Source organism: Lolium perenne, chromosome 1, assembly GCF_019359855.2.
Source record: "Lolium perenne isolate Kyuss_39 chromosome 1, Kyuss_2.0, whole genome shotgun sequence".
In the NCBI taxonomy this organism is placed as follows: domain Eukaryota; kingdom Viridiplantae; phylum Streptophyta; class Magnoliopsida; order Poales; family Poaceae; genus Lolium; species Lolium perenne.
The window spans coordinates 8,256,545-8,317,492 of NC_067244.2; the positions used below are offsets into that span (position 1 = coordinate 8,256,545).

Below are 60,948 nucleotides of genomic sequence, written 5' to 3' on the forward strand. Positions count from 1 at the left end.
ACATGGGGCGAGACTTACCCGCCATATCCAGACTTGCGTCAGTCAGCAGGTCAAGCATATAATTTTCTCGAGAAGTGGCTTGCAAAGCCTCGGCAACGGCAGCATCTTTCAACTTTAAAGCCTCTTGAGCCTGCTGAAGAGCCATCTTTTCCCGCTCGGAAGATTTGTGGGATTGTTCCATGACAATAAGGGATTGTTTCTTCATGGCTTGGAGTTGTTGTCGAAGTTCAGCTAGTTCTAGTTGATTCAGGTTCAAAGACGAGGAATCATCTAGCAAAACATCGTCAGCTATTCGTTTAGAGCGAGAAGTGGCAGGGGAAGCAGATGACGGTCCAGCAGTCTTAGAGTAATTATCAAACACCAACTGGAGGAAAAGGAAAAAAGTCGACATCAATTACCACAAAAGGATTCCTTCCTTTTTCATTCATAAAGATGAAATATTTACATAATTGGGGGATCCGTTACAAAAGGTCGACTCCTAGTGAGTCGACAAATGACAGTCGCACATTATGAAGATATCGGCAACTACCAAAAGAAAAAGAAAGGAACGAAGGAGTAAGTTGGTCTACTTGACCTCCGGCTTGGCGGAACTAGAGGAAGCAGCTGGTTTGTATCCGAGGAAGAAGAGAATCTTCTTAGAGTGTGGCTTGGCAGCCTTCACCAAGGACTTCCACTTCTCCTTGTTTATTCCCTTCGTTTCACCAGCCTTCGCCCAGTCGACGTTTTGCTGGCTTTCGGCAACCAGGGCTATGGTTCCTTCGACCCCAACCTTCAAATTCTCTTGCCGAAAAGCCAATCCAAGATCTTCCTGGGGAAGGAAGCGCCTGGCAAGCTCAGAGAAGGTGGTTGGTTGTGTTTGCTTGGGGAAGAAATAGGGGAAAAGGCGCGTGAACGCGGTCCACGCATCGACAATACTGCTGCGCGCCAGATCCCCGTGAAGTTCAAGGATGGAGAGGGTGTCGAGAAGACGATCATCCTCAGCTTCCTGAAGGGCAAAATCTTCACCCATCTTTCCTGCTGAAACAAAATTCGGGTTCATCAAGACGTATGCGGAAAGCCAATTCTAAAAGAAGCTTGAGAAAAGTGATTAAAGAACTTACTGACAAAGCGCCGATTTTGCGACTCCAAGCGGCCTATGATGGCCTCTTCACGCGCAATCTGTTGAGTTGTCTTCTCGCTCAAAGCATTCTCAGCATGATGGAGCCTCTTCCGAAGATCCTCAACAGAGGCAGCGTCTTGTTCAGCCTTTTTGCGAGCCTTCTCACTTTGATCAAGCTTGACAGCAAGATCATCAGCACGTTTGTTGGCTTTGGCAAGAGCCTCTGGAGAGAGGAGATGTGGCAAGAATTTGAAGTCAAAATACAACGCAATTGAGTTAAGGAAAAACAAAATATCATATCCGCAGAAAGTAAGGTTTACCTTTCAAATCTTCGACAGTATCACGATACCCAATAAATTGGGTACCGAGACTGATGAAATGTTTCATCAGAGGCTACAAAGAGAGTCGACAGACAGGGTCAGAAGGGAAAAACTCGACAAATGATACAAAATGAGACAATCAAAATAGCCAGAAGGAATACTTACGTCATCCAAGGGAGGAGTCGTTGAACTTCCAGCCAGCAAGTCGTAGTTTTTCCCAAGTTCAACCCTTGGCCTTTTCGGTGAAGGCACTCGGGGGCTGGCGACAGGAGTCGACGTTTCCATATCTTGGTGGCGAGAAGGCGAGGGTTCCTCAGCAGCACGATGTGCTTCTGAAAGAACCAAGGTATTCGACGTACTCGTTGGAGCCGTCACATTAGCCGCGGGTTCTTCTTCTTCTTCGCCACTATCAAGAAAGAAACATGAGGATGAAAAAAAAAAGGCGACACTTACGAGCTAATGATAGCATCTTCATAAGGGCAGAAGCCACCCTCTTCCTCGGGAGAAGTTTCCTCGGCAAGTGACCCACTGGGTTTGGAGGTGCCGCAGTCTTCGACTTCATCCCTTTTTCGCTTGTTCTTTGGAGAAACATCGGAAGGGGGAGACTGCACGGATTCGGAAGCTTCTGATTCCGTGTCTTTCTCAGAGGAAGCCGCGGATTTGTGAGATCTCGCGACTTCTGCTTCAGGGTGAGAGGATTCTTGCGACTCATCAGTAATGATGGTTCGCTCATCCACTTCTCCACCCTCAGGAAGAGGAGGAAGAGAAGAAAGAGGTTGATGGTTCTATTGAATAAGCAACAAGCAAATATAAGGATACAAGGAAACAATATAGCAGTCGAGAAAAGTAAAGAACACAACTCGAAGGAAAAGATTACTTACTTTGGGAAGGGCGTGGCTGCCGCTGCATGGCTCCACGCGACAAGAGGTTGGAACCTTGTCCTTCTTGCTTAGCGATGAAAAACGCCGGACAAGCTTCTCCAAGTCCTTCACAGAAAGATCCTTGGATACGCGGTCGACATCTTCTTCGCCAACATACATCCAGAGGGGGTTTTTGCGAGCCTGTAAAGGCTGCACCCTGATCCTAAGGAAGTGAGCAGTGATTTGAACACCCGACAGTTCTTTACCGCGGGTGTTCTCAAGCTCGCGGATGCGCTTCATCATTGCATTTGTCACCGTTTTTTCTTCCTCGGAAGCTTCGGCGTCCCACGACCGGCGTCGAAGGATTTTCGCGGCACCATCAAAAGGAGCGATGTTGTATTCTTGCAAGTCGACATGCTCCTCTTGAATATATAACCATCTCCGGCGCCACCCTTGAACGGAGTCAGAGAACTTGACGTCGAAGTAGTCAACTTCGGGTCGGACGCAGATAACAACGCCGCCCACATTGTAGGCGACGCTGCGAGAGCTGTTGCGCCGGAGAAAAAAGATGTGTTTCCATAGGCCCCAATGAGGATGGGTCCCGAGAAAGCATTCGCATAATGTGATGAAAATCGAGATATGGAGGATGGAGTTGGGGGTTAGCTGATGTAGCTGAATCCCATAGACAAAGAGCAGCCCACGAAGAAACTCGTGGATGGGGGTGGACAGGCCGCGAATGAGATGGTCAACGAATGTTACCCGGTATCCAATACGCGGCGTAGGGAAACTTTCATCGCCAGGGAAGAGTAGTGCTTCTTCCTTCTTCAGCAGCCCCGATGTCTTGAGGGTCTTCAGATCTTGGTTGGAGATTTTAGATCTCTCCCACCCGGAAATCTCCGCAGGCTCCATCGACGGATTGGTTCCTGGCGCGGTGTGTCTAAGAAGCTTCGTGCGTGGTAGCATCAAAGTGAGCTTTGGAGATGAACGGAAGCGCGCGGAGCTTGGGGGACAGCAATGGCGATTTTGAGAGAGAAGGGAAAAATGAGCGGCGCAGTGGAAGGGGAAATTGAGGAAGAAGGGGCAGTTTTATACCAAGCCACCGAACCGTCGCACCGTTGGATAAAAAGGAAATGAATCCGATGCCTTACACGTGTTATCGAGGGTATAATCGTATATTTACTGAGAAGTTACTGGACGGGCGCCGCAGCGCGCGTGCCGGAAAAACGGAGGACGTGTGTCCCCCACTCCCACGACGTGTCAAAGGCACAGAGGGTTGGACCCACATATCAGAGACATGACTGGATTCGCGCCTTCCCAATACAAAGTTCGTGGCTATCGTCAGCATCGACGTCGTCATTGGAAAATCTCGAATAAGTATTTCAAAATAGCGGCAGATGAACTATCGAGGTTTCCAATAAGAAAACTTCAAGAGCCTTTGACCAAATACAAGTATTTGTTCAAATGCTCGGGGGCTACTCTTATCTGAAGTTGAATGATAACTTCTGATAAGAGGATGGCACAAAGGAAATAAGTATATGGTGGTTCAAACAAGATAAAAAGGTGAGCCTACAACCAAGTACAAGCACTTGGCTATAGCCTCGGGGGCTACTCCCATCGGGAGCGCTGGTCGCGCACCCGATAAAGATGGAAAAAGTAGGAGAGTTGACAATATAGCGACAAGATAATAAAAAGGTGAGCCTACAACCAAGTACAAGCACTTGGCTGTAGCCTCGGGGGCTACTCCCATCGGGAACGCTGGACGCGTACCCGATGAAACTGAAGGAGTAAAAGTAAGTATATTTCGAGTTATTACATAACTCTTAATATACTCCCATCGGGAGGTCAAGATAAAAAGTCATCATATGACTCTAATAAATGTGTCATTCCAACAGCCGAAAAAGGCACTCGACAATATATTCTCAGAGCGCTTCAGTCGCGGTTAAATCTCTGAATGCCGTAATACTTTACGAAGGTAAGACCCCGAGATCCGTCCTGCGTGGCGTGGTAACGCACATGAATGCGCTCTGCTACTTTTTTCCGTATCAACAGATGCGAAGAAAAATCCTAACGGACGCGTTAGGTACCCGATAAAATATGACTGGAGTTCGGCATATGGTAAGACCTTAAGCGGCACATGTCGAATTACACCAGTATACCGGGATCATGTCCAGGGACTTGATCTTGAGGTAGGTTTTTGTGGGATTGCCACGAGAGCAGTTAACTGGTACCTGGTCCGTCAGATGAACCAGCCCCATCTACCAATATCCCTGTACAACATATGATTATTGTATGACAATTATTTAGCGACTCGAAGAAGTCATGTGTTAATTGTAATGATGGAGATTTTACTCGATTCTCCGATTCAAGCAAAATCTCGGGGGCTACTGACATAGGCATTCCCAATGGGCCTGCTGAAGAAGGTACCCGGAGTTTACCCAAGGCCCATGACTCGAAGAATATGAAGCCCGGAAGCCCAATTAAGTATCGATTTGGAAAGATAGAATTGTATTAGGAATAAGAGCTTGTAGCTATTACGGGACGAACTCAAAGAGTCTCCCGATCTTTGTAAACTTGTACATCACGAAACCCTCGGCTCCGCCTCCTATATAAGGGGGAGTCGAGGGACGGAGAAATGATCGATTCCATTGTCAACATAACCCTAGTTTTTAGCAGTCGAGTACTTTTCCGGCTGAAACCCTCGAGATCTACTTGCCCTCTACTTCCGCTAAAACCCTAGTCTACAATCCGTAGGCATTGACAAGTTAATACCTTGTCACCAACCAAGAATGGCAGGAGGAAGAAGAACGGAGATTCCAGATCTGACCATCAGATTATTCGCCGGGGAAGAAACTAAAGCTAAAGAACCTTACAACTACTAGGAGCCAGACCCCTCTCCCACCCAGCGCCGGCCACCATGGCCACCGGCGGCGAGGGGGAGAGAGGCCGGCGATGGGTGCAAAGGCAGAGGTCAAGGAAGAGAGGCTCCACACGGGTATTCTCCACGGGGTACTGTAGCAGCTTGACAGAGGAGGAGGGGAGAATTGCAGTCAATAGCACGATAAGTGTCTTACTCTTACCACTGAACACGCCCCGACTTGGACTTCTAAACTGGGGCCCATCTTATCCACGCAACCGGCGGTCGACGGATGTGATCCAAGGTGTCTTAATCTTATTATCCAGGAGGGAAGCTCCGTGTGGACGAGCGCGCGGCAGCAGTTCACCTCGATCCACCGCGCGCAGTCCTGCTTTGTATGTACGTTAGCTAAATCGTTCCAGCTTCCTTCCTCCCGCTCATTTCGATCCTTTCATCAAACCCAAGCACAAAAAATGGCCGCACCTCACGCCCCTGCCGTCGCCGCCAACGGCGCGCCTTCCGCCGGCCTCCTGCCGCCGCGGCGCCCTGCACCGTGCAGCGCCGTCCCGCTGCCGTCGATGAGGAGCAGCAGCAGGACCGCTCCTGCAGGGCGGGTGCGCGCGGTCGGCGACGTGGCGGCGGAGGGCAACACGTTCCTCATCGCCGGCGCCGTGGCAGTGGCCCTCGTCGGCACCGCCTTCCCCATCTTCTTCTCCCGCAAGGACACGTAAGGATCGACCATATCTCCATCGCCTCTGTTCCTCTGATTGTTCATTCATCCAGCCATCCAGGGTTGATCCATACGTGCGTGCATGCATGCAGGTGCCCCGAGTGCGACGGCGCCGGGTTCGTGCGCAAGTCCGGCAGCACGCTGCGCGCGAACGCGGCGAGGAAGGACCTGCCGCAGATCGTCTGCGCCAACTGCAACGGCCTCGGCAAGCTCGGGCAGGTCGACAAGTAGTAGAGTCATCTCCGACACAAAACATGCACCCGCTGAGTGGATCTTCTTCTTTGTCGCCATCACCGACCCTCTCCCTCTGTCTGTAGAACGCATGAATGTTACAGGAATGAATTGATCTGGCTACTTGCAAAACTCGGCTTGCATGCAAGATGCACCGGCTAGAGGCACTCCTGTAAAATTCATGTGTTTGCACAGAAGCCTCGTTCACTTGTGTTTGTTGATCTTTGTTGGTTAATCTGTGTAAGTGTTCCAATGTACGTGGTGTTAATATGACGTGTGTTCCGGCCTATATATGTATAGATACATGTTTTGTGTTGTTTCACTTATGATTTAAGAATAAATGGAGTCTGTAATTTGCTAGTTGTATCTTATTTACAAGAGAGTGTGCAAGTACAACTCCACCATAGAGATTCAAGTACTGCCTAGATTTTGTTTACTTAGGAAAGAAAAAGAAAAATGACTGCAAGCTTTTAGAGAGAAAGACACTTCCAGCATGCACTTGTTACCATTCAAGATGTGTAACTTGATTATGGTATCAAAATGCAAGATTGTGATCTTTTGAAAACTACCATCAGAGACGCGCAAATATAGCGGGTTTCCATGGATGGCATAGGTTCCTTCCAAATATACAAAAATGCCACATTATAACATATAGGGCGATAGTTTGACACACCTAAGATCGTGCCGCCACGAGATGTGTTGGGGGTTCCTAGCGACACTTCCCCATTGTTTAGATCATGGTTTCCACTAATGGCGTTTGCTCCTCCAAGCAGAACAACGGAAGGTTGCTAAGGCAACTACTACATCGCTTTCTAAGGAGGGATGAGGACATGTTGATGTGACGACATCACTCGTAAGTGAGGCTCAAGCCTGTTGGTGGAGTAGATCTACGCAACTCGGATTAGATGCCACCTCACATCGGTGGCTTTAGATGGTCACCAGTTCTCCCATGACACGACCTGGAGTGATGTCATGGTCCAACTCGGGCCCCTCGGCCTAAAGATCTATGATGCAGGCTCCTGGGACGATGGGCCTAGACGGATCTTTTTTGGTGGGAGCGAAACATTGTGGTGGCGGATTGACTGCACCGGCTCGTCATGGGCTCATGCGACGATGGGCCTAGCCGGATCTTTTTTGGTGGGAGCAAAAGATTGCGGCGGCGGATTGGATGCACCAGCTCGTCGCGGGCTCATGGGGCGATGTGCCTGACCGGATCTTCTTTGGTGGGAGCAAAAGACTGTGGTGGTGGATCGGGTGCACCAGCTCGTTGCAGGCTCAAGGGACGATGGGCCATGCCAGAACTTTTTTGGTGGGAGCAAAGACTGCGGTGGCAGATTTGGTGCACTAGCTCGTTGTGGGCTCATGGATTGCAGAATTACATGCTCTAGCGGACAATGGTATTGGGAGTCGTTTTCATTTGGTGTGCCTAGGCCCGAGTGGTTTCATGTTGATCACCTTTTCTTGTTGTCGGAGCTGCCAAAGAGGGGCCTTGGTGGTGATGACGAAAGTAGATTGTTGGTCGATTGTGAGGACCTGGTTGGCGACAGATCAATATTTTCTCCTACAATATTTATTGCGGATTTGTCGATTCCTGACCCGAATGGTCAACCGTTTGGCATGGACCAGCTTGGGCTCTGTCACTTGTTTGTGGTGAAGCCTTCGTAGGTGGTCACCAATTGTAACTCGTAGTCTCCGTGGTTCATGAAGAAGTGATGATGATGACACTAGCTAGCAACCCCAACCCTCCGTGTGGACACTCAAGCGTGAGCTGAAATACCGGGTCCTCACATAGGAAAATGAGTATGATAGGCCGATAGATCCAGAGTCCCCAGGTCCAAATTGTTTCCAATCAAGTGCGAGTTCAAAACTGAGTTTTCCAGGGCCATCGATTCGTAGTTTTCGAATCTATCGAGTTTATCCGGACCAGGAGGCTTTACATACGAAGCCGACAATTGGTAGCCCTTTGTAACGGATTTCACCTGTGTTTCTGCTAATTTACCAAACGATTATATTTTTTCTCAATTAGTAAGATAAGGAAAAAACTTGCTGGAATTAATCCAAAGTACCCTTGATCCAATGTGAGTTTAAGTTAAGTTCATGACATGTACTAGTTCGCATGTGTACCAATAGTACTCTCTCCGATTCATATTACTTATCGCTAGTATGAATGTATTTAGAATTAAAATATGACTAGATACATTTATATTAGAGACAATAAATATGGGTCAGAGGGAGTACTACTCTGGCCCTTTTAATAGTCCAATTGCTCCCTCCCATTTTAAATACTTGTTCCAGATTCAACGAATGTTGATCACCTTTTCTTGAAGTCGGAGCTGCCAAAGAGGGGCCTTGGTGGTGACGACGAATGTAGTACTATGTCATAAGTATTTAGGATCGGAGGGAGTAGTTCCTTGCCGGAAAGAGCCTGCAGCATATGTTGGAATCCAAAGAAGGCCCACGAAAAGGAGAAACCACCAGCGAGGGTAGCAACGACCGGAAACAAAAAAAAAAAAGGCCAAACAACACAACACTGTAAGAAGAAAAAAAAAATACTGTAAGAAGAACAACAATCTAAGCCTGAGGTTTATAATAATTGCATGGAGATGAGATAGCATGGAGGAGGAAATTGAGAAACCAATCGAGCTTGGAACTCTACATCTGGATTCTTTCATGGAACGGGGGTCTAAAAAGAGAGAGAAATTAATCAAGCATGAAGGCAGGCGAACTAAACTGCGGAGAAACCTGCAACTAATTAAGCCGGGTCGCACAGATGGCGACGGACTCGACGAGTGTAGCCGATGGAGTAGCTAGCTAGTGCTTGGTGTCGTCGCGCCAGCAGAGGAGCATGTGGAGGCAGCGGCGCACGATGTAGAACCGCGTCCGCTGCTCCGCCGCCTTCCTCCTCAGCCTCCCCACCCGCTGCTCCCACCCCTCGGTCTGCTCCCGCTGGTTATTCACGCCCCCGCCGGTGCTGCTTCCGGCGGAGTAGCTCCTCACGAGCAGCGGTGCGCCGCCGCCGCCGGGAATGTCGCCCGTGGACATCCTCGGTCGCTCCATGCTCCTCCTCCTCCTCCTCTCAAGGCCGGGGCGATGGATGGGGAAGTAGACACTGGAGATGGATTTATAGAGTCGGATCGATGAACAAGAACAAATCAGTAGAGCAGTGTGATGGCTGTCTCTCCTTTTTTTTCCCCTTGTCGTCGCTGCGGCCACGGACAAAAGCAAGCGCGCGGCCGGCGCCTCCAGTGCCCCTCGCCGCCTGCTGGCGTCCGTCCGTTGCTGTCTCCGGGCCAGCACAGCAGAGGCGCCACCGGAGATCTTGGCCGGACTGCCGGAGACCCGGAAGTAACTGAACATTGTTTTGTTGGTAGCCATTTGTTTGCTCCTGCATGAGCGCGCGCGCGCAAGTGGGCGTGGAGTGGAGATGCGTGTATGCATGCTCTTCGGCTTGTGCCCGTCCCACGCCATGGTACTTTCCTTTTGTGTTGTGGCTTTCGTGTAAAATAACAAGTCTCTACTGTAAATTTGTAGTACTGATTTTGGGTTAAAGACTAAAGTATTTTTTACAGCTTTTAGGTTAAGAGCATCTCTAGCAGAAGCGGCAAAACACAAACCCCAAATCGAGCTATCCAAGACACCCAACGCTGTTTTGGGGTTCGACGAACACGCGCGCAGAGTAGAAACACAATATAGAAGTGCATATTTAAAATAAATGGCGCGCAAGATGGAATTGCATTTCATTACGATAGTTCATGCGTACATAGAGCTTCAACTACATTACGCAAAAGAATCTCGAATTAGCTAAATTCGAGTTAAAATCCGCCGCCACGGCAACCTAGAATGCAAAATCGGCTCCGGAATACTCACCGGAACCCTGTGTCGTGGCGGCGGCACATCTGAGTGGCATCGTCACTCCGTGTCGCTGGTCGACGAACACCCTGCCCTGCTCCTCCGTGATGCGCCACCATTCGTCTTCCTTGTCCGCGCCGCGCTGGCTCGAGCGGGTGACGAGGCCGACCACCGTGTCGAGGTTGCGCTCGTTGAAGAAATCGCCGGGAGCCAGCCCCGCGTTCACGCCGAGCTGCGGGAGGAGGCGCTCCAGCTCGGCGTATGGCAATGGAGCGGGTTTGGACGGATATACCAAAACTATATACATGCCCAAATCCATCAGCCTCACTCTGCCCCGCCCACAAAAGTATCCATGGGCATGAATGTCACTCCAATTTCAAATCCATCGGATATCCAGATATCCATGTGTTTACGCACTATGTAACATATTTGAGTATAACACCAACATTTTACCAGCATTTCCTCAATATTTCTATAGCATTTCAATAATTATGTAGGCAATGAATATGAGGAGGAGGAAGGACGGCGTGATGAGAACAAGCCCACTGCCTGCCCGTGCATCTCCTAGGCGAAGGAGAGCCAGACCGCCGGAGAGGTGGAAGGGAGGGCCGCTAACCAAGCCCTCCCTCTTAGCGTGCGAGGGAGTCAAAGGGGGAGGCCATGAAAGAAGTGGTAATCGGTGGTTACGTGTTAGACTCACTGATTTTGGCCTCAAGGTAGGGGCAGCTAGGCCTAGCTGAAATCCCATGTCTCACTAACATGTGGGACCCACATGCCATTCGGATATCTATTGGATATCCATGGGGGAAAACATCTACCCATACAATCGAGTTACTCACTCGAAAGCCTCTTGATAGTATGACACCTAGCCTGTACACCGGTCTCCCAACTAAACCACGAGACCGGTAATAAAGAAACCCTATCAAGAGAAAACCTTAATCTTGCGCATTCCACTTGAGTTAGATGATGTCGATCGTGACCACAACAAGATTGAACGCCTATCTTAATTGTGCTTGCTTAATAAAGTCTTGCGGATTGCTCCTTCTTCTTTGGCGCATCTTCAAATAACCATAAACACCATATGGAAGGCAACCTCCAAGCTCATGATCTCCTCAGGGTGACTCATCTTGAACTTACACACCATTTCTTCTTATTACAAGCTTGAAGCAAAGATATGGTTCAAACATTGCATATGGATAACTCGTACAAGTATAACTCAATGCAACCATTAGTCCATAGGGATTGTCATTAATTACCAAAACCACCCATGGGGCTCCATGCTCTTTCACCTACCGCAAGTTTGCCTCACCAGATCCCCAACGAAGCCATAGCAGAAAAACCTTGGCAAATTCCCCGTTGGCATTCAGGAGCGCATCGGCCCGAGATATATTTTTTGGTGGGCCGAGATGCTCGTGTAGTGGGCCCATGATGTTTCTGGGTCACACACTGGTTAAGTTAACCTAGGATTGTGTAACGATTAGCATTACAGTCTAGTTGCCTCGATGCAAACACTGGTGGAGTATTCTTCAAAGTTTCCTGAAAATATCTATATTTTTGAAAGAAATGTAGATCTTTTGACAATTTTTTGTTGAGTTCACAAATAGAAACACTATTTTCATGGAAAGTCTTTGGAGTCACTCCTTTATACATGTATTTCTTTATGTTCCCATTTTTTGTTATATTTCAATTATGCATACTTAACATTACAGATGTTCCTATTTACGTGTCACGAAATTGAGCAGCCCCGTCTCTAGGTAACTGAGAAAAATCTGCCAATTTACGTGCGTGATCCTCAGATATGTACGCAACTTTCATTCAATTTGAGCATTTTCATCTGAGCAAGTTAAGTGCCCCAGAAAAATTCGTCTTACGAACTGTTCTGTTTTGACAGATTCTGCCTTTTATTTCGCATTGCCTGTTTTGCTATGTTTGATGGATTTCTTTGTTCCATTAACTTTCAGTAGCTTTGTGCAATGTCCAGAAGTGTTAAGAATGATTATGTCACCTCTGAATATGTGAATTTTTGATTATGCACTAACCCTCTAATGAGTTTGTTTTGAGTTTGGTGTGGAGGAAGTTTTCAAGGATCAAGAGAGGAGGATGATACAATATGATCAAGGAGAGTGAAAACTCTAAGCTTGGGGATGCCCCCGTGGTTCATCCCTGCATATTTCAAGAAGACTCAAGCATCTAAGCTTGGGGATGCCCAAGGCATCCCCTTCTTCATCGACAACTTATCAGGTCACCTCTAGTGAAACTATATTTTTATTCTGTCACATCTTATGTGCTTTACTTGGAGCGTCTGTGTGCTTTTATTTTCGTTTTGTTATCTTAGTTCTCTGAATAAATTGGATCCTATCATGCTTGTGTGGGAGAGAGACACGGTCCGTTTTTTCATTTGAACACTTGTGTTCTTCGTTTTACTTTTAATGTTCATGGCAAAAATTGAAAGCTGCTGCATTTATTGCTATTTGGTTGGAAACCGAAAATGCTTCATGTGGTAATTGATATATGGTCTTGAATAATTTGATACTTGTTAATTGTTTTGAGCTCTCAAATAGATCATGTTTAAGCTCTTGCATCATGTAGTTTGAACCAATTAGTGGAGAATTACTGTAGAGCTTGTTGAAATTTGGTTTGCATGATTGGTCTCTCTAAAGTCTAGATATTTTCTGGTGAGGTGTTTGAACAACAAGGAAGACAGTGTAGAGTCTTATAATGCTTGCAATATGTTCTTATGTAAGTTTTGTTGTATCGGTTCATACTTGTGTTTGCTTCAAACAACCTTGCTAGCCAAAGCCTTGTATTGAGAGGGAATACTTCTCGTGCATCCAAAATCCTTGAGCCAAAACTATTCCACTTGTGTCCACCATACCTACCTACTACATGGTATTTCTCTGCCATTCCAAAGTAAATTGCTTGAGTGCTACCTTTAAAACTTCATTTCTTGTCTTTGCAATATATAGCTCATGGGAAAATAGCTTAAAAACTATTGTGGTAAAGAATATGTCGCTTATGTATCTTATTTCTTATAAGTTGCTTGTTGAGCGGTAACCATGTTTCTGGGGACGCCGTCAACTATTACACCTTTGTTGAATATCATGTGAGTTGCTATGCATGTTCGTCTTGTCTGAAGTAAGGGTGATTTATCATGATTAAATGGTTTGAGTATGCATATTGTTAGAGAAGAACTTTGGGCCGCCAACCAAAGCCATGTATCATGGTGGAAGTTTCAGTTTGGACATTAATCCTCAAATCTCTTATGAGAATACTATCTATTGTTGAATGCTTATGCATTAAAGAGGAGTCCATTATCTGTTTTCTATGTTGTCCCGGTATGGATGTCCTCAAGTTGAGATCTATCAAAAACGAGAAATCAAATGCGATCTATCTCCTTGGACCTTTGTACAGGCGGCATAGAGGTACCCCTTTGTGACACTTGGTTGAAACATATGTAATGCAATGATAATCCATAGAAATCCAAGCTAATTAGGACAAGGTGCGAGCACTATTGGTATTCTATGCATGAGGCTTGCAACTTATAGGATATCTTATGCATAACACATATGAATTATTACTACCGTTGATAAAATTGTTTCTATGTTTTCAAAATAAAAGCTCTAGCACAAATATAGCAATCCATGCTTCCCTCTGCGAAGGGCCCTTTCTTTTACTTTATGTTGAGTAAGTTTACCTACTTCTTTCTATCTTAGAAGCAAACACTTGTGTCAACTGTGTGCATTGATTCTTACATGTTTACATATTGCACTTGTTATATTGCTTTATGATGATAACTATCCATGAGATATACATGTTACAAGCTGAAAGCAACTGCTGAAACTTATATCTTCCTTTGTGTTGCTTCAAAACTTTCTACTAAGAATTTATTGCTTTATGAGTTAACTCTTATGCAAGTCTTATTGATGCTTATCTTCAAAGTACTATTCATGAAAAGTCTTTGCTATATGATTCAGTTGTTTAGTCATTATCTTTATCATTGCTTTGAATCACTTCATTCATCTCATATGTTTTACAATAGTATGATCAAGATTATGTAAGTAGCATGTCAATACAGAAATTATTCTTTTTATCGTTTACCTACTCGAGGGCGAGTAGGAACTAAGCTTGGGGATGCTTGATACGTCTCCAACGTATCTATAATTTCTGATGTTCCATGCTAGTTTTATGACAATACCTACATGTTTTGCTCACACTTTATAATGATTTCATGCATTTTCCGGAACTAACCTATTAACAAGATGCCACAGTGCCAGTTCCTGTTTTCTGTTGTTTTTGGTTCCAGAAAGGCTGTTCGGGCAATATTCTCGGAATTCGACGAAACGAAGACCAAAGATCTTATTTTTCCCGGGAGATTCCAAAACACCGAAGGAGAGTCGGAGGTGGGCCAGGGGGGCCCACACCACACCTGGGCGCGGGCCCAGGCCTGGCCGCGCCGCCAGGTGGGGAGGGCGCCCTGGTGCCCTTCCGACTCCGCCTCTTCGCCTATTTAACCCTTCGTGACCTAAAACTTCGATACCAATTGATGAAACTCCAGAAAGACTCCAGGGACGCTGCCGCCATCGCGAAACTCAGTTTCGGGACAAGTCTCTGTTCCTGCACCCTGCCGGGACGGGGAATTGCCCCCGGAGTCATCTCCATCGACGCCACCGCCATCTTCATCGCCGTTGCTGTCTCCCATGATGAGGAGGGAGTAGTTCTCCCCCGAGGCTGAGGGCTCTACCGGTAGCTATTGTTGGAGATATGCCCAAGAGGCAATAATAAAAGTGGTTATTATATATATCTTTATGTTTATGATGAATGTTTATATACCATGCTATAATTGTATTAACCGAAACATTGATACATGTGTGATATGTAAACAACAAAGAGTCCCTAGTATGCCTCTTAACTAGCTTGTTGATTAATAGATGATTAGTTTCATAATCATGAACATTGGATGTTATTAATAACAAGGTTATATCATTATATGAATGATGTAATGGACACACCCGATTAAGCGTAGCATAAGATCACGTCATTAAGTTATTTGCTATAAGCTTTCGATACATAGTTACCTAGTCCTTATGACCATGAGATCATGTAAATCACTTATACCGGAAAGGTACTTTGATTACATCAAACGCCACTGCGTAAATGGGTGGTTATAAAGGTGGGATTAAGTATCCGGAAAGTATGAGTTGAGGCATATGGATCAACAGTGGGATTTGTCCATCCCGATGACGGATAGATATACTCTGGGCCCTCTCGGTGGAATGTCGTCTAATGTCTTGCAAGCATATGAATAAGTTCATAAGAAACCACATACCACGGTACGAGTAAAGAGTACTTGTCAGGAGACGAGGTTGAACAAGGTATAGAGTGATACCGATGATCAAACCTCGGACAAGTAAAATATCGCGTGACAAAGGGAATTGGTATCGTATGTGAATGGTTCATTCGATCACTAAAGTCATCGTTGAATATGTGGGAGCCATTATGGATCTCCAGATCCCGCTATTGGTCTCTCTAAAGTCTAGATATTTTCTGGTGAGGTGTTTGAACAACAAGGAAGACAGTGTAGAGTCTTATAATGCTTGCAATATGTTCTTATGTAAGTTTTGTTGTATCGGTTCATACTTGTGTTTGCTTCAAACAACCTTGCTAGCCAAAGCCTTGTATTGAGAGGGAATACTTCTCGTGCATCCAAAATCCTTGAGCCAAAACTATTCCACTTGTGTCCACCATACCTACCTACTACATGGTATTTCTCTGCCATTCCAAAGTAAATTGCTTGAGTGCTACCTTTAAAACTTCATTTCTTGTCTTTGCAATATATAGCTCATGGGAAAATAGCTTAAAAACTATTGTGGTAAAGAATATGTCGCTTATGTATCTTATTTCTTATAAGTTGCTTGTTGAGCGGTAACCATGTTTCTGGGGACGCCGTCAACTATTACACCTTTGTTGAATATCATGTGAGTTGCTATGCATGTTCGTCTTGTCTGAAGTAAGGGTGATTTATCATGATTAAATGGTTTGAGTATGCATATTGTTAGAGAAGAACTTTGGGCCGCCAACCAAAGCCATGTATCATGGTGGAAGTTTCAGTTTGGACATTAATCCTCAAATCTCTTATGAGAATACTATCTATTGTTGAATGCTTATGCATTAAAGAGGAGTCCATTATCTGTTTTCTATGTTGTCCCGGTATGGATGTCCTCAAGTTGAGATCTATCAAAAACGAGAAATCAAATGCGATCTATCTCCTTGGACCTTTGTACAGGCGGCATAGAGGTACCCCTTTGTGACACTTGGTTGAAACATATGTAATGCAATGATAATCCATAGAAATCCAAGCTAATTAGGACAAGGTGCGAGCACTATTGGTATTCTATGCATGAGGCTTGCAACTTATAGGATATCTTATGCATAACACATATGAATTATTACTACCGTTGATAAAATTGTTTCTATGTTTTCAAAATAAAAGCTCTAGCACAAATATAGCAATCCATGCTTCCCTCTGCGAAGGGCCCTTTCTTTTACTTTATGTTGAGTAAGTTTACCTACTTCTTTCTATCTTAGAAGCAAACACTTGTGTCAACTGTGTGCATTGATTCTTACATGTTTACATATTGCACTTGTTATATTGCTTTATGATGATAACTATCCATGAGATATACATGTTACAAGCTGAAAGCAACTGCTGAAACTTATATCTTCCTTTGTGTTGCTTCAAAACTTTCTACTAAGAATTTATTGCTTTATGAGTTAACTCTTATGCAAGTCTTATTGATGCTTATCTTCAAAGTACTATTCATGAAAAGTCTTTGCTATATGATTCAGTTGTTTAGTCATTATCTTTATCATTGCTTTGAATCACTTCATTCATCTCATATGTTTTACAATAGTATGATCAAGATTATGTAAGTAGCATGTCAATACAGAAATTATTCTTTTTATCGTTTACCTACTCGAGGGCGAGTAGGAACTAAGCTTGGGGATGCTTGATACGTCTCCAACGTATCTATAATTTCTGATGTTCCATGCTAGTTTTATGACAATACCTACATGTTTTGCTCACACTTTATAATGATTTCATGCATTTTCCGGAACTAACCTATTAACAAGATGCCACAGTGCCAGTTCCTGTTTTCTGTTGTTTTTGGTTCCAGAAAGGCTGTTCGGGCAATATTCTCGGAATTCGACGAAACGAAGACCAAAGATCTTATTTTTCCCGGGAGATTCCAAAACACCGAAGGAGAGTCGGAGGTGGGCCAGGGGGGCCCACACCACACCTGGGCGCGGGCCCAGGCCTGGCCGCGCCGCCAGGTGGGGAGGGCGCCCTGGTGCCCTTCCGACTCCGCCTCTTCGCCTATTTAACCCTTCGTGACCTAAAACTTCGATACCAATTGATGAAACTCCAGAAAGACTCCAGGGACGCTGCCGCCATCGCGAAACTCAGTTTCGGGGGACAGAAGTCTCTGTTCCTGCACCCTGCCGGGACGGGGAATTGCCCCCGGAGTCATCTCCATCGACGCCACCGCCATCTTCATCGCCGTTGCTGTCTCCCATGATGAGGAGGGAGTAGTTCTCCCCCGAGGCTGAGGGCTCTACCGGTAGCTATTGTTGGAGATATGCCCAAGAGGCAATAATAAAAGTGGTTATTATATATATCTTTATGTTTATGATGAATGTTTATATACCATGCTATAATTGTATTAACCGAAACATTGATACATGTGTGATATGTAAACAACAAAGAGTCCCTAGTATGCCTCTTAACTAGCTTGTTGATTAATAGATGATTAGTTTCATAATCATGAACATTGGATGTTATTAATAACAAGGTTATATCATTATATGAATGATGTAATGGACACACCCGATTAAGCGTAGCATAAGATCACGTCATTAAGTTATTTGCTATAAGCTTTCGATACATAGTTACCTAGTCCTTATGACCATGAGATCATGTAAATCACTTATACCGGAAAGGTACTTTGATTACATCAAACGCCACTGCGTAAATGGGTGGTTATAAAGGTGGGATTAAGTATCCGGAAAGTATGAGTTGAGGCATATGGATCAACAGTGGGATTTGTCCATCCCGATGACGGATAGATATACTCTGGGCCCTCTCGGTGGAATGTCGTCTAATGTCTTGCAAGCATATGAATAAGTTCATAAGAAACCACATACCACGGTACGAGTAAAGAGTACTTGTCAGGAGACGAGGTTGAACAAGGTATAGAGTGATACCGATGATCAAACCTCGGACAAGTAAAATATCGCGTGACAAAGGGAATTGGTATCGTATGTGAATGGTTCATTCGATCACTAAAGTCATCGTTGAATATGTGGGAGCCATTATGGATCTCCAGATCCCGCTATTGGTTATTGGTCGGAGTGAGTACTCAACCATGTCCGCATAGTTCGCGAACCGTAGGGTGACACACTTAAACTTGGATGTTGAAATGGTAGAACTTGAATATGGAATGGAGTTCGAATATTTGTTCGGAGTCCCGGATGAGATCCCGGACATCACGAGGAGTTCCGGAATGGTCCGAAGAATAAGATTCATATATAGGAAGTCATTTTATGTGATTTGAAATGATCCGGAAGGTTCTGTGGAAGGTTCTAGAAGGTTCTAGAAAAGTCCGGAAGAAACCACCAAGGAAGGTGGAGTCCCGGAGGGACTCCACCTCCATGGCCGGCCAACCCTAGTGGGGGAGGAGTCCCAAGTGTACTCCCCCTATGGTGGCCTGCCAAACCCCCACATGGAAAGGGGGAATCCCACCCCAAGTGGGATTCCCACCTTGGGTAGGTTTCCCTATCACATGGAAGGTTTTGGGTTCGGGTCTTATTCGGAGACTTGTAGTCCAACACTTGGGTCTTCCACCTATATAATGAGGGGCCAAGGGGAGGGGGCCGGCCACCCAAGAACCACCAAGGTGGCCGCACCCCTTAGTGGCCGGCGCCCCCCTCTCCCAAACCCTAGCGGCCTCTCTCCTCCACCACATCCCGCACGCTTAGTGAAGCTCCGCCGGATTTCTCCACCACCACCGACACCACGCCGTCGTGCTGTCGGATTCAAGAGGAGCTACTACTTCCGCTGCCCGCTGGAACGGGAGGTGGACGTCGTCTTCATCAACAACCGAACGTGTGACCGAGTACGGAGGTGCTGCCCGTTCATGGCGCCGTGATCAAGATCTTCTACGCGCTTTTGCAAGCGGCAAGTGAACATCTACCGCAGCAACAAGAGCCTCATCTTGTAAGCTTTGGAATCTCTTCAAGGGTGAGACTCGATAATCCCCTCGTTGCTACCGTCTTCTAGATTGCATCTTGGCTTGGATTGCGTGTTCGCGGTAGGAAAATTTTTGTTTTCTATGCAACGTTATCCTACAGTGGTATCAGAGCCGTGTCTATGCATAGATGGTTGCACGAGTAGAACACAATAGTTTGTGGGCGTTGATGCTTATGTTATCTTTAGTTTGAGTACTTTGCATCTTTGTGGCATAGTGGGATGAAGCGGCTCGGGCTAACTTTACATGACCGCGTTCATGAGATTTGCTCCACGCTCGACATGCAACTTGTATTGCATAAGTGGCTTTGCGGGTGTCTGTCTCTCCTACTATAGTGAAGATTCAATTTATTCTTCTATTGACAACACTAGTATCACCGTTGTGGTTCATGTTCGTAGGTAGATTAGATCTCTCTCGAAAACCCTAAACCACGTAAAATATGCAAACCAAATGAGTGACGTCTAACTTGTTTTTGCAGGGTTTGGTGATGTGATATGGCCATAATGTGATGATGAATATGTATGAGATGATCATTATTGTATTGTGGCAACCGGCAGGAGCCTTATGGTTGTCTTTAAATTTCATGTTGAGTAGTATTTCAAAGAAGTTGTAATAGTTGCTACATGGGAGAGCAATCATGAAGACGGCGCCATTGACCTTGACGCTACGCCGACGATGATGGAGATCATGCCCGATGATGATGGAGATCATGTCCGTGCTTTGGAGATGAAGATCAAAGGCGCAAAGACAAAAAGGGCCATATCATATCACATATGAACTGCATGTGATGTTAATCCTTTTACGCATCTTATTTTGCTTAGATCGCGACGGTAGCATTATAAGATGATCCCTCTCACTGAAATATCAAGATAATAAAGTGTTCATCCTTAGTAGCACCGTTGCCAAGACTTGTCGTTTCGAAGCATCTCGTGATGATCGGGTGTGATAGAATCAACAAGTGCATACAACAGGTGCAAGCCAGTTTTGCACATGCGGATACTAAGGTGGCCTTGACGAGCCTAGCATGTACAGACATGGTCTCGGAACACGTGATACTAAAAGGTAGAGCATGAATCATATGGTTGATGTGATGAACACTTTGAGTGTTCGCCATTGAAATCACACCTTGTCTCGTGATGATCGGACTTAGGTGCGATGGATTTGGTTCGTGTGATCACTAAGACAATGCCAGGGATATTGTTTTGAGTGGGAGTTCACCTAGATTTTTAATTATGTTGAATTAAATTTTGAACTCAATTTGTCATAAACTTAGTCTAAACTATTGCAAATATATGTTGTAGATATGGCGTCCCCAATCAATTTTAACCAGTTCCTAGAGAAAGAAAAGCTTAAGAGCAACGGTAGCAACTTCACCGACTGGTTCCGTCATGTGAGGATTTTCCTCGCTGGCAGAAATCTGCAATATGTGCTTGATGCACCGCTAGGTGACCCTCCTGCAGAAACTGAAACCGATGAAGTAAAGAATGTTTACGTGACTCGCAAAACTCGGTACTCTCAAGTTCAGTGTGCCATCCTATGCAGTCTGGAAGTCGATCTTCAAAAACGTTTTGAGCACCACGATCCACATGAGTTGATAAAAGAGTTGAAGACTATTTTTGAAACTCATGCGGCTGTGGAATGCTATGAAGCATCGAAACACTTCTTCAGTTGCATGATGGAAGAAGGTAGCTCCGTTAGTGAGCACATGCTCGTTATGACCGGGCATGCGAAGAAACTCAGTGACTTGGAAATAGTTATTCCTAACAGACTGGGGATTAATCGTATCCTTCAATCACTGCCACCTAGTTACAAGAACTTTGTGATGAACTACAATATGCAGAACATGAACAAAGAGTTACCTGAACTCTTCTCCATGCTTAAAGCTGCTGAGATTGAGATCAAGAAAGAGCACCAAGTGTTGATGGTCAACAAGACCACCAGTTTCAAGAAACAAGGCAAGTCTAAAGGCAAATTCAAGAAGGGTGGCAAGAAAGCTGCCACGCCTCCTGTGAAACCTAAGACTGGCCCTAAACACGATGCCGAGTGCTATTATCGCAAGGAGAAGGGACAGTGGAAGCTTAATTGCTACATGTTTTTGGCGGATCTGTAGAGCGGGCTTGTCAAGAAAAAGTAAGAAGGTATATACGATATACATGTTATAGATGTTTATCTTCTGGTTCTCGTACTAGTACACTGGGTATTTGATACTGGTTTGGTTGCTCATATTTGTAACTCAAACAGAACTAAAGAATAAACGAAGACTACTAAAGGATGAAGTGACGATGCGCGTTGAAATGGATCCAAAGTCGATGTGATCATTGTCGGCACACTTCCTCTACATCTACCTTCGGGATTAGTTTTAAGCCTAAATAATTGTTATTTTGTACCCGCGTTGAGCATGAACATTATATCTGGATCTTGTTTAATGCAAGACGGTTATTCATTCAAGTCTGAGAATAATGGTTGTTCTATTTTTATGAATAATATCTTTTATGGTCGAGCACCTGAAAAGAATGGCTTATTTCTATTAGATCTCGATAGTAGTGATACACATATACATAACATTGATGCTAAGCGAATTAAATTAAATGATAATTCTACTTATATGTGGCACTGTCGTCTTGGTCATATTGGAGTGAAACGCATGAAGAAACTCCATACTGATGGATTACTTGAATCACTTGACTTTGAGTCACTTGATAGATGCGAAGCATGTCTAATGGGAAAAATGACTAAGACTCCATTCTCTGGTATTATGGAGCGAGCTACAGACTTATTGGAAATCATACATACCGATGTGTGTGGACCAATGAGTGTAGCCTCGCGCGGTGGTTATCGTTATGTTCTAACCTTCACGGATGATCTGAGTAGATATGGGTATATCTATTTCATGAAACATAAATCCGAAACTTTTGAGAAGTTTAAGGAATTCCAAAGTGAAGTAGAAAATCAACGTAACAAGAAGATCAAATTTCTACGATCTGATCGCGGAGGTGAATATCTGAGTTATGAGTTTGGCATGCATTTAAAGAAATGCGGAATACTTTCACAATTGACACCGCCGGGAACACCACAACGAAACGGTGTGTCCGAACGTCGTAATCGAACTCTCTTAGATATGGTTCGTTCTATGATGTCTCTTACTGATTTGCCGTTATCATTTTGGAGTTATGCATTAGAGACAGCCGCATTCACTTTAAATAGAGCACCATCAAAATCCGTTGAAACGACACCGTATGAATTATGGTTTAACAAGAAACCTAAGCTGTCGTTCCTTAAAGTTTGGGGTTGCGAAGCCTATGTAAATAAGTTACAACCGGACAAGCTAGAACCCAAAGCGGAGAAATGCGTCTTCATAGGATACCCTAAGGAAACTATAGGGTACACTTTCTATCACAGATCCGAAGGCAAAATCTTTGTTGCTAAGAACGGAACCTTTCTTGAGAAAGAATTTCTCACTAAAGAAGTGACTGAAAGAAAAGTAGAACTCGATGAGATTGATGAATCTTCACTAGTTGATCAGAGTAGCGCAGTACCAGAAGTTGTTCCTGTGCCGCCTACACCGACAACAGAGGAAGCTAATGATAATGATCATGAAACTTCAAACGAGATAGCTACTGAACCTCGCAGATCGACAAGGGAACGTGCCACTCCTGATTGGTATGATCCTTGTCTAAATGTCATGATTGTGGACAACAATGATGAGGACCCTGCGACGTATGAAGAAGCGATGATGAGCCCAGATTCCAACAAATGGCAAGAAGCCATGAAATCCGAAATGGGATCCATGTATGATAACAAAGTATGGACTTTGGTAGAATTACCTGATAGCCGAAAGGCTGTCGAGAATAAATGGATCTTCAAGAGAAAAACAGATGTTGATGGTAATATTACTGTCTATAAAGCTCGACTTGTCGCAAAAGGTTTCCGACAAATTCAAGGTGTTGACTACGATGAGACTTTCTCACCTGTAGCGAAGCTAAAATCTGTGAGGATTTTGTTAGCAATAGCTGCATTTTTCGATTATGAGATTTGGCAGATGGATGTCAAAACGGCGTTCCTTAATGGAGACATTGAGGAAGAGTTGTATATGGTACAACCCAAAGGTTTTGTCGATCCTAAAAATGCTGACAAAGTATGCAAACTTCAGCGTTCAATCTATGGACTGTAGCAAGCATCAAGAAGTTGGAACCGACGCTTTGATAAAGTGATCAAAGACTTCGGGTTTATACAGTGTCATGGAGAGGCCTGTATTTACAAGAAAGTGAGTGGGAGCTCTGTAGCATTCCTGATATTATATGTAGATGACATATTATTAATTGGGAATGATATAGAACTATTAAGCGGTATAAAAGGTTATTTGAATAATAGTTTTTCAATGAAAGACCTTGGTGAAGCATCGTATATATTAGGCATCAAGATTTATAGAGATAGATCAAGACGCCTAATAGGGCTATCACGAAGTACATACCTGGACAAGATTCTAAAGAAGTTTAGAATGGACGAAAGTAAGAAAGGATTTTTACCTATGTTACCAGGCAAGGTCTTGAGTAAGACTCAAGGACCGGCTACGGCAGAAGAAAGAGAAAGGATGAGTCAGATCCCCTATGCCTCGGCAGTAGGCTCTATCATGTATGCCATGCTATGTACTAGACCGGATATAGCACATGCTGTCAGTTTGACTAGCAGATATCAAAGTGATACAGGAATGGAACACTGGACAGCGGTCAAGAATATCCTGAAGTACTTGAAAAGAACCAAGGATATGTTTCTTTGTTATGGAGGTGACCAAGAGCTCGTTGTAACCAGTTACACCGATGCAAGTTGAAACACTGATCCTGATGACTCTAAGTCACAGTCTGGGTACGTGTTTATATTGAATGGTGTCTGCGATAAGTGGGCAAGCTCAAAGCAAAGGCACGGTGGCGAAGTCTTCAACAGAATCGGAGTACATAGCGGCTTCAGAGGCTTCATCAGAAGCGGTATGGATGAAGAGGTTCATTGTAGAGCTCGGTGTGGTTCCTAGTGCATTGGACCCATTAGTCATCTACTGTGACAACATGGGTGCCATCGCCAATGCACAAGAACCAAGGTCACACAAGAGGCTGAAGCATATCAAGCTGCGTTATCATTCGATTCGCGAGTACATCGAAGATGGAGAAGTAAAGATTTGCAAAGTACACACTGATATGAATGTAGCAGATCCGTTGACTAAAGCTCTCCCTAGGGCAAAGCATGACCAACACCAGAGTGCCATGGGTGTTAGGTACCTTACAATGTAATCTAGATTATTGACTCTAGTGCAAGTGGGAGACTGTTGGAGATATGCCCAAGAGGCAATAATAAAAGTGGTTATTATATATATCTTTATGTTTATGATGAATGTTTATATACCATGCTATAATTGTATTAACCGAAACATTGATACATGTGTGATATGTAAACAACAAAGAGTCCCTAGTATGCCTCTTAACTAGCTTGTTGATTAATAGATGATTAGTTTCATAATCATGAACATTGGATGTTATTAATAACAAGGTTATATCATTATATGAATGATGTAATGGACACACCCGATTAAGCGTAGCATAAGATCACGTCATTAAGTTATTTGCTATAAGCTTTCGATACATAGTTACCTAGTCCTTATGACCATGAGATCATGTAAATCACTTATACCGGAAAGGTACTTTGATTACATCAAACGCCACTGCGTAAATGGGTGGTTATAAAGGTGGGATTAAGTATCCGGAAAGTATGAGTTGAGGCATATGGATCAACAGTGGGATTTGTCCATCCCGATGACGGATAGATATACTCTGGGCCCTCTCGGTGGAATGTCGTCTAATGTCTTGCAAGCATATGAATAAGTTCATAAGAAACCACATACCACGGTACGAGTAAAGAGTACTTGTCAGGAGACGAGGTTGAACAAGGTATAGAGTGATACCGATGATCAAACCTCGGACAAGTAAAATATCGCGTGACAAAGGGAATTGGTATCGTATGTGAATGGTTCATTCGATCACTAAAGTCATCGTTGAATATGTGGGAGCCATTATGGATCTCCAGATCCCGCTATTGGTTATTGGTCGGAGTGAGTACTCAACCATGTCCGCATAGTTCGCGAACCGTAGGGTGACACACTTAAAGTTGGATGTTGAAATGGTAGAACTTGAATATGGAATGGAGTTCGAATATTTGTTCGGAGTCCCGGATGAGATCCCGGACATCACGAGGAGTTCCGGAATGGTCCGGAGAATAAGATTCATATATAGGAAGTCATTTTATGTGATTTAAAATGATCCGGAAGGTTCTATGGAAGGTTCTAGAAGGTTCTAGAAAAGTCCGGAAGAAACCACCAAGGAAGGTGGAGTCCCGGAGGGACTCCACCTCCATGGCCGGCCAACCCTAGTGGGGGAGGAGTCCCAAGTGGACTCCCCCTATGGGGGCCGGCCAACCCCCCACATGGAAAGGGAGAATCCCACCCCAAGTGGGATTCCCACCTTGGGTAGGTTTCCCTATCACATGGAAGGTTTTGGGTTCGGGTCTTATTCGGAGACTTGTAGTCCAACACTTGGGGCTTCCACCTATATAATGAGGGGCCAAGGGGAGGGGGCCGGCCACCCAAGAACCACCAAGGTGGCCGCACCCCTTAGTGGCCGGTGCCCCCCTCTCCCAAACCCTAGCGGCCTCTCTCCTCCACCACATCCCGCACGCTTAGCGAAGCTCCGCCGGATTTCTCCACCACCACCGACACCACGCCGTCGTGCTATCGGATTCAAGAGGAGCTACTACTTCCGCTGCCCGCTGGAACGGGAGGTGGACGTCGTCTTCATCAACAACCGAACGTGTGACCGAGTACGGAGGTGCTGCCCGTTCATGGCGCCGTGATCAAGATCTTCTACGCGCTTTTGCAAGCGGCAAGTGAACGTCTACCGCAGCAACAAGAGCCTCATCTTGTAGGCTTTGGAATCTCTTCAAGGGTGAGACTCGATAATCCCCTCGTTGCTACCGTCTTCTAGATTGCATCTTGGCTTGGATTGCGTGTTCGCGGTAGGAAATTTTTTGTTTTCTATGCAACGTTATCCTACAGCTATGTGGTTCATTTCTCTCTCCCATGTACTTCAATACAATGATCTCATGAGCTGCCTTACATGATTGAGATCCATATGATGAGCTTTGTAATCTAGATGTCATATGCTATTCAAGTGTTTTATTATGTGAACTTTGGGGTTACTGTGACCTCGGTGTAATGGTGACAGTGTGTGCGCCGTGTGTAACTCCCTTATGAATTGTGGTGTGTTAGTACCTCCTATAAATGCTCACGGTGACGATGTGGGGTGTTTATTAGTACTTGGGAATACGCCTTGAGGTGTGCTTTTGCACACTTGCCCAATGAATTTTAGTTCTTTATTCAACAGGAGAGTAGTATGATGAAGTGCTTATTTATATTCAATTATGATTGCAATGTTGAGAGTGTCCACTAGTGAAAGTAGGATCCCTAGGCCTTGTTTCTAAGCATTGAAACACCGTTTCCAACAAGTTCTGCTACATGTTTGCTTGCTGCCATCTTTATTTCAGATTGCTACTACTACTTACAATCATTCATATTACTTGTATTTCACTATCTCTTCACCGAACTAGTGCACCTATACATCTGACAAGTGTATTAGGTGTGTTGGGGACACAAGAGACTTCTTGTATCGTAATTGCAGGGTTGCTTGAGAGGGATATCTTTGACCTCTACCTCCCTGAGTTCGATAAACCTTGGGTGATTCACTTAAGGGAAACTTGCTGCTGTTCTACAAACCTCTGCTCTTGGAGGCCCAACACTGTCTACAGGAATAGAAGCGTGCGTAGACATCACTCGGCGTATGGCAATGGAGCGGGTTTGGACGGATATACCAAAACTATATACATGCCCAAATCCATCAGCCTCACTCTGCCCCGCCCACAAAAGTATCCATGGGCATGAATGTCACTCCAATTTCAAATCCATCGGATATCCAGATATCCATGTGTTTACACACTATGTGCATGAACGTAACATATTTGAGTATAACACCAACATTTTACCAGCATTTCCTCAATATTTCTATAGCATTTCAATAATTATGTAGGCAATGAATATGAGGAGGAGGAAGGACGGCGTGATGAGAACAAGCCCACTGCCTGCCCGTGCATCTCCTAGGCGAAGGAGAGCCAGACCGCCGGAGAGGTGGAAGGGAGGGCCGCTAACCAAGCCCTCCCTCTTAGCGTGCGAGGGAGTCAAAGGGGGAGGCCATGAAAGAAGTGGTAATCGGTGGTTACGTGTTAGACTCACTGATTTTGGCCTCAAGGTAGGGGCAGCTAGGCCTAGGTGAAATCCCATGTCTCACTAACATGTGGGACCCACATGCCATTCGGATATCTATTGGATATCCATGGGGGAAAACATCTACCCATACAATCGAGTTACTCACTCGAGAGCCTCTTGATAGTACGACACCTAGCCTGTACACCGGTCTCCCAACTAAACCACGAGACCGGTAATAAAGAAACCCCATCAAGAGAAAACCTTAACCTTGCGCATTCCACTTGAGTTAGATGATGCCGATCGGGACCGCGACAAGATGGAACGCCTATCTTGATTGTGCTTGCTTAATAAAGTCTTGCGGATTGCTCCTTCTTTTTCGGCGCGTCTTCAAATAACCATAAACACCATATGGAAGGCAAGCTCCAAGCTCATGATCTCCTCGGGATGACTTCATCTTGAATTTGCACACCATTTCTTCTTATTACAAGCTTGAAGCAAACATATGGTTCAAACATTTCATATGGATAACTCGTACAAGTATAACTCAATGCAACCATTAGTCCATAGAGATTATTATTAATTACCAAAACCACCCATGGGGCTCCATGCTCTTTCACCTACCGCAAGTTCGCCTCACCAGATCCCCAACGAAGCCATAGCAGAAAAACCTTGGCAAATTCCCCGTTGGCATTCAGGAGCGCATCGGCCCGAGATATATTTATTGGTGGGCCGAGATGCTCGTGTAGTGGGCCCATGATGTTTCTGGGTCACACAGTGGTTAAGTTAACCTAAGATTGTGTAACGATTAGCATTACAGTCTTGTTGCCTCGATGCAAACACTGGTGCAGTATTCTTCAAAGTTTCCTGAAAATATCTATATTTTTGAAAGAAATGTAGATCTTTTGACAATTTTTTGTTGAGTTCACAAATAGAAACACTATTTTCATGGAAAATCTTTGGAGTCACTCCTTTATACATGTATTTCTTTATTTTCCCATTTTTTGTTTTATTTCAATTATGCATACTTAACATTACAGATGTTCCTAAAATTAGATGTCTTTTTTTTCCTTTTGCAATCACATTTTAATGGGTCACTTGTGCCCAAGAAAAATCTTTGTCCAGGTTTGAAAAGCCAGCAGCTTAAACCCAGGGAGGGACAGAAATGTAAATAACACAGAAACAGAAGAAGCGAGTTCCTATTCCCCCGCCGCTGAACTCTCAACGCCGGCGGCGCCTCGCTGGCTCAAGGTCCCTCGAGGAGATGGCAGCAGCGGGGTCCGAATCGGAGATGCAGGCGGACTTGGCGGCGCAGCGGGCGGCTTGCGAGCGGCAGGTCGCCGCCGGCCGGGACCCCTCCGCCTGGGCGGCCTTCCGCGCCGGCCTACACTCCGCCCGCTCCGGCGCCCAACAAACTTTCTCGCGCAAAGGCACGCCCGCCTCCTCCCTCCCTCTGTCCCTCCCCTTCTCAACCGGCGCAGCCGAATGTGGGGGGATTTCCGCTCGCCGAATGAAATCCTTCAAATCTGATCGGCGAGGTTTCTCCTCCGTGTCGCATCGCAGGGGACCTCGCCGGGCTCCAGAAGCAGCTCCGCGACCTGGAGGCCGACCTTGCGCAAACCCTGTCCCGTAAGTCCGCACACCCTGAATGAACTCTGCACATTTCTTTCCGCGTTTACGTGCGAGTTCCTGGATGATTGGTCATTGCAAAATCTGGGTGTCAACTTTTGTTTGCAGTCAAAATCGCCAAGGAGAGGAAACGCGAGCGCATGAGGGAGTCGATCTCGGCCTCGGCTGCCGCAGGTGAGCAGCTCAGGAACACCATCGCCGATCAGATGAACAGGAGAGTCCAACATGCCGCGGCCGTATCGCGTGCGCTCGACGGTAAACTTCGACATTGTTAGTTTGCCATTCGTGGGGGAGTTAGTGCTGCCGTAGTATATATACTGTTGAAACAGTGTAGCTTTATATCTCTTGTCCCACTAATTCCCCCTTGATTAAACTGTGCCTACATTGATGAAGTTCATGTACCGTGACAGCCGTCGAGGCTCTTGAAACGAAGGACAGCGAAGATGAACAATGGAGGGAAGATATAGACAAAGCTGTTTCATGGTACCAGCAGTTTGCCGGCTTCCAGGTCGTTGAGAAAGTAGGAGGTAAACCGATAACTTGTGCTGCTGTGCTGAAGGAAAATCACCATGTTTCCTCCTGACAAATGTTCTGTTTCCCTCAAGGTGTGAGATTCATCTTTGACAAAGTTGACTCGCAAGTTCCCGAGAAGGAGTTCTCGATGGTCTTAAACTTTGACAAAGACTCCGAGGAACTGCTCAAGGATTTGAACCTCGCTAACGATCTACCCAAGTTTGTAAGAATAACCCGAGAAAGGATCCAGGCTGCTTCGATGAATGGTACCCAATATTTAGTTTTTTGCTGAGCAAACGAGCATAGGTTCATAAACATCTCAGATCAGTGCAACAAACAATCTGCATGTCCACCCTTTACTGTTGTGTGTTAGTAAGCTTAAACATGCCTGTTTCCTCCCAGTAACCATGTGTACACTGGTGACTCTTTGATTTTGGTGTTTGAGGATTGCTGAAATCAGATGTAGATGTTCTAAATGATCCAGTGCATTATTTTCACGTAGAAGATTTTGGGTTTTGTATGCTCTCATGAACCGTGCACATAAGCTTCCATCTTTAAAATCTTTGATTTTTATTTCTTTGATTCCACAGGGACTCTTCCTGTAAGCACAATGGTTTGTCCAGATGCTTCCCCTCTACAAATCTCATCTCCGCCGATGATGTCAGTTGATTCTAGCAGCAGAAATGATGCTGACCAAAGCCACTCCCAAAGTAAGAACAAGAAGAAGGCTCTTCCTGCTAAGAGAAGAGCTTCTGCCTTGTCGGCAGCATCTCCTGGCTCTGTGCGTCGCTCCCCACGTTTTCCGGTAACTTGTCTCATCTCTTCTAGATATTTTTCAAGTTTGTGTGTAGATGAATCACTAGCAGACTACCTCCTTGTAAACTGATTTAGTAATGATTTCTCACCAAGTGTCAAAAGTACCCCAAAACTTGGTATGACCATTGGGAATTGATGAAACTAGGAAAAATTGATAAATCTAGATTAGCTAGTGCTGATTTTCCAGCTTTCATTGGGATCAGCTACCCTCATGCCAGCTTCATTAAAAGAATTGCACATTTGAGGCAAGGCGATTATTTTCAGTTACCACTGGGTTAGTATCCTGTCACAGCAAAAATGGCAATCTATGGCAGTAACTGTATGTTGCGTTATATTTTCAATTATACTGTAGACTAGCCAACCAATGTTATTTTCAGTGAATGTGCACATTTACTTTCTTTATAGTAGAAGAGGCAGCGAGAAATGGGAATTGCATTCACAGATCGTACTCTTAACACCCCACGCTGCATTTCCATTCAGTTCAGACCAACGAGCGTGCACTCTGTTCTGAGCCCTATTATGCAAAGCCCAGCCATATGACATATTCATGGAGGGAAAAAGGCGAGTCCTCAAAGATGAATAGCTTAAGAGAAATAACTCTTTCTTTTTTTTGCATCCCCTTTGCGCAGGGACATGTGAGTCCTCAGGAAGCAGACTCTGACCACGGAAAACTAAGCCCTGACTGATGACTGCGTGTTCTGCTCTCGCTGCCCCTATGTAAACATGGCTGAGCATAGGTTTCTACCTTTGGCTGCCTCCAAAAAAATACAAGATTGTGTCATGAAAGAAGAAACAGTTTGAAGACCTTGAAATTTTGTTGGTTTCTTTCATACTTATTTTGTAATAGTTAAAGTCAGCTGGTGTCTTATTGCCATGTACTATTATTTATTACTATAAATATATGTGGTATTGATTGTAAAAAAATGACATAAGGTGCAAACCTGTATAAAGAACATTCAACCAAGCATATATAGCGTACATGAGAATCAAGAAGTCTTTGTCTTACAAGTAGACATGCATGTAGAATGACCACATGATAAAAAGGGCATGATAAGCAATTCAAATGACATGCTAAACACATATCCCATGCTCACAACGTGTTTCCAAAAGATGAGTTAACAGAGACTAGAGGTGTATATAAGCCCCTATATATACCCTTTCCTTAGTATGTCAACAAATTGAATGTGATATGATATCAGGTTTGCTTACCCCTAGCTTGGCTTACCTAAAATATTAGAGGAAAACAAAAAGATCTCCTCACCCATTGAAATAGAACTAGAACTCTTTTCTAGTACCTTTCCATTATGCTCGACAAGCCCTTATATATACACTCAATCCGTCTAGCCAACCATAGGTCTTGTTGTCCCATACATTACCGTACTTGCTTGTCTGCATATCCGTTTTCCTGTTGATTTTTGTGAGGAGGTGTTCTCCGACAACTCGTCCGACGATCAACCTACATGGATCCATTCTCTCGATCCAACCGCACGGATCGAGCTATACCTCTAGACTTGGACTAGCAGTACAACCGTGAACCGATGGCACGCGTGCCCACTAGTATTCTAGTCCATGGTAGATCAAATTTAGAGCCCACCAGACTCAATCCACCCGACCGCTCCCCTCCTCGTTTCAGTATACCGCATTCAATGTGGTTACACCCGATATGATTATTCTATTATTTTATATCACATGAGTGACTGCGGATTTTTGTTTTTGGTTGCGGTCCATCGTTTCGACCGAAAAATGGTGTAAGTTCCTTGGTTCCGTGTGACTGCAACATCTTCGGCATGTACCGAAGGTGGATGTATTTTTTATGTGTGATATGTTATGTATGCACTGTTGAGTGTGCTCCTTTCGAAATTAAATAAAGTTCTAGCTTTATCCTAAGTAAAACTTATTTAAGTCTGGCCGAGTCTATAAGAGATGTGCTAATACCTACTAATTTCAAACATGTGCAAATTTGGCCAATGATTTGCTCTCCACCTTTTTAGGGGCATAGAAGTTAAACTGGTAGTCTCCGAGGGTGTGAAGGCAAACTCAACACCAAATTACCAATCGCAGCACGTGTTCAGTCCAACTCCAACGAGAGAAAAGGGACTATTTTTCTTGGTGCGCCTCCGCCTCGATCCCATCGCCGCTTCCTCCTCGATCTCGCCGCCGCCCGCCATGGCGAAGGCGAAGCCCTCGTCCTCGTCGTCGAAGCAGCCGCAGCAGCAGAACGGCGGCCACGCGGTGCCGTCGAAGCTGGCGCGGTACCTGGACCCGGAGGCGTCGTGGGACAAGGACCAGCTGCTGGACGCGGTGCACTGGATCCGGCAGGCGGTGGGGCTCGCCTGCGGCCTCCTCTGGGGCTCCCTGCCCCTCGTCGGCGGCATCTGGATCGCCCTGTGAGTGCCCGCACCGCACGCCTTTCTCTCTCGCCGCCTGCGTAATTGATCCATGTAGTGCACTAGTCTAGTTATGCCTGAGCTGAATTTTGCGAGATCCTTGACTAGTCCATTGTGAGGAGTACCTGCTTGAGGACAACTACACTTGTTCTCGCTGCAATGTAGTTTTACTTCAGTCGGAAGGAACCTCCTCTGTTTCCCCCTGGCTGGGTGCTAGAAACTTGCAGTTTCGAGTTATTTTGGGACTGTAAATACGAAGGTTTCCTTCAAATCTCTTGGTTGGAAGTTTTAAGAATTCGGGTCATAAGAATGCTACACATAGAAAGATCACGCAGGGTAGTAATTACTACTAGGTGTTTTCAGTTTGGAATGCGAGCAAGGTTTTCGTACCAAATTGGCATCCATTGCTGTTGCCATGCCCTGCTCTTTTGTTTTGATTCAGTTATTACAACCTTGGGAGTATCATTATGTGAGATTTTTATGGTTATGCTGCATGACTTGATCGCAGATTCTTGGCTATTTCTACCGGTATAGTTTACTGGTACTATGCGTACGTACTGAAGATCGACGAGGAGGAATTCGGAGGCCACGGCGCCCTGCTTCAGGAGGGGATGTTTGCTTCGTTCACACTTTTCCTGGTAAAGAAAAAAAAAAGGCTTCGTTTCAATTAGTCTGTTTCAGCACATTGCTAATCATCCTGTGTCCAAGTAGATCCTATTTTGTCCCGGTGATATATTCATACCTTGCTGTTCTCTTTTAGTATCATTCTGTGAAAACGCAGTAGCAAGTAAATACAGTTATGGTCCTATAAGTTATTGTACATAATATTGTTGGCATTGGCTTCAACTATGTATATGCTAATTTCGATCAGTAGGCAGTTGCTGGTGATTACTGACAAGATTTTTACTTTTTTGCTTTGCAGCTCTCATGGATTCTTGTATACAGTTTGGCTCACTTCTGAGAAGAAGCTCATTCGTTGAACATACCATGGGACAACTGCCCACCAGACCGGTCAGAAGGAATTTCGCCACAAACCATGTAAATTAAAGAGCCTTAGGGCTGCACTGTATTAAACCTGTCCAGGCAGTAGTACCGCTGTTTCTGAATCCCAGTGTAATTTTGTTAATTATGGTTAGTTCAATTCAGCATGGGCTAGACCGCTGTTCAATACTATTGATAGTCCAGGCAGTAACTCTGTTACTGAATCCCAGTGTGGAAACTTGGTTCAATATTGAATCAAACAAAACCATTGTTAGTTGAATAATCATTGTAAACATATTAATTGCTAAGAATAATTTGTTACAGCTTGTCACACAACACTCATTTGTAAAGGGCAAAAGCACCAGACATGAGATCTTGATGAACAAAAGTTACAAAGGGATCATCTCATCACAACAAATATTGTACATCTGTTGCACTACATTTCATGAAAGACAACCGTTCCTGTGATTTTGTGGGCAAAATTAGCCATTCTCTAGCTCTCTAGCCACCACGTAAGCTTTTGGCAAAGTTGCTGCTGTTAGTTCAACAAAACTGGAGTGGATTATTGATCCGGTCCACCATCAGGTCCTTGGTGACGGGCGACATGTAAATTCACTTCTTAGCATGGAGCTTTCTCCTTTTGTTGTTGTTAGGCCTCTCACGTTTCTGCTCCTTCTTCCTCTTCTTGAGCTGCACCTGGTGTGACCTTCCAACCAGTGAGGGTTGCTCCTTCAACCCAAAGCTTCTCGCAACATGTCCCAGGTGGAGCTTCTTGACCATGAAAATCTTCTTCAGTTCGCCTCGGTGGGCGGTGTAAGCACGAAGCCATGAACAAAAGGCGTCCCTCGCAAGCTTGTTTGCTGTGGCCTGCATAAGAGTAAATGATAGCACACACGTTCAGATCAATAATAGCAGCAGAAATCCTAATATTGACAATAACAAGGGACACACGCTATTCTTCTAGTTTACGCAGGAGTCAAATATGATAATCATCACTCATCAGAAGAATATGTACATTACCTCGGATGCGATGTAATTTTCCAACGTTCTCTGCACAGACAGTATCCATGGGTGCATATCCAAAGATATAGGCTTCCTCTTGAGAGGCTTCTCTCCATTTAAAGGGAAACCGTCTAAAACCTTTTGGAAGGGGTATTCTGTCAGAGATACGCCATGTAGCTCTAGATCTCTCAAGTAATCGATTTCAACAGGTTGGAGAAACAGGAGGGCCTCCCCCTTTTCACCAATCCTTGCAGTTCTTCCGACCCTATGATAAACAGATAATGTTACTAAAGCTGAAACATACCCAGGCGATAACTAGCACAAACAAAGTAATGAGGGTATAAGGTCTTTATTAGCGTATAATATCAAATCTTCATGGGAAACCACAGAATGATGTAGCATTCACAAGAAAGAGCTAAACAGTGTACGCGATTACCATTAACAAAAGCAAGAGCTATCTACACTTCATTCAGTTCCCATATGAACAACGAATTTGGTAACACTTAGCAGGGAAACTAATAGACCATAACCTACACATAAAAATGCATGACATGAGATACTTAAGGTACCTGTGAACATATTCAGAAGCCTCCCCAGGTGAGTCATACTGTATGATGCATTTCACTTTCGGAATGTCCAAACCCCTAGCAGCAACATCAGTGCATACAAGAATTGCAGATTTTTCAGTACTGAATCCCAAGTATGATTTCTTTCTATCCTCCTGGTCCATACTACCATGTAAACGGAACACTTTACAACTAAGAAACTTTTGCTTATTTTCCGCATCTAGTGCAAGGCCACGGCTCCACTCAAGCTGGCTGAGAACAGTGTGATGGAAATCTACAGAGTCACATGTTGACAAGAAAACGACAACCTGCAAAAGGAAGATGAAAACTAACTTAAAATGGTTCAACTCTCATTTAAAATGCTACAGGGTAACAAGCAAAACTTGCGGTGGAAAGAAAAGTATAGCCTAGTGATTGATAAACAGCTTCATGGTATATAGAACTAACCTTCTGGGACACTTGTCTTTCAAATTGAGATTTCAGAATGGTAAGAAGAACCGCAAGCCTCGAACCACATGAAACTGCATAAAATAAAAGGCATTGCAGTGACTACAAAAGCAACACATGGCAAACATGAGGATAAAGTTCCAAGCGAGCAAATTTCCACTACCTTTAACATATCTTTGAATCAATTGTGCGGGAAGCTTAAAATCATCAACCGCATGTTGCACCATATCATTGTGCTTTACAGGTATTTCCTCCTCGTCATCAGATAATAAGGAAGTGTGCTTCTTCCCTAGGGCTCTGGACCTCTCAGAAGGCTTGTTTTGTTCATCAAGTCCAATCATCACTGGGTTCTTCAAACTAATGTTGGCTAAGCGGTTCACCTTTTCGTTGAGAGTTGCTGATAGGAGAAGGTTTTGCCTTTGCACATGGTCTGTTTTGCTTTTATTCTGGCCAGAAGCATCAATCCTGGAACCCAAGAGGCCTAGTATATCCTCGACTGCTTTTCCAAAACCAAGTTCAAGAATGCTGCATGAATAAAAGTAAACACAGTTGCCGTAAGAGCTTTGTCCACTGGATAAGATATCTTGTATGGAAAAGGGTTAATTAAACGATGAATTCATGTACTAGACCTGTCAGCTTCATCAAAAACTATCCAGCGCAAATTTGAATAAACAAATGAGGAAGTATGTTGTAAGTGGTCCAGCAGGCGCCCAGGTGTGGCAATAAGAATTGATATCCCTGGAAAAAACGTGTAGATTCAAAATACACGAATATACAAAGACAAAAGTACAAAAGAAAAGGCAAGAAATGCTTGATGGGACAAGATATACCTTTCCGTAGCCTTGCTTTCTCTTTTGATCTACTCTCACCGCCCATCACATACCCAGGGACAAGCCAGTGGAAACGATGCACCAACTGCTGCGCAATCCCATAAACCTGCAAGCACAGCTCCCGCGTTGGAACAATAACCAACGCTGGAGTCACATAATTAGTAACACATCACTGGGACAATTGGGAGTCCTTCACAAGAAAACTAGACAGATTTCCCATATTACAGCCCCAATTTTTTTTTCTTCCATAGATGAGTCATACTGGGGATCCTTCATAAGACAATTAGGAATCGAGACTGTACAATTGTATGATTTGTTTCGGTTATGTTTCGGTCAACAGTACTCCGCTGATTTATTTTCAAGGCAGATAAAATACTAGCTGAATTCCATTATTAGCAAATGGCAGCTAGCCTCGGTGGTAAAAACTGTATATCCACCTAAATCAGGAATAAGAAACACAAGCAGAGCGAAGCAAGCCATTACCAAAAGTTCCATGAGTCCTCTCGACACGAGGCTCCCTCATCTGGAGAAGGTGAACGATCGGCGCAAGGTACGCAAGCGTCTTGCCGGTGCCAGTGGCCGCCTTGACCAGCCTGCAATTGTTCAGCACGAACCAACAGATGTTTGTTCAGAAAGGAGTAGTGCTCTAACAAAGGAGATGGACAAAATGAGACTGTGTTAGGTGCGTACAAGTGCTGCCCTGACATGGCGACCGGAATCGCCTGCGCCTGGATCCGCGTCGGTGCCTGGAAACCCATCTTATCTAGCCCACAGAAATTGAACAGCATACAATGGTTAGCAAGTAGAAGAGAATTGGTGCAAGACAAAAGGGCTGGCTGGCTAGCATTTATCAAGCACAGGGAAAATCAGAAACACATTGCTTTCTGATTTTTTGTTGGATATAAGATATGCTCGGGAGAATCCAGAGGTGTCCTACTATGCCATGCCCATAAATCACATCAAAGTATGTTTTTTTTCTAACAAATTTGATCCCACAACCAATAAGCTATCCTTGTCTCACTCAAGATTAAAGCAGAAAGCTTCGAATCAGCGCTCAATGATAAAAAGATAATATGGTATTAGGCATATTACTGTAGCTACTAATTGGTCGACCCAACCAAGTCACTACGTGCACAGAGGCATAGGAAGAGAGGTACCTTGGAGGTGGGCGCAGAGGGTGGGGTGGAGCCCGAGGTCGGCGAAGGAGCGCGAAGAGAAGAGCCCCTCCTCCGCGTCCTCTTCCTTCGCCTTCTTCGCCGGCGCTTGCGCCGGCGACTTGCCGAACTTCCTCTTGGCGGCCATGGAGAGCTCGCGGCGGGGGAGACGAGCAGGGGTTTAGGGCGAACCAACGGGTTCCGCCTTCACACAGCGTTTACGTAACCAAGTGGCTCGTGTGTAACTGGGCTTGGGTTGTTTAACGTTAGGTAAGGCCCATCACCGCCTGGTCAGGCCGAAAGAAAAAAAGAGTGCCTACAAAAACAAAACAAATCATTTTCAGATGAGCAAAAAACTACGCCGGGAAACGGTAACTGAAATCACATTTCACACCCTGCTATGTGTCTCCACCCATGAATGCATTTAGAGCAGCTTCAGGACCTGATTTAGACGTGACCGAATCAAATTAAGATCACGAGGATCAGTAAGCATGGTCCACCAGAGCGAGTCTATTTGGGAAGCCAGTGAATTAACATAGAGCCGCGTGCCTCAAAGTACTTCTCGATCTGCGCGGCCTAATACCGTGTCCGGCACAACCCCACATGTCTTCTTGCGGTGCAATGGACACAACGCGGTGACAAGGTGACGAGTGGCGGGTCAACCCTGTCTACGCCTTCCCCGCTCCTTCATGTTGTTTCTCCTCCTCTCCCCGCCATTTTCCACGTTGTATTCAGCTATAAAAAGCTTTGACACCGCGTGACAAGCCTGACACTCACCTCCGCCGTTCTCCTCCGCCTCCTAACCACAATACCACGTCGCCACATCACCACCTACTCGATGTTGGACCGTAAGGGCCGCACGTCGCCACTTGAACCTGCGCCGCCGCCGCTCGAGCTTGTCCCTTCGAACGATGCCTCCGGCGAGTTCGCCGAGATGGACAAGGCGTTAATGGCGGACGGGGAGCGTGAAGCGGCGGAGTAGTAGGCGCAGTAGGACAACGGACCGGAGCCGACAAACCCAAAGCATGCGGCTATCATCGCGCCGTACTAGAAGTTGCGGCAGCTTCAGGACGGCACCCGTAATCACGAGAAGATCATCCTCTGTCACATCACCAAGATCTCCGTCGAGCGGCCACCGATGGAGGAGGCTGGTTACCTTCTCATCACGGCTGAGCAGTAAAGGATCCTCAAACTCAACGCTCAGTCCAGGCCACCGCCGCCCGCGAAGCAACCTGATGCGACGCCAACAACGATCCAACATTGGCGATGCGCGAAGCAAGGGCGGGTGCAGCGGGCCAAGGGGAACAACGACGACAAGACTGGCCCGTTGCGCGCACCAAACGAGTAGGCTAGTTTACCTATGAGTACAAAAGGGACGGCTGATACGTGAACGCACGTCAGTTCTGCGACGAGCTCGCTCTGCTCATTACCAACGGCAACTGCGTCAGGGCCACCGAAGTACTCCACCTCGCCGGCGTGATTCGTCGGATCCCTCGGTCTCCGCCGGCCGCCTCGGCGGCGGGAGGCCGGGGGATCCCCGTCTCGTGTCCTGTACATAGTGTAGGAGCTCTGTGGTTGCAGGTCGTCGGCGTCTTGGAGGTGGAGGCGTGGCGGCTGAAGTTTGCGGGCGGTGGATCTCCTCTCCGGCGTCGGCGCTCTGCGGGGCGTCGTCTTCGATCCACCGCCATCGACGCCCTCGCATCTCTGCGGAGGTGCCGTGGGCGTCTTCCCCGTGGCCGGCTCCGAGGGCGGCGGAGCCTCCAAATCGAGTTCATGAAGAAGGTGTTGCAGCGGCGCATCGGATCGTCCGCGACAATGTTCGGCGGTGTAGGCCTTCCGGGACCGGCGCTCGGCGACTTCCCGCTCGCCTGGGGACTGCCTCGGATCCAAGGCTTCGAGGGAGGCAGCGGCGGCGGCGCGCCACCGACGGCATCGACGGTTCGAAGCCGCGGTCATCGTGCAGGAGGGCGGTTCTGTATTTTTGTGTTTCTTGGGATCCTTTCTGTAATGTTTCCGATGTAATGTTGTTCCTTCTCCCGCAAAAAAAAAAACTGCGTCAGGGCCAACCACTGGATTAAGCTGCTGTCTGTATGGTGCAGTCACCAGCCCTGGTCTTCGCTACACGAGCCATGGAGGACATGGCGTCCTGGTAACTCACCTCTCGTCACCATCAGTTTAATATATACGTTTGACATGCACAGCCAGACCTAGACTTAATTAGCCGACATGATAAACTGCTGCCTAGACTCTGACGAGAAAGGCCTAGATCATATGAAAAAATCACCATGGTCAATGCTGATAACAAAACCGAAAAACAATTATCGTTTACATCGATACCACGGCCATTGCTCACTTCAACAACACCCTCACCATGTCAAACTGCAATCCATGCCTCTCCTCCAGAGCCTTGCTCAATAGCTAAGGTGTGTGCTTCACTAAACTATACTTCCCCTCCATGGTGCCATCTTTGAGGTAAGGTTGAGGGGCCTCGTCCTGCACCGAAAAGAACAGGAAAATGGTGTTATTGAGCAGCAGTGGCAAGCTGGCCGGGTGGTAGTTATCTCATTCGTACGTTTCGTAACAGAATGTGAGGAATGAAACAGAAAACGCTGGAACGTTTGGCAGCACAAAAATCCTCTAGTTCTTGCTCGTTTCTGAACCTAACTGCCGCCTGCTCTTCAGTTTTGATTCCCACAGATCTCAGGACTCTCCTCGTTCGTTGTGCACAAGCTGTGGCCGATGGCAACCGCCTGTTGGCCACTAAACTGCTAAATAGGGTGGTGATTGTTCTGGCATCGTACTTGATCGAGGGTCTTGAGGCGCGCTTGGCCATGATAGAGAGTCAGGTTTATCTCAACCTCATGGCGAGCACGTAGCACAGACTGGTTAGAGGCTTACAGCCTTTCTCTGCAGCTTGCCTTTTTGACAGGGTGTCATGGCACTTTGCCAACCAAACTATTCTTGATGTCTCTCACAAGGGACAGTAGTTTATACTATATCTAAATTGGAAACCTTATGAAATATGTGATGGTCCGTACAGGCCGATGAAATCTTGACATCAATGGTATCGATATATTACGTTTTAAAAGTAACAAGCAAATAAACAAGTGAACAATATGTAAATTTCATTAATATGAGTTAAGTTCGTTATAGGTTAAATCTGGTAATGTTGTGAGGATCTTAGATAGCTATGTAATCTTCAGCGAAATGGCACTACCAAATTCAAGTAGCGCAGATTATTTATTGTGTTGGCCGAGCATTGAAGACAATCTGGAAGGAGATGACATGCCACTTTTATTTTTGTTACAGTCAGAACATATAAAGAAGGGTGTTATAATCATACCAAATTTGTACAAATCAACTATTTGGTAGAACTACAAATAGTAATATACATAAATTACCCTGGAGTACAAGCACGTCAAACCATAAATAGCAAGTCCCTACATCCATATTAGCATCAATCAGCCAAGTAACAGACACCGTTGCAAAACGAAAGGTAACAGGAATACCATAAACATTTATGTATACAGAATCCGCTTTTCTTTAAGAAAAGAGATAACCCAAAAAAATCAGTGTAGAATAATACTGCATAGAATCAAATGTCACATTTGGTCATTTAGCAACAGAACACTAACCTGACAGAATACACATCCTATATCGCCGAAGGAAAAATGGTCGCATTTCTTGCCCAGAATGTTGTTGCCTTCTTAGAAGCGAGTAGCAATTTGTGCAAAAACAGACTTAAAATCTGTTGTTGGTGTTCCTTCACCTTCAGGTTTTGATGCCAGATCAAAGGCCTTGAACCTTGCTTCCTCAAATAGCAAAGCCTAGGCAGGAAAGGCATCAGGGATAGTAACCCACTAGTCAGTAAGGCGCAGATAGATGCAAGGACTATATTTGGTAGATGATTAGAAACACATCAAACAATAGTTTATCTACAGACACGGGTGTTTCATTCTATAAAGGTACCTGTATGCAAACTTCTGCAACATCTGCCCTGGCAATAGTTTTTGTCTCTGTCTTCAAGACCTCGTCATCCTTTCCAATGATCAACTCTCGCACACCACCATCTTTGTCTTGTAGTCCTCCAGCCCTGCAAAGAGACGAGAAATGTGAAAGGTATGTTATCCACAGGAAATTGTGCATGACTATAAAACTAAAATTGATGTCCTTTGTGGTATTTCTTACTTCATAATGAACTTCTGTTGTTTTCTTCATTCGTTACGCATTATAAGATTAATTTTATGACTACATGTATGGAGAAGAAAAAAGAAATATCTGTGGAATATGCAAGAATAAATGCATTCCGCAAACAGCGCCGACAACTGAGTTTGTGCTATAACCTTATGATTGTATATGGTATACCAGAGTCCGCTAGGTACTGTTCCGCCTTTCGTTTCCACACCTACACATTTATTAGAATAGCAATTGATTACTCTTAAGTCTCAAAATGATACAGATGATATGTTCATCACAAATATAGGGAAGACAAATAGTAGAAAATGCTTCGAATTTGCTATATACCAGTATATTCCCATTTCCCAGCTTGTTCAATGGATGGTTCAGATCTGTCCCGCCCATGGATCCAACCAAAACTATCTGCTTCACACCAACGCTCTTGGCTGCATCGATCTGATTCTTTTGGCCAATCCAATCCACCTAAAATCAGTGAAAACAAACACATGACATTAATTGCAAAGAAATGCACAAGTTTTCATTGCTAATGTGAGTTTAATGTCATTGCCAAGTGATTTCTTCAGTCACCTGTTCAGGGTCAGACCCTTCGTCAAAGTAAAACTCAGGCCGTCCGCCCTTGCTAGGGTCGAACCCGGGCTTCATCCTCGGGACGGCGCTGGTGAGGATGACGAGCGCGTCGACGCCCTCGACCGCGGCGGCGATGGTCCCGGGGTCCCTTATGTCGCCGACGAGCACGTCGTCCCCGCCGCCGATCTTGCCCTTGCTGTCCGGCGTCCTGACCAGCCCTCTGGCCGTGAACTGGTCGGATCTCTCCTTCAGCTTCTTGTACACAATCTGGCCTGGATTACCATGTGATTACGGTATGCAAATGGGGAGGTAAATAAAATCAGCGTGATGCATCTTGATTTCAAGAAATTGCCGCAAAGGAGCCGCCCGCCTCTGCCGGCCAATCCTCCCGCACGGCGCCGCCGGAACATAGCAATGTAGGGCTAGCAAATGAGAAGAAGGTAAAACTATCAATCTACCTGTTCGTCCTCCAGCGCCGGTGACGAGCACGGTGGCAGGCGACCCGCCGGCGGTCGCGGAGACGGCGAGCGCGGCCCGCCTCGACGAGACGACGCGGTGGCGGGGAGGAAGGAGGGTTTGTCCACTGAACGGGGACGAAAAACGCATCACCGCCGCCGCCGCCGCCGTGGTCATCGCTGCAATGCTTCCCCTCCGGCGACTGAGCGACGTCAGTGGGTATTGAGAAACAGCAAGTGCGAGTGGGTGGGGCGACCTCTCAGCCTATCCAACATAGCGAGCTGGCCTGCACGGGTTGGGCGTTGGCCTGAAAAGCATCACGAGCCGTTCGATCCGAGAATGAGCCCTGCCTAAATCTGAGACGTTTGTTTCTTAGGGCATCCGAGTGGCCCGACGCAAACACACACGTTGGTGAAAAAACATCTCTCACATTATGTTTTGTGTGTTTGATGTCAATGTATGTGATACACTAATGTTTGCTTAAGTGGTACATGGATTATATAGATACATTTTTGTGTGTGTTGGATGTGATCAGTTCTGTCAAAAAGAAGCAGCAAAAAGTTCATCAGGCCGGATAATCCGGGCCGGATATTTTGGAAATATCCAGCCCCCAGTTTTCGGCTAAGGATTTGAAGAAAACCAAGTCAGTATAGGGGCCGGACATTTGCCCGGATATTGTCCCGGTTTTATCCCAAGGCCGGAATATCCGGGCCGGACATTTCGGAAATATTCGGCCCCCTCGATTTTGGCTAAGGACCTGAAGAAAAACAAGTCTGGATAGGGGCCGGACATTTGGCCGGACATTGTCATGGTTTTGTACATGAGGCCGGATTATCGGGGGGGGGGGGGGGGGATTATCCGGCCCTTACTTAGGCCGGAATATCCGGGCCCCCGGAAGCTGCAACGGCTCGATTTCTAAGGGGGTATAAATACCCCCCTTCTTCTACCTTGGATGATTGCTCAATCATTGCACAAGAAATCTGCCAAGCCTCACCTCCATTAGAGTCACCTCAAGAACACAAGATTTACAAGATCTCCTTCCTCCCCCAACCAAATCTCTTGATCTTTGGAGATTCGAAGGAGAAGACACCGATCTACATCCTCACCGAAGCGTTTCTCATTTCCCCCTCTCTTGTTTGAGGGATCTCATGCTAGTGTTCCTATTTGGTTCCCTAGTTGATTTGTGTTGATGTGTTGTTGTTGATTGTTGTATTGTTACAGATTTGGGAGCCTCCAATTCAGTTGTGGATGTGTGCCCCAAGAACCTTGTAAAGGCCAGGTTTCCGCCTCGAGGAAATCCCTTAGTGGAAGTGGGCTAGGCCTTCGTGGCGTTGCTCACCGGAGATCTGAGTGAAGCCTTCGTGGCTGTTGGTTTGGCTTTCATAGCAACCACACTCCTCCAAACGTAGACGTACCTTCTTGCAAAGGAAGGGAACTACGGGAATCATCTCCGTGTCATCGCGTGCTCCACTCTCGGTTACATCTATCCTATTCTATCTCTTATATTACTTAGCTATATCTTGCTTAGTCGTTTGCCTTATCATATAGGTAAATTCACTTAGTTGCATATCTAGAGAATTTACCTTTGTGTCAAGCCTAAATTGAAAAAGAACTAAAAATTGGTTAGCACCTATTCACCCCCCCTAGGTGCGGCATACGATCCTTTCAATTGGTATCAGAGCCTCGGCTCTTATTTCGGGCTTAACCGCCTAAGAGTATGCCGGACGATGGACCTAAGGATGGGGAGGCTCAGATGGTCACCATGGATGATATCAATTCGTTGAGGTCATCCATGGATGCTCAAATGGCAAGCATGAGACAGATGATTTCTGAGCTTTTGGCTCTGCCCCGTCCCGTGGCTCCCACCAAAGAGGATAATGCCATGGATGCGTTAGGAGTGGGTGATGCTTCGGTATTACCCTCCTCTACCACACCCGTGGATGGTGATAACATAAACACTATCAAATCTACCATTGCATCTCCTAGGGGAACTAGTGGTGATGAGAGCTACAATCGAGTACCTCCACCTTTCCAATCACCCGATATAGCGGTTTCCCATCCTCATATAAACATCCGGGGCGACCCACCTAAGTTTTCTGTTAATGATTACGATACTTGGCAATTTGAGTTTAGCTCTCATGTTCGTAGTGCCTCCAATGAGCTTTGGAGAATCATCGTGGAAGGCTTCAAGCCTTACAACCCCGACAAGTTGACTAGAAGAGAAGCGGTTGATAGTCAACTCAACAACACCGCCTTGCACATGATTCAAACTGCTGTGGGGACAAAGGAGTTGTCTCGTGTTCGGCACTTCACCACCGCCAAGGATGCTTGGGATGGTTTGGCCGCGAGCTGCATTGGAAGTGAGAGCACAAGAAGGAACAAGTATAATGCTCTTCGGAATAAAGCCGAAGGATTCATGAGGCTTCCGGATGAAGATCATGAAGACATGTATGGAAGACTTCTCACCGTTGCCGGCTCCTTCCGGAATGTTGGAGCCACTCACATTGATGACTCTTGGATAAAGGAGAAGTACATTGAGTGCATGATGCCGTTTGAGCCTATTGATGTCAAGACTCTTGTCGGAAGAGAATGCTATGCCTCTCTCACCTCTCAACAAGTCGTGCATGAGATGCAAGCTCTTAAGGTGCTTCAGCAAAACTCTCATGATTCCCGCAATCGTGCCATTGGGATGACAAAAGGGTCCAACCTTGCCTTGGTGGTCAACTCCGTGGAAGAAGTGATTCCTCAAGAATCTTATAGGGCATCTTGGAGCATGACCTATCCGGAAGACTTGGAACACCACTACCATGACCACATGGCGTTCCATGCAAACACCTTTTGGATTGATCCTTCCAAGGCCAAGGAAGACAACATCAAGAGAAACAACTCAAGGGGTCCCTCAAGCTCGGGCCCAAGAACAAGATCTTGCTACAATTGCAATGACAAGCGCCATTTCATTGCCGAATGTCCCTATGAGAATAGGGAGACTCATGGTGCAAGGCTCATCCCCAAGGACAAGAGCAAAGACTCAAAGGGCAAATATTCAAAGCCCCCCAACAAGAAATTCTATAACAAGAACAAGAAGGGCAAAAGGCCCTCAAGGATTGTGCTAGTGGCTAATGAAGAATACTCTTCCGATGAGATTGAAAGTGCTAGTGATGATGAAGAGGAAAGCTCAAGAGAAGTGGCCGCCATTGTCACCACCAACATTCCCTCTTCCTCTCTCTTTGATTCACCCAATGAGAACCCTCAACGCAAGAATGCACATTGCTTCATGGCAAGGTCCACCTTGGACACATCTATTGTGCTATCAACTCAAGAAGAGTATACCTCCGGAGATGAAGATGTTGATGATGAAGAAGATGCAACCTCAAATGGATTGGTTGCCCTTGCCTCCCTCTCTACTAACTCTTCATCAACAAGTGAATCTCCCAATGAGGTCATTCATGTGGAGGAAGAAAGTTGCCTCATGGCTAAATCTTCTGAGGTATCATCTCCTAACCCCTCTATGTCTAACATTTCTAATGATCTAGGGGTTGACCCCTGTCATTGCCTAATCGACGGTACCTCGGAGGAGGGATCCTCGCGAGGGGGAGAAGAAGTAGGGGCCATAGGGCGGAGTGCTCTCGGGACGGTGGTACGCGATTTACCCAGCTTCGGAACACCTGCACGATGACAGGGCCTACTGCTGCTTGTCTGGAATTATCTGGGCGCTCTCGCGTTGTTACAATGAGTTGTGGTTGTGCCTCTAGGGCTCCCGAGATCCGGCTTATATAGGCGCACGGATCTAGGGTTTACATGGAGAGTCCTAGCCGGAATACAAGTTGCCTAACTACGATACAATGTCTTGCCGTGTACGTCAAGGATCCGCCTTCCTCCAAGTACGTGCTGGATCCGGATACTTCATGGGCTGTCACGGATCCGGCCTCCTTCGTAGGTCGGTAGAGATCCGGCTTCCTGTTCCTGGGCTGGACTTCATCCTTCATGATCTACAGCAACTGGGCCGCCCGATGGGCCACATGCCTCACCACCAACTATGGGCCACCCGGGCTTGCCGGATCTAGGCTATGCCGTTGATATACCCATAAAGTATACCCACAACAGTAGCCCCCGAAGTTCTCCGAGATTCATCATTCCTCCGACTTCATTCAGCTCGGATCCGAAGAGAATCTTGAAGAGCTTCAAAACTTTCTCTTGTTTCCGGTATCATCTATTCGGAAATCTTCCTTTCTTCTAGATCAATAATGAAACGGAAATCCCACTTTTCCCGCGCACAACTTCCTTTTTTCCCGCGCTAAATCTTCGGAGATGCGAATCTTTTAGCCGGAAATTTCGGGAGCGCACAGTTAAGTTACCTCCACGTCATTTTACCATTATTTGACCTAAGACACGTGTCGATCATCCAACGGCGTGACTGTTCAGTTTCCGCCGTTAGATCCGAAACACGAATCTCCGCGCGGGGTCTATATATAACCCTCGCCCGCGGTAACTTCTCATTCTTTCACCTTCTCACCCTCATCGTCTTCTTCCTCGCGCCGCGCCGCCCGACGGATCTCATCTCCGGCGAACCTCGCCACGGTGAACTCCGCGCGCCGCCAGTCCAAGCCTCTCCTCGCGCCAAGACCCCTTCGGTTGAGCGGGAAATCCTTCCCGCCGCCGATTCGTGGTCACGCGAGGTGATTTCCTGCAAGTCCGGCGACCTCGACCTCACCGGAGCTCCGTCGAGCCACCGCGCCATTAACGGTACGTGCGCCGGCCTCGTAGAAGACAAACTTAGTGTAGATCCGGATACTCAAATAATTTGCATGGGCGCAGCCGGAAGCATGCCACTTGATTCATCGCACTGTACTGGTAGCTCTCCGAGTAGCCCGGATCCCAATCCATTAGAACCAATATGTCCAGATCCCATAGCATACCTGCCACCATATGTTTCCGACATTAGGTTAGCTCAACCGTTTTCCGCATCTTCCAGCACCGCTCCAGGCCGGATCCCCTCCCTCAAAGAGCTTCAAGAAGAACTCGAGGGACAAGCTAGGATGGCAGCCAAAGTACAGGAGGCGGAAAACAAGAGGGCGTCCAAGGCCCGGATCCGTGAAGGAGAGCGGGGTCAGTGGTGGCCCTGCGAAACTACTGATGTGGAGCTTAGAGAGCTCCAGAACGAGGGTATGATCTCCACTCACTGGAGCTTCACACGCGATTCCGTCGTCCCCAAACCCGAAGCCGGAGAAATCGTCATGACTAAGGCTTGGGTGGAACGCGGATTATCACTCCCTTGCTCGGAGTTTTTCCTCTCCATCCTCAACACACACGGGCTCCAGCCCCACAACATCTGCCCAAACTCATACCTCCTCCTCTCCAACTTCGTAACTCTTTGCGAAGGGCACCATGGGATCCGACCAGATGTCAAATTATGGCAGTTCTTCTTCCGGGTGAAGAAGGAAACAAAAGACAAAGCAATGGTGAACTGTGGGAGTATGACGTTCATGCTCCGACCTAGCCGCATGTATCCTCCCCACGATTCGCACGAATCCGTCCGGTACTGGAACACCGGATGGTTCTATGAAAAGAACGCCTCAGTTCCGGACATCCACGATGGCTTGCCCAAGTTCATCAACGAGCCTCCGGAAGAGCTCGCAAGCTGGAGCTTTGTTCCTTCGCTCGCCCAAACCCCTATTTTGGAGAAGGCAGCGCGGAGAATCTCCTGGCTAGTCCATGACGGACTGACCGGAGCCCAGCTCACCCTCAGCTGGTTTTCCCGGAGAATCCAGCCCCTGCGCTACAACGCACGCCTGATGTGCGCTTATACTGGGGCGGACGATCTCCTCCGAGTCACTCGCCACGATCTTCCGGCCGACTCCCTCAAGAGAAGGTTCAAGACGTTGGTGAAGATTCCTAGGGGCCAACAGGTCCCGGAACTGATCAAGGATATCTACACAAACGACCAGTGCCCTCCGGTAAGCTCTGTTCTTTTCATTGCTTCAAACTTCACAAGTTTTTGGATGTTAACTCTGACTTTTATTCATATTCCTCCCAGCTCAACACTTTGGCGGAGGAAAACTTCCGCACCATTCTTCGTGTCCCTGTCAGCGGCGACGCGGCGGAGGAGGTTTCGGAAGACGAAGAGGAGGAAGAGGAACAAGCACCCCGCAAGGCAGCCCCTCGACCTTCGAAGCGTCCCCGCGCCAAAGCTTCCGGCTCAGAAGCCGGAGCTAGCAGCGAGGCCTCCGCTAAGAAGTCCAAGACCGTAAGGCCACCTCCGCTAGACTCGAGGAAAGTGGAACGCGCACGCCTGAAGATGCTTTCAACAGATGGCAAACGCTCGCGCCCCATCATCCCCGGCGCCCCGTAAGTTTCCGAATATGGTGCACCTCTATTTTGGCGAAATCATTTCTTATTTGATCCCTTTCACTTGCTTGCAGGAATCCGAGTACCACTGCCACGCGGACCATCAGCCAAGAGCCTATTACTAAATACATGAAAAAGTCTCCGGCAGTTGGTCCTACTACTCCAGCTCCGCCAAGTACCTCCCACCCTACTCCTCGGCCGTCTCCCCCTCAGGCTGATCAATCTCCCCCTCCTGCCGCAAATACTCCACCGGAAATAATTCCGGTTAGCAGCGAGAAAGTGGGCGGAGAAGATTTTAAGGCCAAAGGCCCTGCCCAAGAAGACGCAGAAGAACAAGGCCAAGGAGAGGCTGAAGTCACTTCTTCTGAGAAGGCCGGAAACGGCGCTGGCGACGTCGTCGTTTTTCCGAAAAACTTTGGAGATCCGGCTGACATCACTTCCACCCCCAAGGCATATGCTACCAAGTTTTTCAACAAGTTAACCGAGGCGGAGAAATGGGAGCTTGAACAAGACTTGCTCAATACCATGCTGAACAACGCCTGGGGGAAGCCTGACGTTGCGACATCGGAAATCCAGGACTTTAAGAAGGATGTCGGCCAGTTCTTCGACAAACTCATCTGCAAGCAAAAGGTACTCCCCAGTAGCCCCCAAGCATGTAGGCGGAAACTCAAATAATAGTTAGCGCTTAGATGCTTAGAGAAAGATTACTTCCGGGAAAGTTTTTAAATTGGATCAGTAGCCCCCAAGCATTATGGCGGAAAGGTTCCGGCAATAATGCTTTGAAGGAAACCACTGTTACAGGCCGAATTTTTACTCCTGCCCTGTCTATGTTTTACAGGAACAGCAGGCGCTGCATTACGAGCTGCACAAGAACATTGCCCTTCAGCGCCGCATTACTCTGAATCAGGCGGAAAATATCCGGACTCTGAAAGATGCGAATGCGGAACTGAACAAACAACTGGCGGACGCCCAAGGTTGGTTTCCGTCTTTTTCGTCATTAGTTCATATTCCGGCTTTGAACTTGCTTTTGACTTATGTTATTATAGGCGCATCCTCTTCCCTTGCTACAGCCTCGTCGGAACTTGAGAACCTGCGCTCCTCGTACCAAGAATTAGAAACGAAACTAAAGGAGGCGTAACTAAAGAGGGAGCAGGCCGAGAAACAGCTGGCGGAGAAAAACTCCGAGCACATCAGGGAAAAGGGCGAATTTATATTGAAAAGAAATGCTGACAGCGAGACCATCAAGAGGCAGCAGAAAGAGCTCTATGGGTTCCAGAAATATATGGAGACCGCGGAACATCACTGGGACTTGCTCAACGAGAACATCTTGGGTACTATGCTGAAACCTTGTCTAGATGTTTGCTCCGACCTTTTTCTTTGTGCTCAAATTGCATGCTGATATCCTGATTATCTTATGTAGAGCCGCTTGGGTATCCGGAAAAGCGTCGGAATTTGTTCCCACGAGACGACCTTCTTCAACTTGCAGGCGATGATTGCAAAGATCTCATCTCCGCCTCCCGCAAGATATGCTACAACTTATCCATCAAGAGGAGTCGCACTTGCAATGTTCGCAAACTTGTTAGAAAAGTGGACGTTCTTCCGGAGCTGGTGACGGATCTACAGGCATCATCAGCCCGAGGCGCAGCTGCAATGACCTTAACTATGTGCTTAGCACATAACCCGGAGCTTGATCTTGAGCAGGTAACCACGGGCGTTCCTCCGGGTGCGGATGTTAACGCGCTCCTGGATGCAGTGAGCGGCTACGACACCCGTATCGCGCGCAGGATCCGGCATGATGAATTCTACGACAAGGTCGTTCTTCCTGCGGACGAGCCCTTGGAAGCCGAACTTCAAAAGGAGCGCGACGCGGAGGCGCGACCTGCGGAATCCGGAACCCAATTTACCTGGACCAGCTCCAAGGACGCTCCCCAAGAGGAACCCAAGACCAGCACTGCAGCTTCTGAAGAAGAGGAAGAAAGTGATGAAGACGTGTCATCTCCGGCCGAAGACGCCAAGGAAAAAGATCCAGAGGGCAAGACTTCTCCGGCTAAGGGGGAGTGAAAACTTTTATTCCTGCGGGAGAAACAATGCATCATTTTGGCCCCAGCGAAGGTTTGTAATATAACTTTAATTCTTAAGTATCTAGGGACGAAACAATTATGCGTGGGCGGAAAACTTATCCTGCTATCCGTTAGAATTATTTTGCATGTTTCGTTTGTTAAAAGCAAGTGCTGGTTTGTTAATTTTCCGGCTTACTCGTTTGACCTTCCACGAGCCGGAAAACCTTTGGCCGGAAACGCTCGCCTGCGGTGACGAAGCCCAATGGCGTCCGTCCATAACCGCGGAAACAAGCCCCCAGCCTAGGTGCCGGAATTCGCTACCAGGAATCCACGAGTTCGCAACGAAAAAAATTTCCACCAGAAAACTTAGGCTTACATCCTAAGGGACGATTTTGAAAATCACAACTTTCATACACGCCTAGGCGGAAACATCCAGCTCTGCGATTTTAGTCGGAAAAAACATACACGATCTAAAATGAACAAGTAAAGGAGGTAAAAGACTCAAAGAGTGAACCATAAGCTTTATTTCATTGATCATGTATAACTATTACAGAGTTTGTAACTCGGAAAAAATATGCTAAGTGTAGAAAGGACGTAGCTGTGCGATGTTCCAAGGGCGATCTGTCTCGTCGTAGATGTCATCCGGATCCTCACGCTTGCGTTTCCGGTGCCAATTAGCAGGTCTATCCTTCAGCTCACGGAAATCAACAAGGTAGTACGACCCGTTATGAAGCACTTTGCTAACGACGAAGGGTCCTTCCCAGGGAGATTGCAGCTTATGGTCTTTCACCTGTCGAAGGCGGAGGACCAGGTCTCCTGCCATGAAGGATCGATTCCGAACTCGATGACTGTGGTAGCGTCGGAGCTTCTGCTGGTAGATGGCGGAGCGCTGGTCTGCTAAGTTCCGAGCTTCCTCGATCAGGTCCACAGATAGCTGTCTGGCCTCGTCAGCTGTTTCTTCATTGTAGGCGGAAACTCGCGGTGAATCGTGGATGATGTCGGAGGGAAGCACGGCTTCGGATCCGTATACCAGGAAAAATGGGGTGAACCCTGTTGATCTGTTAGGGGTAGTTCGTAAACTCCACAAAACAGCTTCCAACTCATCAGCCCAAGCTCCAGCTGCTCGTCGCAGCGGTTCTTCAAGGCGCGGTTTAATTCCTGATAATATTAGGCCGTTAGCCCTTTCAACCCGACCATTGGATTGTGGGTGAGCCACAGAGGCAAGGTCTAGCCGAATCCCTACTGTCTCACAATAATCTTTCAATTCTCCCTGTGCGAAGTTTGTGCCATTGTCTGTGATTATGCTGTGTGGGATGCCGAATCGCATCACGAGGCTGCAGACAAATTTTAGTGTCGTAGCACCATCGGCTTTCCTCACCGGCTTTGCCTCGATCCACTTGCTGAATTTGTCAACAGCGACCAGAAGGTATTCAAAACCGCCAGGAGATGATCTTTTTAACTTACCAACCATATCAAGCCCCCAGACCGCAAACGGCCAGGTGATAGGTATGGTCTTCAGCTCTTGGGCTGGAGCGTTTGGCTGAGTAGCGTAGTACTGACAACCTCGGCAGGTCTTGACTATTTTGTCAGCATCTTCTTTAGCTGTGAGCCAGTAAAAACCTAGCCGAAAAGCTTTTGCAACGAGTGACCTGGAGGCGGCATGATGCCCGCAGTCCCCTGCATGGATCTCTCTGAGGATTTCAATGCCATCTTGATTGGAGACGCATTTGAGAAATACCCCTGTTGCACTTCGTTTGTAGAGCTGTCCATCAATAATTGTGTAGGATCTTGCTCGTCTGACGATCTGTCGCGCGAGGACCTCGTCCTTTGGCAACTTCTGATCGATGAGGTAGTCCAGGAAAGGCTGTGTCCAAGCCGGAATGATAGCCATCACTTCTCTAGCCGGAGACACTGCCACTTCTGGGTTTTCCGGGTTAGCGCCCTTCACCGAGGGTATCCGGAGATGCTCCAGGAAAATGCCAGGCGGAATTTGCTTCCTGCCGGATCCGAGCTTGGATAGCATGTCTGCCGCTGTGTTATCGTCTCTCCTGACGTACTTGACTTCGTATCCGAGGAAGCACTTGGCGATCTCGTCAACTTCGTCTCTGTAGGCCGCCATGACGGAGTTTCTGGCGTTCCAGGTTCCGGCTACTTGTTGTGCCACCAGGTCAGAATCTCCACAGCATATGATGTGCTTGATCCCGATTTCCTTAGCGATGCGCAGACCGTGTAGTAGAGCCTCGTATTCCGCCATGTTGTTTGTAGCTTCGAAGTGGATCTGCAGAACATACTGCAGTTCTTCTCCGGTAGGGGACTTGAGGGTGACTCCGGCTCCTGAGCCTTGATGCTGCTTGGATCCATCGAAGTGCATGACCCATGTTTCTGGTTCCGGCTCCAGACTTGCATCCGGAGCTTCTGTCCAATCTGCGACGAAATCTGCCAAGACTTGGGATTTAACCGCAGTCCTAGGCTTGTAAGCGATGTCGAAGGCGGATAATTCGATGCCCCATTTAGCCGTACGTCCTGTTGCGTCAGCGTTGTTGAGAATTGTTGACAGCGGAGCCTTGCTCACAACTGTTACTGGGTGCTCTTGGAAGTAATGTCTCAGCTTCCGGCTGCCTAGGAACACTCCATAAGCTAGCTTCTGAAAGTGAGGGTATCTTTGCTTTGACTCCGTCAGTACCTCGCTAATGTAATAGACAGGTCTTTGGACGTCATATTCATGACCTTCTTCCTTTCGCTCCACCACGATGACGAGTGTGATGACTTTGTTAGTGGCTGCCAGGTAAAGGAGCATTGGCTCTGACTCTGCTGGGGCTGCCAAGATAGGTGGGGAGGTGAGTATTTCCTTCAACCCCCGAAGAGCTGCGTCGGCTGCGTCGTCCCAGACGAATTTGTCTGTTTTCTTCAGCAGCTTGTACAAAGGTAGCGCCTTCTCGCCAAGACGGCTAACAAACCTACTGATTGCTGCGACGCAACCAGTTAGTCGTTGCACATCTTTGAGACAAGTTGGCCGTTTGATACACAGGATTGCCTTGATCTTTTCCGGGTTAACCTCAATGCCTCTGTGAGAGACTATGAAGCCAAGGAGTTTTCCGGCTGGCACGCCAAAGATGCACTTCAGCGGATTCAACATCATCTTGTACCTGCGGAGGTTGTCGAAGGTTTCTGTGAGGTCGCTGATCAGGTCGGATCATTTCCAGGTCATGACCGCGATGTCGTCGACGTAAGCGTGCACGTTCCGGCCGATTTGGTCCTTCAGACATCGCTGCATCATACGTTGGTAGGTGGCACCTGCGTTTTTCAAACCAAAAGGCATGGTAACATAGCAGTAAGTACCAAACGGGGTAATGAATGAAGTCGCCTTTTGGTCGGACTCCTTCATCCGGATCTGATGATACCCGGAATACGCATCAAGAAAACACAGAAGTTCCGCCCCCGCCGTCGAATCAATGACTTGGTCAATGCGCGGCAAGGGGAACGGATCCTTCGGGCAATGCTTGTTCAAGCCGGAGTAATCGATGCACATTCTTAGTATTTCAGTGTTCTTTTTGGGTACAAGGACGGGATTTGCGACCCAATCGGTGTGGATAACTTGTATTACAAAACCTGCCTCTAGTAACTTAGCTAGTTCCATTCCTATGGCGCGGCGCTTCTTATCTCCAAAGCGTCGCATAGCTTGCTTCACCGGTTTAGCCCCCGAATTTATGTTGAGGTAGTGCTCGGCGAGTTCCCTAGGTACTCCGGACATGTCAGAAGGTTGCCATGCGAAGATATCCATGTTAGCGCGGAGGAACTCGACGAGCGCGTCTTCCTATTTGGGGTCCATGTTGGCTCCGACTGAAACCTGCTTGGAAGGGTCGCCTTTGATGAGGTCGTGCTTCTTGGTTTCTATCGCGGCCTTGAAGGAGGTCTTCTGTTCGGAGATCTGCTTCTTGGTGGTCTGCATCTCAGTCGGATCCACCGCGGCTCTGTAGCCTTGCAGCTCCTCTCCAGATATCACAGACTCTGCGAAGGCGGCTTCGCCTAACTCGCACTCATGTGCCTTTTTGTAGTCTCCGGATACGGTAATCATACCCTTAGGACCCGGAATCTTGAGCTTGTTGTAGATGTAGCACGCTCTTGCGTGGAACTTGTGGTAGGTGGGCCTGCCGAAGATGACGTGGTAGGAGCTCTTGAAGGGCACAACTTCAAACGTGATCTTCTCTTCGCGGAAATTGTGAACATCGCCAAAAGCCACGGGAAGTGTGATGCTGCTGAGGGAATTCGCCTTCTTACCCGGAACCACGCCATGAAACTCAGTGTTGCTGTGTTTGAGCTGTTCCTTGGTGAGGTTCATCCGCTCTAGAGTCTCCAGGTACATGATGTTTAAGCTGGCTCCACCATCCATGAGGCACTTGGAGAAGTCATACCCGTCTATGCGGGGACTTACAACCAAGGCATAGCATTCTTTTGGCACAATGGCAGGGTGATCCTCCTTATCAAATGTGCACGGGATTTCCGACCACCTGACATACTGCGGCACAGCCGGAACTGTGGCGTTCAGGATCCGGGTAGCTGACTTGGCAGCGCGGACTGTTGGGGTTCCGAGGAAAGTGTGGTAAGCCCCCACGCTCTTCTTCTCGAATGGGTTGGATTTACCTGCGGATCCTACCTTGGGATCCGGCGAGTTATCATCCTCCTCCATCGCCTCGGAACTATCTTCCTCTTTGTCCTTGTTCTTGCCCTTGCCTCCCTTGCCGCGTGGGCGGTGCTTCCGGGCTCGCTTGTATCCTGCCTCCGGGTCGTTCTTTAGATCATTGACCCACTTGCAGTTGCGGTTGGTGTGAGTTGACTTCCCTGTAACCGGATCCAGGTGGGCCAGGCAGGGCATGTCTCTGTACTCCTCGTAGGTTTGCGGGGCGCGGGATCCGCCAGCTGTGACCTCAGTGGCATGCTGCTGACCCCTGCCGGCTCCGCCTCCACGACCGCGTCCTCTTCCGCCTCCTGAACCTCCGCGTTGAAACGCCATGGCGACCATCTCGGATCCGCCACTCTTCTGGTCATCAGGGTTCTTGCGCTTATGGCTGCTGCTGTTGCCGTTATCACGGTTCTTCTTTTGTTGGTGTAGGGGGATTGCTGTGGCTGCGAGATCACCGCCTGCGTCATCATCGGCGGCAGTATGATCACTGGCAATGGAGATCATCTCATCCAAAGTCAGCTTGTTTGAGTTAGCCAAACGAGTGAGCGTATGCCTCAGCAATCCTCCCCTCTGCAGTCCACCAATGAAAGCGTACATGGCGGTGGTGTGGTCGATGTTTTCGCACTCGTTCCTGCATGCCAACCATCGTGTGAGGTAGTTTCTTGAGGTTTCTCCCTTCTTCTGGATGCAGGCTTGTAGGTCGCTTGCCGTGGCAGGTCTTTTGTAGGTGCCTCTGAAGTGTTTCTCGAAAGCGGTCTTCAGGTCGAACCAGCAAAAGATGGAGTTCTTCTCGAGGTCGCTGAGCCAGATCCAGGCTGGACCTACAAGGTACAACTGGAGCATGCGGCAGGCGATGTTAGGGGTTCCTCCGGCAAAGGTTACTGCATTATAGTAATCCTCAATCCAGGTATCCGGCCTTTCGGTGCCATCATAATGCTTCAGGTTTCCGGGTAGCTTGAGGTTCATCCTTGGCTTTGGTTCCTCTCGAATCATCCTGCCAAAGCATTTCGGACCAAGGTAGTCGGTTCTGTATTCGTTAAGGCGGTCCCGTGCGTCGCGCGAGCCGTGGCGAGGAGATTGTGAGCGAGAGCGAGATCTCCGGTTGTCGCCTCCGCCTCCACCTCCGCCGCCACCGCTAGGTGGTGGTGAGGGAGACCTGCGAGGTGGTCGGTCCGATTTCTTGCTTCCGCCTTCCGATTCTCCTCGGCCTTCCCGGTGCTGGCTCCGGCTTCTGTGGCTGCCTTCGCCATGGCGCTGGCTGCCCTGATCGTTCCGGCTCCGGCGAGGTTCCGGGTCGCGGCTCCGGCGAGGCTCTGGGACGCGCTCTTCATTCCGACTCCTCCTGGGCTCGGGCTCACGATCGTTGTTCTGGTTCCGGCGAGGTTCCGGTGAGCTCTCCCTGTTTCTGTTTCTTGGCAGCACGTTGTCGCGGATAACAATCCCACCATGCCCTGGGGGCCTGGTGTTTCCGGCTGGACTACGGCGGCGAGGGGGTCGCGGGTAACCATTAGGCGGAGGAGAGGGGTTGCGATATTTGTCTCATCCAGAGTACATTGCATCCTTTCCCTTTCTTGGATCTGACGAAGGCGTCTTTGACGGAACGGGGATCGGATTTGGGTGTTCCCTGGTTCTTCTTCTGCGCTCCGAGGATCCGGTGTGTGATTCATCATCAGGATGCCGATCGGCGCGAGCGTCCTTCTGCGCGGTAGATACACAGTTATTGTAACATCCCAAGTTTCAATAAAATGAACAAGAGAGAGAGAATTCAAGAATCCAAAATTTGGAGCCAACAAAAACTTTTTCCCATCATATAGGACTATGCATATTAGCTCACCTTATGAATTTATTTGAGTGTGCTTTAGCCATGATGCTTGTTTGTGTGTTACTCTCATTCTAAAACCCTAGCAAAGATCTTATGATCACCCAAAGTCAAATAAAAATGAAATAGAAAGAAATACCAAAAATCAACTTCACCCTCACATAAGGCCTATGCCATTTTTACAAATCTTTGATCTAGGCCATTTTGGTTTGCACCATTACTTGTAAATGGTTACTAAACACTTATTAACACCTTTGAAATCAAGCCAACTCTATTCAAAACAAATTTGAATCAAAATGGAGCTCACATGTGATTATGGTCATATGTGCCATTTTTACCCTGATGGCCACTTTGAGCCCCTGGATTTTTACTTTTCACTTCTACACTTTGCCAACTCTTTGCACCTCATCCAAGACAACATCAAGCACTTCAACTTTGCCCAAAACCATCACCCCAAATTCTTTACCAAATTCAAATGAGAGGCAAGCAAAGTTGGAACAAACTCACATATGCAAGATCATATGCAAAATGTGATTTTGCATCTCAATTCCATTTTGACCACCACCACCACCAAAATGCTCCATTCAATATATGATTGCAACCCACCAAAAAGATTTGCAATTTTCAAAAATTATTTTCTTGCGGGCATTTGATCGAACACTTGGCAGGCAGGGTATCAAATGTTGCCCATACTGAAAATGGGAGAGGACCAAGTCCAACCTGAGCCTCCACTGCAACCCTGGAGCCTCCCTTCACCTCCCTGCCACCTCTCACCCACTTGCCAAGCCCTGGAGAAGCTCCACTTGACCAAGACATGCCATGCCGTGGCATGTCATGCCTCTCTCATGCTCTCTCTCCCTCTGGTCAATTCCAACATGCATCACCGTGTCAATCCTCTCCCTCACACTCACCTGATGCTGCCCAGCCACTGACTTGACGAAGCCATGCCTCGGAGACGCCAGGATCAGCGCGCCCAGTGGCGCCCAGAACGCGTCCATGCCGCGCCAGAGCGCGCATGGCGCCGACCCTGGACACGCCAGGGCGTGACGACGCCCACGGCCCTGCGTCCCCTCCACACTCGCTCTCAACGCCAGTAGACGCACAACGGCTCCCTGCATAGACTGGACACGCGCACGAGGCCGCGGGAACGCCGCAGACGACGACCGCGTCCACGACCGTCCGCCATGGCCCGAGCACTCCCATCAAGCGCGCCAGCGCCACAGAGCCTCTGCGGAGCCACGATCACGCTCGTCACCCTCGCCAGGACACCAGCCACCGTACGCGCCCATCACTTGCCCCTTGGCGCCCTTGGAACGGCGACGACGACGATGACCCCCGCTCCGCCCTTCGGTCACCTCTCGCCGCTATAAAATGGGAGCCCCTCCCACTGAACTGAGCACGCCAACACCTTCCACTCATCCTCACAGCTCTCCTCGACCGCTCAATTTCACCAGCTAGCCACCCCACTGCTCCAATCGCAAGATCGACGCCGCCGCCAGTACACGGAGTCCGCCGGAGCAGGAGGCCGCCATTGGAGACGCAACTGCTTCCAGGCGCCTCCTCATCTACTCCAACGTCGCGGCGCACAACTCCGACGACCGCCGGAGCTCCGATGACCTCTCCGACCCCCTACCTCCGCCTCCCGTAAGCCTCCCTCTCGCCGGAGAAGATGACCACCCTCGGCCGTCGATCTCACCTCTAATCGCACGGCCCTCCTCTCCCCGTACCGCTTCGGGCGTGACAGCCCACAGACAGGTGGCCCCCACCTTGTCAGGCGGCCCGCTGCGCTGGACGCAGTACTGGGCCGGCCCATTTTCCCATTTCTCTTTTTCCCGCGCGAGCCCACGATTTGAATTCAAATCTGGAATTTAGAAAAAATACACTAATCTGTTGCAAACTTTGAAATTCAATAGGGAAAAATCTACTCTGCCAAATTTCACAAACTTGATATTGTTGGAAAGCTTAGGATTTTATCTACCCAATGCCACTGGATTTAACCATAAATATATTGTAGATTTAAAATGACAAAATAAACAAGGCAGGGACTTTTCTGCCTTATAATAATTCTTAAAAATCAACCATAAATGCTTTTCAGTTAATTCCACCTCCAATAATTCACTTTTCACTTATACTAATTGTTTCTACAAAAATATGCCATGCTTACCTTGAATGATCATGGCTTAGTTGATTTAAATGACTTTATGGCTATTTTCTAGTCAAAGATATTGTCCAAAACTATGAAGAAATCTTATGAGAGAGTTTCTCTCATTTAAATCTTGTCACCCTCATTTCCAAATAAAGTAGAGACTCTGGTCATCTAGGTCTCATAGGAAATGTTGGTGATACTAAATCTTTGTTATGCTAGAATTAAATTGTATGAGGTGCTCACCTCATTTAAATCATTTTCTCCAAATGATAAGTGTGAAGAGGTTGACTTGGGTAAACCTAGGTCACATATTATGCATAAGAGAAATTAAATCTTAATAAGATAATGAGAGGAAATTATTTCTCTGAATAATTCAAAGTAACATTTAAAACTAGTATGAGAGGAAATTATTTTTCTGAATTAATAAGAAAAACACATTCCACCAACCTAATAGTAATATGTGATGCTAGTTTAAGTGTGTGAATCATGTTTGTGCCTAGTTTAGTAAATTAGTTTGGTGTGATGATTGTGTACCCCGTATTCGTATTTTAGACGCTAGTACCGAGGAGTACCAGGAGGAGGAGGAGGTCTACTTCCAAGAAGAAGAAGACCACTTTGACCAGTTTCCCAACCAAGGCAAGATAATACTCTTGCAAAGTGCAAAGCTCACCATGAGCAAGGCATTACCCCATTTTACTTTATGATCCTATTTTCCCAGTTTTACTTTACAAGCTTTACTTACCTTTGTTTTATCAAAGTACCTTTGATTTATGATTTACCTGGTTAGTTTTGGATTAGTACAAGAGTA

The 60,948-nt window shown here is 46.9% G+C and overlaps 5 protein-coding genes across 5 annotated transcripts; 3 read left to right on the plus strand and 2 right to left on the minus strand.

Moving 5' to 3' along the window:
* Window positions 1-5,482: 5,482 nt before the first annotated feature.
* Window positions 5,483-6,416, plus strand: LOC127342562 (uncharacterized). The gene is made up of 2 exons (XM_051368540.2): window positions 5,483-5,860; window positions 5,956-6,416. The coding sequence occupies exons 1-2, from the start codon at window positions 5,607-5,609 to the stop codon at window positions 6,092-6,094; spliced, it is 393 nt and encodes a 130-aa protein (XP_051224500.1). The 5' UTR covers window positions 5,483-5,606; the 3' UTR covers window positions 6,095-6,416.
* A 22,321-nt stretch (window positions 6,417-28,737) lies between these two features.
* On the plus strand, window positions 28,738-31,422 carry LOC127342572 (kinetochore protein SPC25 homolog). Its single transcript, XM_051368549.2, has 7 exons — window positions 28,738-28,974; window positions 29,108-29,173; window positions 29,282-29,428; window positions 29,584-29,700; window positions 29,779-29,952; window positions 30,277-30,491; window positions 31,132-31,422. Exons 1-7 carry the CDS (start codon window positions 28,809-28,811, stop codon window positions 31,186-31,188), a joined length of 942 nt encoding a protein of 313 aa, XP_051224509.2. The 5' UTR covers window positions 28,738-28,808; the 3' UTR covers window positions 31,189-31,422.
* A 1,165-nt stretch (window positions 31,423-32,587) lies between these two features.
* Window positions 32,588-34,059, plus strand: LOC127342594 (uncharacterized). The gene is made up of 3 exons (XM_051368572.2): window positions 32,588-32,889; window positions 33,398-33,527; window positions 33,812-34,059. The coding sequence occupies exons 1-3, from the start codon at window positions 32,669-32,671 to the stop codon at window positions 33,848-33,850; spliced, it is 390 nt and encodes a 129-aa protein (XP_051224532.1). The 5' UTR covers window positions 32,588-32,668; the 3' UTR covers window positions 33,851-34,059.
* A 79-nt stretch (window positions 34,060-34,138) lies between these two features.
* LOC127342584 (DEAD-box ATP-dependent RNA helicase 17) lies at window positions 34,139-38,069 on the minus strand. The gene is made up of 10 exons (XM_051368560.2): window positions 37,873-38,069; window positions 37,406-37,478; window positions 37,199-37,308; window positions 36,716-36,859; window positions 36,515-36,623; window positions 36,049-36,410; window positions 35,886-35,959; window positions 35,442-35,746; window positions 34,891-35,137; window positions 34,139-34,737 (listed from the first exon to the last, which is right to left on the minus strand). The coding sequence occupies exons 1-10, from the start codon at window positions 38,015-38,017 to the stop codon at window positions 34,483-34,485; spliced, it is 1,824 nt and encodes a 607-aa protein (XP_051224520.1). The 5' UTR covers window positions 38,018-38,069; the 3' UTR covers window positions 34,139-34,482.
* A 2,063-nt stretch (window positions 38,070-40,132) lies between these two features.
* LOC127342600 (uncharacterized protein At5g02240) lies at window positions 40,133-43,321 on the minus strand. Its single transcript, XM_051368583.2, has 7 exons — window positions 43,092-43,321; window positions 42,634-42,905; window positions 42,394-42,528; window positions 42,213-42,274; window positions 41,839-41,962; window positions 41,505-41,696; window positions 40,133-40,362 (listed from the first exon to the last, which is right to left on the minus strand). Exons 1-6 carry the CDS (start codon window positions 43,264-43,266, stop codon window positions 41,577-41,579), a joined length of 888 nt encoding a protein of 295 aa, XP_051224543.1. The 5' UTR covers window positions 43,267-43,321; the 3' UTR covers window positions 40,133-40,362; window positions 41,505-41,576.
* Between the last annotated feature and the right edge of the window lie 17,627 nt (window positions 43,322-60,948).

Excerpts from the sequence above, each read along its gene's own strand:
- LOC127342562 (XM_051368540.2), top strand. The coding sequence starts at position 5,607 with ATGGCCGCACCTCACGCCCCTGCCGTCGCCGCCAACGGCGCGCCTTCC. Across the intron at positions 5,861-5,955 it reads TTCTTCTCCCGCAAGGACAC|GTGCCCCGAGTGCGACGGCG; the intron begins GTAAGGATCGAC and ends GCATGCATGCAG.
- LOC127342572 (XM_051368549.2), top strand. The coding sequence starts at position 28,809 with ATGGCAGCAGCGGGGTCCGAATCGGAGATGCAGGCGGACTTGGCGGCG. Across the intron at positions 29,429-29,583 it reads CGTATCGCGTGCGCTCGACG|CCGTCGAGGCTCTTGAAACG; the intron begins GTAAACTTCGAC and ends GTACCGTGACAG. Across the intron at positions 30,492-31,131 it reads GTCGCTCCCCACGTTTTCCG|GGACATGTGAGTCCTCAGGA; the intron begins GTAACTTGTCTC and ends CCCTTTGCGCAG.
- LOC127342594 (XM_051368572.2), top strand. The coding sequence starts at position 32,669 with ATGGCGAAGGCGAAGCCCTCGTCCTCGTCGTCGAAGCAGCCGCAGCAG. Across the intron at positions 32,890-33,397 it reads GGCGGCATCTGGATCGCCCT|ATTCTTGGCTATTTCTACCG; the intron begins GTGAGTGCCCGC and ends ACTTGATCGCAG. Across the intron at positions 33,528-33,811 it reads CTTCGTTCACACTTTTCCTG|CTCTCATGGATTCTTGTATA; the intron begins GTAAAGAAAAAA and ends TTTGCTTTGCAG.
- LOC127342584 (XM_051368560.2), bottom strand. The coding sequence starts at position 38,017 with ATGGCCGCCAAGAGGAAGTTCGGCAAGTCGCCGGCGCAAGCGCCGGCG. Across the intron at positions 35,960-36,048 it reads GATTCAAAGATATGTTAAAG|TTTCATGTGGTTCGAGGCTT; the intron begins GTAGTGGAAATT and ends TATTTTATGCAG. Across the intron at positions 35,138-35,441 it reads GCTTCTGAATATGTTCACAG|GGTCGGAAGAACTGCAAGGA; the intron begins GTACCTTAAGTA and ends TGTTTATCATAG.
- LOC127342600 (XM_051368583.2), bottom strand. The coding sequence starts at position 43,266 with ATGACCACGGCGGCGGCGGCGGCGGTGATGCGTTTTTCGTCCCCGTTC. Across the intron at positions 42,906-43,091 it reads CGGCGCTGGAGGACGAACAG|GCCAGATTGTGTACAAGAAG; the intron begins GTAGATTGATAG and ends ATGGTAATCCAG. Across the intron at positions 42,529-42,633 it reads AAGGGTCTGACCCTGAACAG|GTGGATTGGATTGGCCAAAA; the intron begins GTGACTGAAGAA and ends CACTGATTTTAG.